General features: G+C 35.3%; 1 non-coding gene and 1 pseudogene across 1 annotated transcript; one reads left to right on the top strand and one right to left on the bottom strand.

Moving 5' to 3' along the window:
- Positions 1-18,991: 18,991 nt before the first annotated feature.
- On the bottom strand, positions 18,992-24,455 carry LOC118528939 (ubiquitin-ribosomal protein eS31 fusion protein pseudogene; annotated as a pseudogene).
- A 15,864-nt stretch (positions 24,456-40,319) lies between these two features.
- Positions 40,320-40,421, top strand: LOC118528941 (U6 spliceosomal RNA). The gene has a single exon (XR_004913872.1). It is a non-coding gene; the product is annotated as a U6 spliceosomal RNA (small nuclear RNA).
- Positions 40,422-72,089: the final 31,668 nt, after the last annotated feature.

Below are 72,089 nucleotides of genomic sequence, written 5' to 3' on the forward strand. Positions count from 1 at the left end.
CCAAATTAAGTTTCATTGCTTAAGTGTACCTGGATCTGTTTGGCACTTTAGAACATGGTTAGGTTTCTTTTTCACAGATTTCAGTGTCTTAGAAGGGCTTATATTATTTAAACTATTTGTATGACTGAAGATACACTAATTTTAAATGTTCTTAAAATTTTAGAGAGATTAATACAGCTCAATTTTACCATCACTGTTTGTAATTTTTTAAAGATGTCTTGATAGGTGCAAGTCATAAAAGAAAAATTATGATACAGAAATGATCTGTAATAATATTCACTCCATTGTAAGAGTTCATCTTGCTAAACAGCTTCTCATTAAGTAAATCAAGCATTTGGGGGCATCACCATAATTATATGTTCCTTAATGTTAAATTTATTCAATATCTATTTTTCAATTAGCTGGATGGAATTTTGTCTTCCAATATTTAACATGCATATGGTGCGTACTGCTGTGTGAAACCTAAATCCTTCGGTTTTGCTTTACATGATTAACATTTCACCCAGCTTAATCTGTATATTTGATTTGAAACTTCTGGGATGGTCTGTGATGCATGCTTTGAATGAAAAAACAACAGCCTCAACTCTGAGAAGATGATTCTGTTATGGTCTTACTAGCAGAACTGATCCATCTGCTCTCAATTTCTTGCACTTTACAATTCACTTGTATATGTGTGTGTGTGTGTGTTTCATTCACATTCTGGCTTCTGCAGAAAGCTTTGGTTACCTTTCAAAGGCAGTAAGAGATGCCGTCAGTTTATTCATCTGTTCCTGCATGTAGAGGACCAAGAAAGAGACCGGAGAAAGTAATTACAAATTTCTATTTCTGAAAACTTCCTACAACTGTATTGAATGAAACAAAATCAAAATAAGGACAAAAACAGCCTCAAGTGTGGTGTTTACCGTGGGTGGGTGGGGAGGTGGATTTAATGACCATACTGTGTAAGAGTATGTTTCATTAGGTGAAAATTTCAACACAACTCAAAAAGCTGCTTGTCTTTGCATTTATTCTCTATCTCTTCTGTTTCAAGTACCGCACAGGAACCGTGTGCCGGTTGCCAAAATATTCTACGCAATTTTTAAGCAAGAATAACCCGAAGTAACCAGAGTTTTAATTTAATTGTTAAGATTCTTCACTGCAAAGCTCACAAGGGAATACAGTCCTATTCTTAGGTATGTATTTTATTTCCTCAATTCCCTGTCCCTCTCTCCCAAAGCCAGTTGCTAGTCCGGTTGAGAATATGGCATATACTAGCAGCCTATTTCCTTTCAAAAAGTACATAATAACTTCCCACGAACTTGAAACCCGGCACACAGTCTTATAACTCCTGGCGCTGATGATGAGTTGTTGCTTTTTCAGCAACCATTACAAAGATTCTCAGTTTCTTCTGAACCAAGGCCATCCTCAGAAGTGGGTATAACATCACCATGGATGGTCTTGTGAACATAAGATAATACACTTTGTCCATGGGTTAGAAGACTTATTATTCAATTCAACAGATATGTGGGCCCCATGCACAGTGTCTATAGCACTATGTCAGTGTCTGGTGCTAAAAAACAGCGTTCACGGGGCTCCTGGGTGGCTCAGTCATTAAGCGACTGCCTTCGGCTCGGGTCATGGTCCCAGGGTCCTGGGATCGAGCCCCGCATCGGGCTCCCTGCTCAGCAGGAGGCCTGCTTCTCCCTCTCCCACTCCCCTTGCTTGTGTTCCCTCTCTTGGTGTGTTTCTCTCTGTCAAATAAATACATAAAATCTTTAAAAAAAAATAAAAAAAATTAAAAAATTAAAAAAATTAAAAAACAGCGTTCAGTAAAAATATGTTCAGGAGCAATAGCTGTTATGGAAATGAAAATTAAAGCCACAACAAGAGACCACTATGTACCTATAAAAATGGCTAAAATGAAAAAAAAAAATGTGCTATCACAAAATTTTCTTTTGGGCTTAAAGACTCTGAACCCCAGAAAGCTAAAGGCAAAGCCCAAGGAGCCAAGTACTCTTTGGAACCCTTCTCAGACTATAGCATTCATTCAAACTAGCAAGGGGTGCTCATGAGGCAGCAGCAGGGAGACTGAGTTAATCCAAAAGGGACTCTTTAATTTGAGAAAATGAGGAGTTACTTTTAATGGAACATCAGCTTTCCTTCAGACATAAATATAAATGGGGTTAAAAGCAATACCAAGGTGAGCTATAGATAATATCTAAACATTTGGCATATCCCAGTTGTAGTTTATCACTTTAAACCCCACTGCTCAATTTTTAAATTATGTGCAAGGAAAAAAGACAGTTATTCCAAAAGAATGAAAATACTCATGTACCACAGACTTAGCAGAAGAATAGTTAACATATCTGCAGTAGAAATTTGGCATAGACTTGTTATACAGTGACAATTATCATTTTGTGACCGTGGGTTGCAGTGTGTTTACTTTAATACAAGCTTACGGATATGGACTATCTCTTAATCACACCCCATTATTGAGTCTGTCTTCTTTGTAAACTTTTGTGTTTAATTCACAGTGCAATACCAAATTGCAGGTCAATGTAATGGGTCTCAGCTTTTTTATTCATTCTTACCAATAATTATGTTGTAAATATGACCACATAATAAATAGAATGGTGTTCTTTAGCACCATCTAGCTTACTTTTTGAGCAAGTCACACAATGAAATTTATCTTCTATAACACTGGTAACGACAATTTTAGATAGTATAGCTATGAAGGTCTATGAAGAGAGGTCAAAATGACTACAAGCATTAATGTCATTTAAAAAAATTACTTTATGCACACTGTTGCTTTCTCATAGCATTAAGGGATTTGTCTTTTTGTACTGTCACTATGTCTTAAGAAATCATTTTCTTTGTGCTAATTGCCAGAAGTGCTTCATTTAAGTGGGAACATTTCACTTAATTGCTCTTCAGTTGCTGAGAATCTTTAGAACTAATGTATTTGTTATCAATGGAGATTGAGAGCACTTTATAAAAATAATTTATTAATTTTTACTTTATGTCATGAAATACAAGTTATTGACATTGCCTTGAGAGAAAGAACTAAGTCATATACAGAGTAGGGAAAAAAATGTAATATGTTGACCTATATTTAGCTGATAAACACAGTTAATCATGGGAAATTAACATCTATTGTTTACCAAATACCTTCTAGGAGAAAATATTTTGATCAGTTTCTGATTCTGATACACTAGGCTATTTTGATATCTCCTAGCAGTTTGCATTTCTAGCCACTATTTAAATTTATCTAATCTGCTTGAGGTTGCCACTCTTCAATTTCTTTTACAGTAGCTGCAAGTTACCACCTAATTTATGCCTGTTTCCAGACCAGCAAATCTATTTAGGAGAAAGCACAGAACTCTGAGAAATGCAAGACACACACTAGTGTAATGTATTGTATAAAAACACTTGATGCATGTTAGTTAGGAGAAACATTAAAGCAACGGGAATTTCGAAACTAAGGTTTTAAAAAGTCAGTAATACGGATACTCAAGCAAATATCAAAATGTTTTAATGTACGATATTTATAACCATATAATTTGGTTACCTAATGTTAGGTGAATGAAATAAAATAGGTCTAAAATAATCCATCAGTATTAGAAGTTGCATAATATTTGTTAAAATGGGTACATTTTACAATTTTCTCATTGAAAAAAAAATATTCCTGATATGCCTGGCTTGAATTGAAACTTAGAATTAAATATAATGGTGTCAGTTTGGTATCAAAATTATATAAAATTTTAAGGTATTAGAATAATTAATCTCCAGTCTTACTCATTCACTTACCCAATAAATATTTATTGAATAAACATTATTTTACAATCACTGTCTTAAATGAGAAGAATTTGGTGGTACTCAATGCAATTAAAGTCTCTGATCTTAAAGAGCTTCTATGCTAATAGGGGGCTACAAACTGGTGTGTGTGCGCGTGTATGCGTGCGTGTAAGTGTGGTATGTGAAATAGTGTTAAGTGATGTTCAGGAAATTTAACTGGTGTGATAGTGACTTTTTATTTTCTTAGATTGAATAGCCAAAGGAGTGACATTTAAGAAGAAATTTGAAGGAAGGTCAAGGAATCAACCATACAAAGAGAAGGAAGAATATTCCAGGAAATTAGAACACCTATTTAAAAGACTTTTAATGGCTAAAAGTTTATCATATTTGAAAAACTACAACTTCAGTGTGACCTTAACATAGTAGGTAAGATGAAAAGTGATGAGGTATACGACTGGGGCCAGACCTCATAAGGTTTTCTAAACTAGGGGAAGGAATTTCAATCTTCCTTCTTCCCTCGTTCCCTTCCTCCCTCCCTCGTAATCCCAGTGGGAGTTCACAGTGGCTTTTATTAGGATCTTGGTAAAACATATGTAATGACAGGGGCAGAGTCCATATATGTTTGCATGCAGGTAGTTTAAGTGGGATTATTTTATGAAATAAATTTCAGAATGTGTAGTTGGGAAAAGGAAAGTATCGAGGGGAATACAATTATTTTAGGCTTGACAATTGCATGCTAGTGTTTTCTTAACAACTGGATGCTGATGTTGCCTTTTACAAAATTGAGAGACTGCTAAGCATGTGATTTAAGTAGTGGCAGAATCAAGATTTCTGTTTTGGCTTTTTCAGTTTTGAGATGTTTGTCTTGTTGAGGTATCAAGTAATTATTGATATGTATCTAGTGTTTGGCCTAGAAGTCAGGGTAGGAAATATACCTTTAGGAATCATCTTCACATGCATGCACTTTTTTCTCCCAAGAAACAAACCTATAAGCCTACTTAAAATAGGTTCAATCACTGGTTTTATACGAGATGAGAAAGAAAAATCCTATTTTTTGTTTTGTTTTGTTTTCCATTTAAAAATAGCATATTGATTATAGGAAATTTTAAAGCAAAGTAAGGAAAAAAGCAACAGTCTCGACAGGAATGAACATAACAATTAGTAATTTGTTTGTATTTATTTATAGATTTTCTATAACAAATTATAAAGGCAAGAATGTTTACTTGGTAACATTGATGCAACTAAAATATCACCAAACAACTTTAATTTAATCAAGAAGTTTTGTTTTTTTTTTTCAGTAACTCTAACACTAGTTCTATTCAAGAGGCACACTTACCTCACTCCTCATTTCCAAAATTCTGTCCCCCATGCTATTTTCTTTATAGGACTTCAGACTCAACAGCCCCGTACATGAGAGAAGCAGAAGTGAAATGTAGCTACTATGGATAATGTTTAGCTAGATGCAGTGTTCAGGAAAAGCATCACACAGAGCAAAATATCCCAATCTGTTCCCCCCAGCCAAACATATAGCATTTTCTCTCCTTTCTCTTTTGTTTTGTAGGGGATGCAGCTACTCTTCAGGGCTTAATTTAATTTACAATATTTTGCTGATGGCCAGGCTTCCATATTTTCCCACATTATCCTCTTAGCATCTGCTCTTTTCATTCCTCCATCATTGTCTATAAGATTAAAAAGTCTTTATTCTGGAGCAAAGCCTTGTTTTTTACGCCATGCTCTTGCCAACCTGGAAACAGCTCCAGTCTTATCTCATATTTATACAGAATGCCAAATCCTGTTCCCTTACTTGTCTCAGCTGGGGAGCCAAGAGTGCTTAAAGCAGCTGGGGGCAAGTGTGTATATAGCAAAGAGGTGGGGCAGACTTTCCTTCTGCAAAGTTCAATGCTGTACTAAGAGTTTTTGCAGTTAGGGGTTCTTCCCTCTGGAGGAAACCAACACAACTGGCTCTGTTAAAACTCATTTACTATACACAACCATCTTCCAGATGGTAGCCTCTGACACCACAAAGTGCCCGAGGCAGAGCTGTGGTTGTAAAGATGTACCTATGAAAGTGATAGGGTAAGGAATACTTTTTTAACAAGCAACTGAAAATGGCATTTAGGAGATGGAGACTTTGTCACTCTGCTCTTCAGACTCAGTGGTAGTGCTAATACTTTGCAGTTAGCATAAAAACTGAGATGCTATTTTGCTCATTTGTACATGTGTTCGAGATCTGTTTTAGGTCTTCATTGTTTTTCTATAAATGTGCAACATGCTTTTGAAGACAGAAATGCTACAAAACTTTGCATATTTTGTTCATAATGCAATCTTTTGTTTTGAGGAGATTTCTCTTTCTAAGCCTATGAATTTAGGTCACTTTGAAGTTGAATTCTCATAGAAATCCATTATCACATTGTCTATTGTCTTTCTTCTCATATTTTAGCCTTAACGATTGAAGGTCACATTTACTGTGCATCTACAATGTTTTTGCTCATGCCTCTAAACTCCATCTATATATTTTCTATTGATTTCAAAGTTAAATCCAGACCTGGATGAGTGATATGGGACAAAAAATCGAGGGGGTGTTGAAATGAATAACTTAATGTGTCATTCCATATTTGCAGAGAAATATATTAAGAACAATCACACTTAAGATATTTTTTCTTGATTTGGTAATATCTTGCTAATTGTTTTGTTCTTTTAAAATAAACTCTTTGTTCTTTTAAAATAAAAGAAATGACTTTGTTTTTTTAAAATAAAGCTGAGTCCTTGGGATGCCTGGGTGGCTCAGTCGGTTAAGGGTTTGCCTTTGGCTCAGGTCATGATCTCAGGGTCCTGGGATTGAGCCCCATGTGGGGCTCCTTGCTCAGTGGGAAGCCTGCTTCTCCCTCTCCCTCTGCTGCTCCCCCTGCTTGTGCTCTCTCTCCCCCTCTCTCTCTGACAAATAAATAAATAAAATATTTAAAAAAATAAAAATAAATAAAGCTGAGTCCCAGAGTAAGTTGCAGATTGATACTTCATGTATAAAACATGATATAATCATTTTGATTTTTTTAAGTATCTCCCTCATTCAGAAGAGAATAGACTAAAACCAGCAGAATGTAAATTTGTAAGGAATTCAAAATAACTACATTGGGGAAACTAAATCAGTTTTAAAATTGATCTTCTGGTGTATAATAGAAATTTTATCATAGCTTGATTTTTTTTCTGGAATATCAGAGTTTTGAGATGAGGACGTCAAGATTTTGGGCAGGTTGTACAGTCAGTTCATAATGTAAGTGATTTGACAATTAGTTTTATGCATAATTATGTCATTTATTCACCCATTAAATGTATTGATGGTCTACTATGTGCTAGATACTGTTGAAATTGCAAGGGTACATTGTTTCTTTTATTATGTTATGTTAATCACCATACATTACATCATTAGTTTTTGATGTAGTGTTCCATGATTCATTGTGTGTGTGTAACACCCAGTGCTCCATTCAGTATGTGCCCCCTTTAATACAGCCAACAAGCATACACATGAGACATTTTAAAAGTATGGCCCATTTGGCATAAAGTAAAAGTTGTGTGAAATAGGTAAAAATTTTAAAAATCAAAAGCCACCTAATCTCACTTTCACATAATGTAGATAATAGGGAAACAAGAGAACTGATTCTATAATTTGCTAAGAAACTGACATTCCGGAAAGAGGAGAGAACTTATCAACGTAGAATAATATAAACAGAAAAAATGACTATAGCCAAGTTCTTCCAATTCTCGGTGACAGATCCATTTGATTTTGAATTGCATGGAAACTCTACATCCATCAATTTGCTTTCATTCAGAGATATTTCTGAGGGGGATTTTGCTAGACTGTTGTTCTGGAAATTAGTTTTCTGAGTTGCATATGCCGGGATGGCACTCCTGGAATTTGTTTTTAAGTAAATGCCTTTGAGATTATAAAGAAATACACAATATACACCATCAAAAAGTTATTTTCAAATCAAATAATAAAATGTTTTTTCATGTATATTTTATATCCCAACTTAATAATAAAATAATTTATATTTTTGCCAGATGTCTTTATTTTATCAGTCCAGATTTTTCTATTTCTCATGTGAGATCAGCGCATTTCATATACTACACATTGGGAAATAATAGAGAAAAGTGAAAAATAAGAATTTACAAGCTTGTGATTGTTCCAACTAATAGGACCCTAGTAGATTGTTTCTCTCATGTACTTCTCAGAGAGAACAGGTAGATTTTTGGACTATGTATTTATTCCTAGTTTAACAAATATATTCAATCATAGATACTGAAGGATGCACTGAAACTTGGCACAGATAAAAAAACTTGTCAGAGTATGTATATATATAAATATAAATAGTAAGTCACTTATGAGAAATTATAGATACCATGTTAAAAGTGAATATATGGGGGCGCCTGGGTGGCTCAGTCGTTAAGCGTCTGCCTTTGGCTCAGGTCATGATCCCAGGGTCCTGGGATCGAACCCCACATCGGGCTCCCTGCTCCGCGGGAAGCCTGCTTCTCCCTCTCCCGCTCCCCCTGCTTGTGTTCCCTCTCTCCCTGTGTCTCTCTCTGGCAAATAAATAAATAAAATAAAATTTAAAAAAGTGAATATATGTATATAAGTTCAAAATATTTACAAAATTTACAAATTACTATAATGAATACACACTAATAATTGTTTTAATTAAAAATTGAATTTGTAAGGAATAACATTGAAATAAATTGAAAATTAAAAGAGAGAATTTATGATGGGGCTTTACCTTTCAACAAAAAGAGCTGTGCTTCGACTAAAGTCAAAAACAAATCTATACTCTAAAATATTCTTTCAGCATGTATCTGCATCTTTTTGTCTCTTCATTTCTCTTTATAAATATATTCGATTAAATCAATACAATAATTAAGTAATTAGTAAATTGAGATTAAGACCACCCAAATATAGATAATATCTATAACTTTAAAAATCTGATATTGAATGGGATTTATTTTATTTTTAGTTTCTTGTTTTGTTGCAAGGTTTTATTTAAATTCTAATTAGTTAACGTATAGTGTAATGTTGGTTTCAGAAGGGATGGGCTTTATTTTAAAATAATGTTTGTTGATCCTACAAATTATTACATCTACTTCTATTCTGTTTTCTTTCTTTGAGGATTCCCTTTAATAGTCTTTGATAAAATAACACATGCAATAAGTTCTGGTATATTAATATAATGTCAGATTGAATGCAAAAATGAAAGCTCAAATACATTGAATAATTCTTTGTGGATCTTTAGCAAGGCAGTAACAGTGGTTTCCACATTTGGAATACTAACAAATCAGGGTGTCTGGGTGGCTCAGTCAGTTAAGCATCAACTCTTGATCTCAGCTCAGGTCATGATCCCAGGGTCATGAGTTCGAGCCCTGTGTCATCTCACTGGGCTCATGCTCAGCAGGGAGTCTGGTTGAGATTCTCTCTCTCCCTCTGCCTCTGCCCCTCCTGGCCCTGCACTCTTGCACGTGCTCTCTCTCTTTCAAATAATAAATCAATAAATCTTTAAAAAAAGAAATACTGACAGGGGCACCTGGGTGTCTCAGTCGTTAAGCGTCTGCCTTTGGCTCAGGTCATGATCCCAGGGTCCTGGGATCGAGCCCCACATCGGGCTCTCTGCTCAGCGGGAAGCCTGCTTCTCCCTCTCCCACTCCCCCTGCTTGTGTTCCCTCTCTCACTGTGTCTCTCTCTGTTAAATAAATAAAATCTTTAAAAATAAATAAATAAATAAAATTAAAAAAAAAAAAAACACTGACAAATCACAAAAAGTTCCTCCATACACCTTATCATAAACTATTAGCTTAGATTCCACTGCATAATAAATACAAAAATAATTTGCCTATGCAAATAAATATGTGTTTTCTAATACTGATTAGTATATTATAAGATAAAACTCACAGATACATTTGTCATACTTTGAATTTTTAAAGAAGAATGCAGTAAATTGTGTGAGTTTTAAAAAATCCATTTGACATATATTGAGGTCCTACAGATTGTCAGCCTTCTAATTAAATGCTGCCAAAACAAAATAATACCTAAAGAGCCGAACTTTGCCAATTTAGAGATCACAATAATTTATTTTATCATTTTGCAGAGAGATAAACCAAAATCCAGCAAGATTAGTGCCTTGGAGAAAGAGAGCACACAAGGTTTACAGACAGATGTAGGGAAGCCATAGGGACAGTAGCAGTGAGGGGAACTTTTGAATGGAGGAAGAGCCCTTATCATTATGAGGTCAAAAAGGGCAAGGAGAGGGTATGGTTGATGAAATCTAGAAAGAGAAAGCTGGAAAGGTCTTCAGGCTGTGGCTATGGCCTTTGGCGGTGGGGCTCTGCTTGTATAAGGTGAACCCAAAGACAGGAAACTGGAGAACGTAATAATGCAACCTCCCACTCCTCCCACCCTCTGATTGCCTTCTTGACTTCTGGTCTTACTTGTTGGCTTAAATCAATTGGAAGCAAGAAGGCATTGGAGACAAATTAAATACACTCAACAGCCAAAATCCTGGGGCACTGAGCAAGGTATAGCAGGATGGAGAGTGAATCCAGATTGGCAAGTGAATGATATCTCACATCCTCCATTCTTCCCATTCTTTTTACCTGAAGCATACCCCTCCTTTTTTACTTCGAGTGAAATACTGTGTTCCCAGTACAGTCTTTCATGCTCTATTGTATATTCATAAGTGATATTAATTTGAACATACTCCTTCCAGAAACCTAAAATATTAGCTTTCCAGGGTTCTTCTTATGGGGTAGTGGGAGGGGGTTGATAAAATGAAATAATTTATTATTTCATAAAGCATATTGCCATAGTCCTCTCTTTTATATTTAGTCATAAGGCTTAATATTGTGATCATATTCACCATCTCCCTCCTCTATGTTCCCTTTAACTTCAGCTGGACAGGGTCTTCTACCTACCAAATCTCCACACACACATCATCTGAGTCCTTTGGGACCTTATCTTTATTGAATTGATTATTTGGACTATTGGGCAAGAAGAATTAAAAAGCACCACAGTGAGTTATATTGGTTAGAATTTTTTTTCATTGTCCCTATTATGAAGGAATTTTTTTCCAAGTAGAATTGATATACAACCTTCTCCTGTGCTGTTGGCTCAGTGGACAAGGACCCCCAAATGCCCAATGAGAGCCTTAGCTTCTATTTTGTCAGAAATGTGACTTACTTCTCTCAGAGAAGAATTCATCCTTCTGGCACTAAAACCTACCCCCATCTAGACTGTAGGGAGAAAAAAAAAAATATTTCCTTTAGTCAGATTATAGTTTTAATAGTGTAATGAGCCAATCCTTTTTTTCCCCTTGGTCTCTATACATTTTGTCTGTGGGATAGATGTCACCAGAAAGAGACCTTTGGTTTAAAAAAGCATACTGTCGGTGGGAATACAAACTGATGCAGCCACTCTGGAAAACAGTATGGAGGTTTCTCAAAAAGTTAAAAATAGTACCACCCTACCATCCAGCAATTGCACTACTAGGTATTTACCTAAAGGATACAAAAATACTGCTTCGAAGGGACACATGCACCCTGATGTTTATAGCAACATTATCTACAATAGCCAAATTATGGAAAGAGCCCAAATGTCCATGGACTGATGATGAATGCATAAAGAAAAGGTGGTATATATATATATTTATTTATTTATATACACACACACACACACACACACACACACACACACACAATAGAATATTACTCAGCCACAAAAAAATGAATGAGTACTATGCTAAACAAAATAAGTCAGTCAGAGAAACAAATATGGTATGATTTCACTCATATGTGGAATTTAAGAAATAAAACAGATGAACACAGAGGGGGATAAAGAGAGGAAAATCAAGGAACAGACTCTCAACTATAGAGAACAAACGGATGGTTACCAGGATGGTGTGGGGGGGCGGTGAAGGGGAGGTGGGGATGGGTAAAATATGTGATGAATATTAAGGAGAGCTCTTGTGATGAGCACCAGGTGTTGTATGGAAGTGTTGAATCACTAAACTCTACACCTGAAACTAATATTACACTGTATATTAACTAACTGGAATTTAAATAAAAACTTAAAAAAATAAAATATATAAAAATACACTCTATCATGTGGGACAGCATCTCAGTTATATAGTTTCTTAAATTAATATTGTTTGGCCATTTCACCAATGCCAGCTCCCTCTGATGATGGAGAATAGTCAGGCCAGTTAAATTGTGTGGGAATGAACTTATTTTCTTTTGCAGGATAGTCATGTTTGGATAAAGTCATCTCTGTAAAACACAGAAGTGATTAAAACACTTTGTTTTGAAAGCATTCAATAACTTCTCATTTCCCCTAAAATAAAACTCAAAACTTTATTATGAAATATAAATTTCAAGCTTTAATTTTCCTTTTGTTTTTATTGTGTACTAACAATTTCTGGATTCTCAAATTAAAACTAGATTAAGCCACTTGCTCTTTATTTTTTTTACTCTTTCAGACTTTTGTTTACAGTTCTGCATTTCTAAAAATATCCTAATTCACTATTTCTACTTATCCAACATTCATATCCAACATTTATTATTAAAATTCAGCTCAAAAACCTAGCTCTTCTAAATTTGCTAGGACCTGAGGGCACTATATATATATTTTTAAAAACTTATTATACACACACACACACACACACACACATATTTCCCCCCCTCTCTGTGCCTTGTTTCTCTCTGTTGAAATATCTGAGAGCAGGGGCATCTGGGTGGCTCAGTTGTTTAAGCGTCTGCCTTTGGCTCAGGTCATGATCCCAGGGTCCTGGGAACAAGTCCCACATCAGGCTCCCTGCTCAGCAGGGAGTCTGCTTCTCCCTCTCCCTCTCCCTCTGCCCCTGCCTGTGCTCTCATTCTCTCTCTCTCTTTCTGTCTGTCAAAAAAATAAATAAAATCTCAAAAAAAAAAAATATCTGAGAGCAGTTAATATACATTGACTGTAACTCTATGTGACTCTGTGACTCGTTTCTGATTTTAAGCTCCTTGAAGCCAGAGATTACATTAGATAATTTTGTGAACCATGGTACCAAGCTTAATAGGTTTTCGTCAGTTCTTTATTGAATTTGAATTAATGCAGAGTTTTATGTTAAGAAGAGTATGATAAAATCATAATGATAACAAATCAATCATACTTTATTGTTGAGTTACAATTTATTTTTCATCTTTTTTTTTTGAGGAATCAATGTCATAAACAGAGTGTTTAACTTGTTCTATTTGTATTCCTGATGTTTTGTGAAGCATATATTTTTTTGCATATTTTTATTTTACTATGTTATGTTAATCACCATACATTACATCATTAGTTTTTGATGTAGTGTTCCATGATTCATTGTTTGTGTATAACACCCAGTGCTCCATGCATGACGTGCCCTCTTTAATACCTATCACCAGGCTAACCCATCCCTCCACCCCCCTCCCCTCTAGAACCCTCAGTTTGTTCCTCAGAGTCCATAGTCTCTCATGGTTCGTCTCCTCCTCCGATTCTCCCCCCATATTTGATACTTCTCTGCTATCAATTTTTACTGAAGTGGCTGTTATAAGCAGAGAGGCAAAACATCTTCAAAGTCTCCTGCTAACTTAGTGAACAATGAAGATACTTTTAAATAGGTTAGGGAGTACTTAGGACTTATTTGTTATCCATGATGATTAAATTAGTAAGCATTTATTAAAATACTGAATAAACCAATACTTTAACAGGATAAAAGCATTTTACTGTAAGCGTGTAAGATGGTTACTACTTTTGGTGACTAAAGTAGGTGTAATCATTTAGTTCTACAATAGACTGCTAATTACAAAAGCATGATGAGTGTTAAAAATATTTTTAAAATTGAGATGACTTTACAAAAATGTTCATTTGTGTATATTTTCTCTAATTCTCTTATATTGCAAAATGTTCACCCAATAGTTATGTGAAGATGAACGCTGAAAATTTCAGTCCCAAAGACATTTTGAAAAATTCCTGATTATTTCCACTAGATAATAATAATCTGTCAAGAAAAAATGCAAACTGGATGGATATTATAGTTTTTACTAACATTACATGAGACCATAATGTTCACAAATTAAAGGTAAAACAAAAGCTTGTGATTTAAAATTATATTATTCTTTTTGTGTAATTTTTATTGTATTTTGAACTTTAATAATGTTCTTTACGATCAATTTTGGCATCAAATATTGAGTTGATGTTGAGTATATTAAATTTTTGCATTGGGGGCACTTGGGTGGCTGTCGGTTAAGCATCTGCCTTCGGCTCAGGTCATGATCCCAGGGTCCTGGGATCGAGCCCTGCATCGGGCTCCCTGCTCAATGGGGAGTCTGCTTCTCTCTCCCTCTGCTCTTCGCCAGCTTGTGTGCACTCTCACTCTCTCTTTCTCTCTCTCTCTCAAATAAATAAATAAAATCTTTAAAAAAATAAATCTTTGCATTGAATCAATTTTTGAAAACTTAAGCTTAATATTAGTAAGTGTAAATGTGCTGAAATTAGGAAACTTGGCAATTTATATATATGTATATATCATGAATTTGTTCATTAGTTTGTCAATTTTTCACTCATACAACAAATACTTAATATATTGACTATCTAACTCTGGAAAAATAATGATAAACAAAACAAATACAAACACCCTGTCATGATGCTTAAAGTTAATCAGAATCTTAACAAATGACTACAGATAGATCATAGCTACTTACATGGATGGATGAAAAGACAGATAGATGGATAGGCAGACATAGATGTGTAGTTAGATAGATTTAGATAGATTAATCAATGTGAGTAAACATTGAAGATAAATTTAAGTGAGTGTAACAGGAATACCTCCTTGGAATTTGAGAGTCAAATTAAGTCTATTTGAAAATGAAACACTTAATAGGAGGTAGCCAAATGATGAACAGGGAAAAGCAGTTTATGGAAAGAGAAGAATGTTTGCTTTGGTGTGATGCATATTTCATTGTGTTCAAGAAATTAAAAAAAAGGGGGCGCCTGGGTGGCTCAGCCTGTTAAGCGGCTGCCTTTGGCTCAGGTCATGATCCCAGGGTCCTGGGGTCAAGCCCCGCATCGGGCTCCCTGCTCAGCAGAGAGCCTGCTTCTCCCTTTCCCTCTGCCTGCTGCTCTGCCTACTTGTGCTATCTCTCTGTCAAATAAATAAATTAAAAAAAAAAAATAAAAGAAATTAAAATAAAAGAAAGTCCACAGTAAGTAGAACTGGCACATGAAGGGGAAAGCAACGGCAAAAAGAGACAAGATTGGTAAATTAGGCATAAATAGAAAATGGCACAGAAGTAGGGAGCAAACATGTAGGCTTTGTGGATAGCCTAATTATTACGGGAAATAATTGAATTATTTGAATCACAGAGAATTTGGAGTATTATGCTTATTGAAAAATCTCTCAGCTTTATGGAGAATGAATTGGACGTGGGCCTTGGATCTAAGAGTAGAAAGAGAGAAACATGTTGGGTTGTACTAGAATGATAGCAGGCATCATGGAGAACAGTGAAGGTATGGATACGTATTTTAGATGTTAGATGTCTATAGATTGGTGATTTTTTTTTTAATATTTTATTTATTTTTATTTGAGAGAGAGAGAATGAGAGAGAGCGAGTACATGAGAGGGGGGAGGGTCAGAGGGAGAAGCAGACTCCCTGCAGAGCAGGGAGCCCGATGCGGGACTCGATCCAGGGACTCCAGGATCATGACCTGAGCCGAAGGCAGTCGCTTAACCAACTGAGCCACCCAGGCGCCCAGATTGGTGATATTTTAAAGACCAAAGTAGGAAGGAAATGAACATATAACATTATATCAAATATAATCCCTAGCTTTTAGGAAGAATCAACTTGTTATTGAAATGGAGACCACAGGTAGACTAAATAACTTTACTAAATCAGTGGAGGGCCAGGTGCAGAGTGGGGATGGGAGAGTGGTAGGGTGAGAAGTAAATCAGGCATTCATTTCTGAACACATTAATTTTATTTTATTTTATTTTTTTTTATTTTTTTTTTAAAGATTTTATTTATTTATTTGACAGAGAGAGACACAGCGAGAGAGGGAACACAAGCAGGGGGAGTGGGAGAGGGAGAAGCAGGCCTCCTGCCGAGCAGGGAGCCTGATGCGGGGCTCGATCCCAGGATTCCGGGATCATGACCTGAGCCGAAGGCAGACGCTTAACGACTGAGCCACCCAGGCGCCCCAGAACACATTAATTTTAAAGTGGCTAAGAAATATGTGTACCTCATGAATTATCAAGAATATATTTGAATATGTGGGTCTGGATTTTCATAGATAAAAAATATAAATTAAGAGATGATACCAGATGGTTTTAAAAATGCATAAATAAATTAATTCACCTAGAAATAGAGTGGACATGACAAAACAAGAGAGTCTAAGTATAGAGGAATTCCAGTATTGACACATCAGATTGAATAGCAATAGCTATGAAAGAAAACTGAGAAAAAATAAAAAGCATGTAATCTGATGGAGATTAAGGAAAGAGAATATTTCAAAAGAAATATTCATTTAGTTGTGTTGAATGTTGCTAAGATGTCAAACTAATTGGCTAAATATGCAAAGAAATAATTTCAATATTAAGATTACGGATTACTTTGTTTATATTCCAGACAAAGACTTATACAATTTGCCTCCATGTATCATGCCTAGAATTAAAACTAAGGGGGATTTGAAATATTAATGAGTAACATTGCATCAATAGATTTTTAGATAAAACCCTTAGAGAAGAATAAAATCGCATATGTGTTTTCTTACGAAATGAAATTGATCTATAGCATTAATTAAATTTAGGAATTGTTTATATTTAATCAGTCTTTACAGAGTGTTATAAAATTGTATGAACTTAGGAAAAGAAAGTAATACATGGGGTTGTTATCAATTCTATTAAATATGGTATAAAAACTGTTAGCTTTTGATGATAATATTTACAGATACCTAGTACAAGTGTTAATACTTGTACTAAATGTTTTATATCAAGTAAATTGAAATTCTTAAGTGTGTAAGAATTAGACTTATATTTATTAAGAATAAAATCTTGCATGACATTCAGAACAAAGAGAAATATTCTTTTGTCCATCACCATTTCATGTTTTACTTCAAATGCATTGATGTTTAATAGCAATTACTTGAATCAAAGCAAAATTAATCCTTGTTTCATCTGTAGTTAAAAAACACCTATGCAGTTTTCAGAATTCAAAGATAAACATACATGGGATTCTGTTTCCTACCCACTCCATTATTGCAGGATTCCCCAGAAAAGCTCCAGTCTTACAAAAGCATCTGCTTGTATTTAGTGATAATCCTCTGTACTATTAGTTTTGTCTTTTGGGATAGGAAATTGATTACCTGACCTTAACATAGTGAAGACTTTGCATGTGTCTTGCCTTCTGCCTCAGACAGTAAATTAGTTATATAAACAGTGAAAAATAATTAAGAGTACAATGATGCTTTAGTTTGATTAGAAAAAAATTTGAGAAAATGAAAAATAGGCTTTTGTTTTTATTTTCCATAATATTTCTTAATTTTATTTACTTTTATTTATTATTTTTATTTTCCATAATAAATTACAAATTAAAATTCTACTGCCTTAAATAATGCATTTTATGGTGAGTTTTTGTAAGCACATCCATAAACATTTTAGCAGAGAGAGATGATGGGTAAAGGAGTGACACTTAATAGAATTACCTATCAGGATGCCTGTGTTTCTATCCAAAGGGAGAAGTGCTTTTCAGCTTGGGTACCTACAGAGTATGACAATACCCGTTCATAAACTGAACAAAACCGATCAGTTACAAAAAACAAAGAATTGAACATCTTATCTTACACATACTTGGCTAGTTAGTACTGAAGAATTAAAAATTAGTCGAAATACAACTCTGAATAACAAATATTTTATGTGCATGTAATTTTCATTTAATTATTTACAAAATAAAATTTATATTGTCCTCAAATATAGTAAACATTCAGCCATAACTGACAAATTCTATTTCTTGTCATTACAATAAATTCCCAGCATCTCATAAAGTCTTATGTCACAGTATAAGATAAACTCTATTGAGAAAAACTCTATTGAGAAAAAAATCTGTATTTCCTTCTGCTAAGTACCTAGTGTTCTATAAGCCTTGACAACAACTTCAAGTTTTTTCTTGGATTCCGACAGAAATGCAAGTGGAAAAATAAAAACTTCATGAAGGCAGTACTATGATTGTGAATTCTTGGAGTGTGTGGAAAATAGACAGTATATTTAATATATTAAGTATATTAAATATATAATATATTAAGTATATAATTAAATATATAATAAATTAAATAAATCTATACATACTATATGTTAAATACACACACAAACATATGTGCATGTATATATGTATATATATATACACACACACAGACTGGTATATACTAGTTTGTTTCAAATGCGATTTGAAAATGTGATTTTTTTTCCCTCCAAGTTTACCTTTTCTTTCAAAATGTAACCTTCGAAACATCCTAGAATTCTTTTTAAGTCTTCACTTTTTACCTGATGTGGGCCAGAGGCTCCACTTTCTCCTCCATCACTTTCAACAATACAAATCATGTCCCCAGTGCCCCTTAACCCTCTGGGTTCAGTAAAGCTTTATTTTAGTTTCTGTAGATTGCACTTAACTTCTAATTTGTTTAGATATGCACTTTAAAGGATGTTTGTCTTGTCCAGTATTTGCCTTATGCCAGTATTACTAAGTTTTTATTGTAATAGGGTTTCCAAATATGTAGCTTATTATATTTTTGAAATCAAATTATCATAGCATTGTGATATCTTGTTAATAGATGTGGAAATTTTCCACATCATTTTTTTAATTTAAAAATTATCCTTGTTTCTCTTGTGCTTGTATTTCCTTCACTCATTTTAAGATAACGTTTTTCTCTAAGTGTTGTGAAAAAGTAGCATCGAAGTTTTTATTGGATTGTTTTTAAAAGTTTGGATATATTGATCAGTTCATAATTTTGAATATTGCCATCCATTAGCATGGACAATCTCTCCCTTTAGTCAGATTATTTTTAAAGTGATATTTGTAATTTCTTCATCAATGTCTCCTAAAATTTGATGTTTTCTAAGAAGCTTGTGTTATTGTTGATGGAAAATTTATTCTGTTGCTTATTTTTTTTAGTTAATGTTTTTCATTAATCTCTATACAATTCCTTGTCTTCCGGTTTATTGAAGCAATAGGTCAGACGTTTACTATAATAATGTCTGTAAAGTGGCTAGCCATAAAAACTCCAGCACCACATTCATCTGTGGGGCACTCCCCACAAAGACAACTGATTGTGCTATTCTCATCCACTTTAAAATATTTCAGAACAGCCACCCTAACCTTCTTTTTCTTATGCTTATACTTGGGAGTGGTGTAAGACTTACTCTTCCTTTTCTTGGCATCACGAAGTCTCAACACAAGATGAAGAGTGGACTCTTTGAATATTGCAGTCAAAGTACATGCATCTTCCCATTGCTTACAAAAATCAGTCTCTGCTGATCAAGAGGAATTCCTTCCTTATCCTGGATCTTGGCCTTTACGTTTTCTATTGTACCTGGGGATTCAACCTCGAGAGCGATGGTCTTCCCCATAAGGGTTTTCATGAAAATCTGTAACTTGGTGGTGGTTCCGCCACAGATGGTAGATCAGAAAGGGATTCTATTGTATTTTTTTAATTAGTTATTACAATTTTATAAACTCAATGATCATTTGCATATGCTTATCCTCTATCCACAAATTTTAATTTTGATTTTAAAATACTTTTTGATATACTATTTAGGCAGTTATATTTTCTGCAAATGATATTTTCATTTCTTTCTTGCCAATAATCATGATCCTCATTTCCTTTTTCTTGTCTTATAGAATTAGCTAACTTCCAGTATAATGTGAAATGACTGAAATATAGCAATTTTTGTTCCCACTAAGCTGAATTGAAATGTTTCTAAAGTCTGATCACTATGGATGACCTTAGCTCTACATTTTTAAGATCCCCTTTACTAAGCTAACTAAGTTCCCTTCTATTCTTAGTTTTTAATGATGTATGCATTTTGGGGTGCTGGATGGCTCAGTCAGTTAAGCGTTCACCTTTGCTTTGGCTCAGGTCATGATCTTGTGGTCATGAGATCTAGCCCCTAGTGGGGCTCTGTGCTTAGTGTGGAATCTGCTTCAGATCCTCTCTCCCTTTCCCTCTCCCTCTCCCTCTAGCTCCTGTGTGCTCTCTCTCAATCTCTCTCTCCCTCTCAAATAAATAAACAAAATGTCTAAAAAATAATAATAATAAAATGTATGTATTTAAAAATCATCTATACACTTAATCTTTAGTTATTTTTTACTTTGGTTTTTACTTTTATATGTTTTATATTTATTCAGTTAATGTGGTATTTATTAATAAATGTTCTCATGTTTATCTAGAAAAAATACCGCTGAATGTGATACGGGTGGATTCTTAGAAAGATAATAAATAACACCCTTTCCTTCATCTAAACAATTAGAAAAAACAATTTTGGTTGATTGATTAAGAAGGAAGATCAAAGGAGTTCAGATTATTATTTATATTCCCAAAAAAGACTGTAATAAGGTAGTGCGGCTTATTTTTCTTATCCATGTAGACTTGCTAATTCTTCTGTTCAAAATTAGATAGATTTCCTCTTGGCGTCATTCACACTGCTGGAAAATCCCAAGTCTTTCCATTAAGATTCTGCTATGGTGGGGCGCCTGGGTGTCTCAGTCGTTAAGTGTCTGCCTTCGGCTCAGGTCATGGTCCCAGGGTCCTGGGATCGAGCCCCGCATCGGGCTCCCTGATCAGCGGGAAGCCTGCTTCTCCCTCTCCCACGCCCCCTGCTTGTGTTCCCTCTCTCGCTGTGTCTCTCTGTCAAATAAATAAATAAAATCTTTAAAAAAAAAAAAAAAGATTCTGCTATGGTAGGTAATCTTTGGGTTTTCCCTGTTTTCTTTTTTTCTTTAATTAGATTTCTAATTTGCCTTTCTATGTCTATTATTGTCACATTTATTTATGTATTTACATATTTAAACATATAAATATATCTTTATGAGAATGGAAATCTCTAGTTTATTTGTAGTATATATTTGCTTTATCTGGTAGGTTTTATTATATATTAATTCATTGAAATTCAGTTCTGTTTCAAAAGTATTCTGATTTCTATTGTAGACTATATATTTTTTCTATTTTTCTGTTCAAAAAAGACTATTTCTTTTGGGCGCCTGGGTGGCTCAGATGGTTAAGCGTCTGCCTTCGGCTCAGGTCATGATCCCAGGGTCCTGGGATCGAGTCCCGCATCGGGCTCTCTGCTCCTTGGGAGCCTGCTTCTCCCTCTGCATCTCTCTCTCTCTGTCTCTCATGAATAAATAAATAAAATCTTTAAAAAAAAAAAAAAAAAGACTATTTCTTTTTTTACTCTATTTGTGTGTAAATCAGATTAGTATGTCCTGGTAGTTTTAAAAATTTTTATTTATTATTAAGATGAGTATTTATTATTATATTTGTGGTTATAGAGTTTGTTCACTCATTCAATAAATATTTGTACATCACCCACTCTGTGCAAGATACTTTTCTAAGAACTAAGACTACATCAGTGAATCAAACAGATACAAACCCCTAATTTAATGGATTGCATATTCTAGGGAGAAATTTGGGAGGGGAAAGCAAGATAAAGAAGCAAAATACATTGTATGATAAAATCTAAGAGAAAAAAAACAGCATATAGGGAAAAGGAATAAGAATATCAAGAACTATAATGGCTCCAAATGTTTATCCTGTTTTCAGACCAACACATTAGCTCACCACAATATTATGGATATTGATTAAAGAGATGAGACTCTGGGTCAGAGGTAAATGACATTATTACTGACGGGATAGCTAAAATCATGAACATTAGCATATTTGCCTCAGTTCTGCTTGAACCTGAGTCCCACAGGGGCAACACTGATAGGCCAAGAAAGATGCCTGTACCCACAGTTTGTTAAATTACAGAAGAGGAACCTGGAGCATAAAGAACCTGAATCTTTTATAATAGAGAGTAAAAATACCTGTCATTTGTTCTGAAGGAGACACTATATTTTCCAAGATTGTTTATCATACAAACATAGCAGAACGATAGTCAAAAAAAAAAAAAAGAAAAAAAAAAAAGCCAAAACAAAACAAAACAGCTTGTGTCTTTGTTCACAAGACCTGCAGAAATGTAAGAGCCTCAAGTGTCTCCCCGTAATATTCACCTATTGCTTTTACAACATCCTGGCTTCAGTTTAATTTCCTCATTTGTAAATTGCTGTTGGGCATTCTGAATAATGTGACTAACAGTGGCTGAGATCAAATCTGTTCTATATGTCTCACAGAGAACTCAATTAAGGCTGTCCTCTACAGGACTCCAAACAGCAGAATTTATCAGAGAACAGTCCACCAAGGGACCATGTTTAAGCTCATTTCAGAGAAATCATCCTAGTCATGTGAGGGCTACATGATCTACTAGTAATGTTTCTTTAAATATTTGCAAGTATTTCATGACCACTTGTAAGGTGTATGTCACGATTTCAGGAGGGAAATAAATTAATTCCTAGGGTTGAATCCAGAGCAGAAGCATAGTTCCAGAGGCCCATAGAAAGAAAGTGTTGGTTACAACTACTGGGGCCTTGAAAGTTGTACTTACATCTGCTAAGAGGCACAAGTTGACAATATCTCCAACATAACCTCACAAATGAGTGGTAGGTCCTAGGGTTTCCAGTTCAATTGAATAATTGAGTTCAGTTCTTGTTTTTGGAGGGATAGTTATTTCAACCTGCCTAACTTGCCCAAACCAACAACCAAATGACGTTCCTTTAGCCCATGGAAAGACAGAGAAATAGCCAAGAGGATGGGAGTGAGAAAAACATCCTGAGGTATTGACAGGATTTTGTGGGGCACCTACAGGATCCAGGGCCATCCCTTTTGTTTCTGACAGGCACTTCAAAAGCTAAGGAAAAGAGTGATCAGATTGTGGCAGGGTTTTTTTTTGACTGCCAGAAAAATTGAGCATTATAAATATGCCCACATAATCCCAAAGAACTTTATTTAGTGCACAGTCCTCTGAATTGTGTCAGCAATTATCATCTACCTCTGCTGGTAGAGGTTTGATAAAAATGCAGTCAGGACTGAGACAGCTGAGGCTTCTGACTTGCCAACTAACAGGGCATCATCTATAGAGTGAGATCTTAGGACATCAGAGAGAGAGACACACATGCTAAATTCTGACTAACCTACTGGAGAAAAAATTCCAAAAAGAATTTGTCTCACTAACATTTCTCTACATGAAACTCTCCATTATCATGATAATACTCCCTAGTACTCACGGTAGAGTGAAGTTCAAACATGTAACTCATTAATTTCTGTTATGCCCTCAGATGTAGAAGCAACAACAGTATATTGATTTGGCCTAAAGGATCTCCCATACAAGGTCATGTTAGTGCCCCTTTCCCACTGTGAGATTTGCCAAACACTATCCACTGAATTTGGGCACCCCTACTGCCCCAGAGTAAAAGGCAGGATTGTAACTTTGGTGCCTGCATCTAAGAGAGACACGAAAGTTTTATTTCTTCTTCTCCCCAAGTTACTCACAATACACAGACCAATGTATATGGTTTTCAGTTCTCATTGTGAACAATGTGTCTTTGGCCTACCTCTAATCATCTTAAAGCATGTTAGATGTTAGATCAGGATAGAGAGAGAGGAAGAGGTCAGGGTTGTAGAGAAAGTGGTTCCTTACTCTTCTCTAGTTATCAAGTCTTTTGAGGTACAGTGGCATTCCAAGATTCTAATAACAAAGACTAACAAGGAAAATTTGTTTATAGGTCCAGCGTCAGTATGATAAAGCATGGGAAAATGATGGATTTGAAACAAATAGAAACTAAATCAGTAACTGGCATGGCCCACTCTTTTGTCTACTCACCTCCCATATATACTATTCTTGAAACCTAGTAAGATGTAGCTATTTCTCTTTCAAATATAGATAGTTTTACTTTCTTCCCAAAATACGGAGGCAGAAATTCTTAGTAGTAATTGTATAAATCTCCAGTTATATTAATTCCTGTCAAAGTATTACTGAACATGGTGTTCAGTAGTACTTTAACAGAAATTTAGGAGAAATTGATAAGATTTAATTGTGGAAGTTAACAAAAATTATATATGAAATAAAAATGGGAGGTGCCTGGGTGGCTCAGTTGGTTAAGCATCTGCCTTTAGCTCAGGTCGTGATCCTGGAGTCTCGGGATTGAGCCCCACTTTGGGCTCCCTATTCAGCAAAGAGCCTGCTTCTCCTTCTACCCCTCACCCCGTTCATGCATGCTCTCTCTCTCTTGCTCTCAAATAAATAAATAAAATCTTAAAAAAATAAAATAAAAATGGAAAGAAGCACAAAGAATAAAATTTTATATATGCACACACATACATATAAACATAACAAGCAAGGAGAAAATATGCAAAGCTACTAAGGTCATCATTGTGAGGCCATTAGTCGATAGCTATGACTTCATTCTTCTACCATCCATTCCATATTTCCTTTGACACTGGTAAAATCTTCAAATGGTGTGAGTTCCTTACTTTGTAGAGTTACATAAATCTTCATTTTTGAATGGCATGGCTTTCAAAATTTCTGCCTTATTTTGGATTCTATAGCTTCCTGTTTATTTTTCCTATGGGAATGGAAGTACTAAGAGGTGTCCTAAGAGAATCCCCTGGTCTCCAGACATTCTCTTTCTTGTATTCATCATACAGCAGTAATCCAATTTCTTTTGGGTAACCAAAATTAATCATTCTGTCCAGTAGAACCACCCCTTTTTTGACATGTTTTTTTAGTAGTGTATCCCAGAATGACTAGGTGCTGATCTCATCTTCCAATTCAGTGGAACCATGGTTGTGTCCGTTAGTGGAAGCAAGTGAGAAGTAAGATCTCCAAACCGTCAGAGGTAAAAGTCATTGGCATAGGAAGCGAAACTTTCCTGAGGGGTTTATTAAGAATAATGGAAGACCCACATGTACTTCCATTCCTTGATTCCCAGACCCATGTATTCGGGTTATGGGGGGAGACTGCACCATATTATGGTCCTTCATTGAAAGCATATCCTTATTTGTGAGTCAAAGCTCCATCTATTCAGAGTGTTGTGTCCTGATATGTGCCATAACTGAGTCTGAAGACATTCATTCAGAAGGTTCTGAGTAAGGGGATTTGTATTAAGATCAGTTAATTGAATGGGTGTGAACTCATTGCTTTATTTCCTTTTCAATAAAAGTAATTTCTTCATCAGAAACTCTATTCTGTATAGTATATAATGATAGATGGGCATTCTGGATGTGCATGGATGGTGGTGCCAGCAGAAGCATTACAGGCAAAGGAGGCAAAACTGTATCCAGAATATGTGTCTATTCTAGTGAAGATAAATCTCTGTCTCTTAATAATGGAAGATATCCAATGCAATCAGCCTGTCACTAGACTGCTGGCTGGTTCTCTGGGTAATGGTTCTATATTATGGGCTCAATGTTGGACTCTGCTCTTGATAGATCTGTAGCTGAACAGTAGTGGTAAGAGGTAAGTCTTAGACTCCTTTCTGCCAACATGACCACTTTATTTATGAGCCAGTTGAACAAGTACTTAAGATATCTGGGGAAAGAGTATGACTCACATCCATAGAGCATATTATTTGTCTATATGATTACTAAAATCCTCTGATTAAGTGGATGCATTTTGGTGGGCATTCAAATATCTTTAAAGTCTGTACCTTTTCTGAGAGATTTGTCTACATATCTGTTTTTTTTTTTTTTAATCTACAACTTTTCTCACATTCAAATGTGGTATAGGTTGCCTTCAATCCAAAAAAACTTACTATGCATTGTGCTGCAAGGTACAGCAACTTTTCTTCACCTTAGAGGGGTTGTCTTGGCATGCTGCCGACCACTGAACCCCCAAAAACTTCATTTAGGTAGCAAGCCCCTAAGGTTTTGTTGTGTTTATCTCCTACCCCCTATTTCAAGGGTTGAAAAACGTTTTCTGCAAAGGACAATATAATAAATATTTTAAAATCTGTGGTAGATATGATGTCTGTCACAACTACTCTGCTGCTCTAGTATAAAAATAACCAAAGACAGTATGTAAACAAATGATCATAGTTTTGTCCCAATAAAACTTTATCTCTAAGATTGAGTTTGTCAATCTCTCCTCCAGTTGGAATATGTCATACTAAGATATGATATATTCCATATCTTCTTACTCATTACTTCTTACTCATTAGATCTAATCAAAATGATGCAATTGGTAATGAGCAGTGGAATGTGAAAAAAATAAAAGGAAAAAAATCAAAATATTTACAGACAATGGTATGACAAAGAACAGAATTGACATTGCCCTGAGACAATTGTGAAGCCACACTGTTGGCCCTACTAGGTAAGGGAAAATTGCTTCTCATATTATATATTGATATAGGGAAGCCAGTATTAGCCAAACCAATAGCTGCATACCAAGGGCCAGGGGTGATGATTTGCCCAATAAAGAGATTACATCAAAATAGCAGTTGCAACTCAAGTTAAAACCAGAATAAGCTGGAAATACTACAGTTATTATTCAAGTACCCTCTCCTCTGACTGTGTGCAGACTAAACAGGTGACATACATTGAATTTAATAATTGTTACTATGAATGATTTTTTAGATACATTTATCATGGCATTATCACCTGCAGTTTCACCAAGGACGTGACAGTGTTTCTGTTTAATTATCTTGGTAAGGAGGGGACATTAGGAGAAGTCTCATTATGATAGAAGATGACTGTGACAGAGTTGAGGAGAATGAACATACCCTTGCACGGCATGTGCCCCAGAAAAAAATGTATTACAGGTTTTCAAGTATAGAAAGGCAAGTTGCTGAGAAGAAACACCACGGCATGACACTTCTACTAACAAGGAAAGCTGTATAACTCAGGGTCCAAAATCCTGAGTTTCATCTGGGTCCAAAGTTTCCATTCCAAGTTTCAGGATCCCTTATTTTTCCTAACCTACACCCTATTTATCACATGAGAAACTTGTTGAGGCTGTAAATCCAGCTGCCATTGCACACAATTAATTTTTTTTTAAGATTTTATTTATTTATTTGAGAGAGAGAATAAGAGCGAGCAAGAGCCAGCAAGAGAGAGAGAGAGAGGGAGAGAGCATGAGCAGGGGGAGCGGCAGGCAGAGGGCAGAGGGAGAAGCAGGCTCTCCACTGAGCAGGGAGCCTGATGCAGGGCTCGATCCCAGGACCCTGGGATCATGACCTGAGCCGAAGGCAGACACTTAACTGACTGAGCCACCCAGGTGCCCCCACAATTAAATTTTGTATTTCTTTTTAACAATGTTGGTTCTGATGATACAAGAAGTAACAGATCATTTTATGGCTGTCATGGAAGTTCTTTAGTTTTCGGACTGAATTTAAACTGAGAGTTAAAGACTTGAGCTGGTCATTTTCTTTCTATAAGCAGTGCATTCAAAGGAATGCATGTAACACCACAGTTAGACAGTGGTCTGTAATTACCCCAGAAACAGTCAAGTGGAGCAGCCTCTTGGGCTCTCAAGGTACCTGGTTCTGTTAGAATTTTATCACGATCAACCCCATGTGATGACTTGATAAATGAGAAGCCACTCCATGCTGTGCATTACTAGCTTCCCAGTGACCATTTACAAGGAGCTCAGCACTACACTGAAACCCAATCCAACCGATCGTAGAGAGGCTGTCGGCAAGAATCACTCCTAGTGTCAACTCTGTATCAGTCAGATCCAATCGGGAGTCAGGAAAAACTCTTATTTTGAGAAAGGAAATTTTAATAGAAACAGTGTTCAATTAGGCAAAGGTGGTTGACTACTTAAAGAGGTAAGGAAATACTCAGGAGATCTAAAATTAGTGAAGGTAAACATAAAGCTACTATCTATAGACTAAGGGCGAGTGATGACAAAGGAAGATGCCCACCCAAAGACAGATTCAGATCTCTTTGAAAAGGGTTAGACAGGGGCGCCTGGGTGGCTCAGATGGTTAAGCTTCTGCCTTCGTCTCAGCTCATGATCCCAGGGTCCTGGGATCAAGCCCGCATCGGGCTCCCTGCTCAGCGGGGAGCCTGCTTCTCCCTCTGCCTCTCTCTCTCTCTCTCTCTCTGTCTCTTATGAATAAATAAATAAAATCTTAAAAAAAAAAAAAGAAAAGGGTTAGACAAACTCAGAAGCCAACAGCCTTACTGGTGTCAAAGCAAGTTGCCTGAGAGGGCAAGCTGGAGCCATGCTGTTGGAGTCACCCACGGTTGTCACAAGGTGTGGGTCGGGCAGCCCAAGCCTCTAGATGTGGTCACTAGGTGGGGAGAGTTAAGGGAGCGTCCTGCCACAGCTGCTATGGAAGTGGCTCCTTGCTAGGGAAACAGGGAACGCAGGTAGTAAGAAGCAGTTGTTAGGTACGGAAAGAGTTGTCTCAGTGGTGGTAGAAACTTGCTCATAGAAATGGCACGCTGCCTGGAAGAGTGTGGTCTGAGGTGGTAGCAGGGATGCTCTTTACATCGGGTCCTAGGGGTAGGTAGACAGATGTCCCATGAGCTTGACTAAAACCTGCCATTAAAACATCCTCGTGTTGGGAGAGTTTGTGAAGTCCACTAATATTGTTGGGAAAATATAACTGAAAACTAAATCTCCTGCGACTCGAGAAAACCTCTTTACAAAAGGAGGAGAGAAATAAAACCGGTTTTATTATTGAAAGAGTATTAAACCATCATGTGATGTGCATCACAGGCATTTCCTAAGCAGATTGCAAAAAAAAAAAAAAAAAAAAAAAACTGCAAAATCTTACCATTGTACATAGTCAAGTGATACATTTTATACATTTTTTAAGATAAATAATAACTAATCCTTGATTAAGAGGACTCTACTGCACCATTTGTTACATATAGCTCATCCTAAATCACCTGGTAATTGGAGTAGCCACTTGTTTTGCTAAATGCTTTTAAAAGAAAAAAAAAAAATGTCTTGTATCTTTATGACAGGAGAAAGGCTAGGTTTGGAGCTTGGAGCCAGGAAAGTGGGAGATAGGGCTGACGTCTTGCATTTCAAGAGATGGCTTCCAAGCCTTGACAAGCTCCCAGGTTCCTGGGATGCTCTTTCACCCGTTGAATAGATTTACTTACAGTTCAAAGAGGCAAAGAAAGAATGTACAAGGTTTCTAAAGTAAACACTTTAAAAAAGGGGAGGAAGTTGGAAGTCTCTTCCCTTATTTTTAACAAAGAGAATTAAACCTCCATTTTTAATATGTATTTGTTCTTACAATATGAGCCTCAATGGGCCTCTTAATAAAAGGAAAACTGGAAGCAGGACCACAACTGGGAAAGGAAGTGGCATCCTATCTCTGTCTCCTTACAATGTCACTATAGTGCTTTCGCTTGACAAAGTTGAACATTTTTGCTAGCTGTAAAGAAGAGATTTTTAGGAAGACGCTATTGCTCTAGACAAAGAAGGGTTGATTAGGAGTTGAGAGACAATAAATTGATAACCATGCCCACATCCTATACACAATTTACTTACTCTACTTTTTATTTCTAAAATAATTAATCCGAGATCTTACATCATAAAAGCATATAGACATATAAATTATTACTCTTGTGGGACCCCATTGTTGCGTGGTACCATCATTTACTCAATCTATGGATGGATAATAAGTTGTATCCACAATGCACTGTTTAAAACTGCAAACACTACTGCAACAAGATATACTTGCATATGTGTATTTTTGGATTTTTGCCAGTGTATTTTAGAATAGATTTCTTGAAATGAGATCTCAGTGTAAAAGGGGAAACGCATATGTAATTTGCCAAATTCCCTTCCATAAGGTTGTACCATTTTGCTTTCCCAACAAAAATGTGAGTTCTTGCTTCTCTGTAGCCTTGGCAACAAAGTATTTTTGCAAACTTTTGAATGTTTGCCAATCGTATAGATAAGATATGGTGTATAAGCCAAGCTGTAATTTGCATTTGTATTTAGTTATGTCATTTAATTCTCTCTTTTAGAGAGTTTATTGTTTTTACTCTTAAAGTAAAAGAAGTGAACTTAGAATTTGAATTTGGAATGCCGCCCTAAGCAGGCTTCTTTTAATCACCTAGACATAGGGATCTTTATTTTAATATTGATTCAAGCACAACAAGGCATTTATTAATGAGTAAGATATACTTCAGAAACATGCATTGTTTCTGGAAACATGGTTATTATATAAAGAATTACTATAGAAACAATTTATTAATAGCTTTAAGGGGATTGGCAAAGTAAGCTGAGAACTCCTTATAAAAAGTAGGAAGATAAATATTAGAAAAACCACATAAGACATGTAGAAAAACAAAAACAGATATCTGTGAATCTTGGAGAGAAAAAAAATGTTAAGTTCAAATGAGAAGTCAGAGGAGGTACAGTAATACTGCTGATTAGATCTGTCTTAAAGTAAGATGCATTACTGGTCCTAGAAAAAGTAGGAGAGGACAAGATACAAATCTTTCTTCAAAAAAGCATCTCTACAGTAAGTTTCAACAGTTACATTTATATTCAGAAATACAAGTTAAGAATTATTTTCATAAGGAAAAAAAAAAACAAAACACAACAAAACAGATCTCCATTCTTAAGCATTTCAATCTTAATGCCACCCAATCATAACCAAACTTTTTGGACTAGTTTTTTTTTGTTTGTTTGTTTGTTTTTTGCATGATTAATTTAATGGTCTGTTTCTTCTTCTCCATTTCCCCACAAAAGACTACTAGTTTTAAAACTTACTTTTACTACGGTATTTATACTCCATTTAATTTTTAGAAATAACTGGATTTGACTACAAATATCCACTATATCATTATGATGGCAAACTCATGGAAATCAAATCTAATTTATGTGAGCTTATATTTGTTCACTTAACTACCAAATTGACCTGGGCAATAACCAATCCCACTTCTGTTTGGTGAAAATATATAGAATATATATGAGTGAGGTAGTGTACATTAGGGTGGTTGAGGGGTAAGAGAAGTGTTTATAAATTCTACAACAAAAAACAAAAGAAAATTTAGTTAGATTTAATAGAAGCTGACATACTTCAGGTGTTTTTTAACCCCATCACTTTTTATGTGGGTATGACTTTCAGACAATATCTCTGAAAGTATTGTCTCTTTTCCAAATTCATTCACCTCAGTCTCAGCAGAATAATTTAATTAATACACAAAGTATGAAAATAGTGTCCCTCGTATTTATAAATAAATGAATTTTAAATACTTATGTGCCTTGGGTCATCATCCTCTCAACCAAAATTTTAATTTGCATTTGACTTAAACACAGTTGATTTCAATGAGTTTCAGAAACATCAACTTCATACATACAGAAAAGAAAATGTAACCTGATTTCTTCATGTGAAAAAGATTGGAGTTTTTATTAAAAACAAACAATATTGGGATGCCTGGGTGGCTCAGTCTGTTAAGTGTCTGCCTTCGGCTCAGGTCATGATCCCAGAGTCCTGGGATCTAATCCCACATCGGGCTCCCTGTTCAGCGGGGAGCCTGCTTCTCCCTCTGCCTACTGCTCCCCCTGCTTGTGCTCTCTCTGTCTCTCTCTCTCTGTCTCTGACAAATAAATAAATAAATAAATAAATAAATAAATAAAATCAATCTTTAAAAAGATAAAAATAAAACAATATAAATTTGTCAGTGTAATTTGATGGCTTCTTTAAAAAGCAGATGTAATCTTAGGCTTAAGTTATACAAGAATAAAATATAGATCTAGGGAGGAGATAGCCTCATTATATAGTTTGATGGTTACAATTTATCTAGAGATGATATAGAAAAGCCCACATACAGTCTCATTGTAATTCTACATGCAAAGAGTTCACTACCAATGTTAATTTGAGATGGTGAGGACATAAAAATACTTTTGCTTGTGACCTTCAAGTACTCACTCTAAATCAGGTATCAGTAAATATAGACAGGTCTCAGAGATTATACCAGATGTAAGAAGTTCTAAAAATTTACAAACAGTGATGAAATGAATGAATTAGTAAGGATTTGCACTTAAAACATGACAAATGGGAGGTTTATTATTATCCCAAATGACATTAGAAAAATGATATCTGCTCAATATAACCTTTTGCAAATATTTAAAACAATATTAGAATTAAGACTGACAATCTTCATGGTAGACTGTGTTTAAATGAGAGTGGATGGGCCATCCCATTTGCTCATTCTTGCTGTTAGCCAAGAGATGGATGGTCATTTGCTTGAGGTAGAGGATATAAGAATCTACAAGGCACGGTTCCTGCGCCCCAGTTTACATCAATCCATTTTTGTTAAAACAATTTTGGTACCTTTTTCAGTAAGTTAACCAGATGATTTTCATTGGTTCTTTGTTTTTGTTTCTTCTTAAGAATACTCCTTCCCCAACACACACACACACACGCACGCATGCACACATGCACACACACATGCATGCATGCACACACACACACGTACACATACGCACAGAGCAATGAGTTTGTAATTGTTAACTTTTTTGACACTTAACATATATTTCACCTGGATAGCATAAATTTATTTATTTATTTATTTATTTTTTTTAAAGATTTTATTTATTTATTTGAGAGAGAGAGCACATGAGATGGGGGAGGGTCAGAGGGAGAAGCAGACTCCCCGCCGAGCAGGGAGCCCGATGCGGGACTCGATCCAGGGACTCCGGGATCATGACCTGAGCCGAAGGCAGCTGCCCAACCAACTGAGCCACCCAGGCGCCCTGGATAGCATAAATTTAGATTGAATTTCCATTGTAGAGTTTTTCTGATTGTAAGCACTTTTATTTCCTTGTTTTTACCTTGTTCCTTTTAAGAGTATGTCAGTATCATATGACCTCACTGATATGAGGAATTCTTAATCTCAGGAAACAAACTGAGGGTTGCTGGAGTGGTGGGGGGTGGGAGGGATGGGGTGGCTGGGTGATAGACATTGGGGAGGTTATGTGCTATGGTGAGTGCTGTGAATTGTGTAAGACTGTTGAATCACAGACCTGTACCTCTGAAACAAATAATACATTGTATGTTAAAAAAAAAAAAAAAAAAGAAGAAGAAGAAGAAGAAGATAGCAGCAGGGGAAGAATGAAGAGGGGGAATCGGAGGAGGAGATGAACCATGAGAGACTATGAACTCTGAAAAACAAACTGAGGGTTCTAGAGAAGAGGGGGGTGGGAGGATGGGTTAGCCTGGTGATGGGTATTAAGGAGGGCACGTTCTGCATGGAGCACTGGGTGTTATGCACAAACAATGAATCATGGAACACTATATCTAAAACTAATGATGTAATGTATGGTGATTAACATAACATAATAAAAAAAAAGAATATGTCAAATATCATATATATAGATTTTGTCCATGTTGAAACTCTACTGGCATGGCTAAGACATACTAAATTCCTCTATCGCTTTACAAATTCTGGCGTGTGTTTGTTTTTTTTATTTGTAGTTTATCTTGGGAGATACAGATAACATTTATGATCTTTACTTGCTCATATGAGAATTGCTGCTGTTAAAATACCCTGAAAACAGCATTTCAAATTAAGCCAAAAATGATTTGCCCCATGCTGTTGTCATCTTGTGTGAGACTTAAACAAGAAACAACTGTGAAATAAAAGCTACTAGTAATGCCCAGAAAACTGAAGTGAAACATAAAGAAACTCAACCATGACTGGATAGTTCATTTTCTTTCCCCATGCTTCTACTAAATGAAAAGAAGATGATAATGTGTGACATAAAGTTGCAAGAGATCACAAAACAACAGATTTTAATTCTAAATATAGTAAGAATTTATAAAATGGATCATTTCTCTAGTAGTTTGGTCTTCATATAATTGAACGACAATGCATTAATGGTGTATTAAATGGTGATCCATTGAATGTGATATTCTTTAAAATTAGAAGAAACACCTTCTGAACAATTGAGTTTTTTACAACATGAGTATCAATATCGGAAGAGTCATTTCATATTTTGCTTGTTTCTATTAAAGTTACTGTATATTTATTGCTGGACCAAGAACACTAGTTTTTAGAGTAATATTTTTCCAAGTCTTTGACTGCTATAGGGGCCATTTTCTTGACAAGTTTTGCTCTATTTTCCAGGTTTTAAAACTCTAGACCTTGGGGTCATGTTAATGCAGTACCTGATGGAGTAGAAAGCAACTGAACATACTTCAAATCAACTACACTTCAACTCAGTGTTCTCTTAAGTTACATGAAGCACGATGAAAATTGTTAATGTACGCGAAATCATTAGTTCCATTTCCAACATTATCCTATTTAAAAGAATCAGATACAGTTTGTAATTAACACGGTACTATCAATGAAGTTGTCATTTGGAAGGATGATTATTAGCCATTAAAAAGTGAAAAGATCTATTTACTCTCACATCTGATATCCTGTGTGGGCATTTTGAAAAGTGCAATAGTATTTGAAGCCATGTTTCAACTCAGAATTCGTGTGTTAATAACCATGTGCTACAATAGCAATTCAGAATAGTTCCATAAAAATCAATTTACAGTTAAATTTATATTTAATATTCACTCTGTGATTTTCTCTTATGGAGTTCTTAGGAAATCTTACTCAAGTTGCACTTTGTTTAATGGAGAGTGAGACACACATCTGTTTGTACTATTAGCTTATTATTAGGTGAACCATGAGTTTTTAAATTAGTGGCCCCAATATCTAACATTTTAGTATATAATGTTATATAAAAACAAATGAGAATTTTATGGATTTTCTGTTTTTAAACATTTCTTAACATGTGATTGATTTCAAAATTAATTTAGGCTTTTTTAACAATTAATAAAATGTGGCATAGGAACTATGTTTTCAAAGCTCGTCGGGTGTTATTACACTATTCTATCAATTGCATTTTTTATGCATATGTATTATTGAATTTGAGCCTTTTAAAAACTTTATTAAGTTAGTACTATATGCTTAGACAGGAGACACGCCAAAGAAAACTTGCCTGAGATCCAAATGTTGGTAATGACAAAGTCAGGATTCTAAAGCAGGCTTGTCTGGCTCTAAATGCGTTATTCTTTGCACTATGAGGGAGTATTTATTATTTAAAGCTGGCTCTGGAACCTTTTATAACATTTAGTCAGTTAAATCTAAATCAGTAGGGTAATATGTAAAACACGTAACAGGAGGGTATTTAGTCTAACTGAAGTACAAGGGGGGAAAGTTTTGACAAAGTCAATATATTTACAAACACAATAATCTCTCATAATATTTAGTCTTAAAACTTTCCTCTTATTATGTGTTTGGTTTTCTTTTTATTCTGATACTACAAATATAGATTACCAGAGCGTTGTTTCCAAATAGTGTTTACAAATTAGCTGAAATCATTAAATTAATAATTTTAATATACTTATGTGCTAATGTCTGTGCTAACCCATATATTTCTTCCTAAGACAAGTAAAAATGTTATAGCATTTTCAAGGTTAGAAGCTTTCAGAGAAAAGAAGTTTTTCATCTGTATTTTTTACGATGATATGAGTTGATCTACATCTGATATCTCTAACATATTCCCTGTAGGGACCAGATTCAATAAAAAAAAAGAGGGGGGGTTAGGACATGAGAAATAAATGGAAGACATTGATAACCAATCATGGAGTTCTTTCTTACTTAGTGTGGACAAGACCTCAAAATCCTTCTCAACAAGTACTCCAGGAAGCCACTACCAACTGATAAGAGTTGGCATGTCAGTTGAAACCTATTTACCATCCCTGCCCTCAATTCCATTCTTAACACAGTTGCCAAACTTGTCTTTCTAACATTTCATTCCCCTCCTAAAACCCATCGTTGACTTGACATTGCCTTTAAAATGAAGCACAGGGCGCCTGGGTGGCTCAGTTGGTTAAGCGACTGCCTTCGGCTCAGGTCATGATCCTGGAGTCCCTGGATCGAGTCCCGCATCGGGCTCCCTGCTCAGCGGGGAGTCTGCTTCTCCCTCTGACCCTCCCTCCTCTCATGTGCTCTCTCTATCTCATTCTCTCTCTCAAATAAATAAATAAAATCTTTAAAAAAAAAATAAATAAAATGAAGCACAAACTCTTGAATATAGCATAGAATGCTAACACAGCTTCTGCCTATTTCTTCAGCCTCGACGCCAGTCCTACTCTCCCAAATACACCTCAACACAGACACATGTAGATACCCTTTCTCTCACTCTCTCACACACACAATGCATTCCCAAATAGACACACACACATACACACATATACCACCACATACTTTAACATACACTGACAGACAGACACACATAAAGAGACACACATTTGCACTCAACTCAAATAAGAATAATTTATAAGATTATTCCAAATCTTTCAAAAGTTGCATATATTTTTGTCTCTATTTCACTCCCCATCATCCTTCACGCTTTTTGAATTGTGTAATCCCTACTTAGCCTTTCTGACAAATCTCTTCCTTGATTTTTGGGCTGAGTTCTGTGTCCAAGATGCCTCTTTTATGTTGCTTTTTAGAAAACCATTAGCACTCAGTATGTACTACTGTCATCATATTGACTAGATTGCATTTATTAATATTGGTTTAATTGTCTATATAGATTGAACATATGTGAGAGTAATATGGGATAATTGTTTTCTGATGCATAGAATGTGTATACCATATAATAAGCATTCAACAGTTATTTGTATTAATTGAACATATATTGTTTCACTATTTTATTTAATTTATATACTCATACATATTTATCACATTATATGCGTTATTATTATAAGTGTTTTGTACGTACTAATTCACTTAACCCTCACAACAGCCTTTGACTTAAAGACTACATTCCAGCTGTAGAGATGAGAAACTTGATGTCTTTATTCAATTTTCCCCAAAGGAGACTGGGATGAGGATTATTAAGCAAATGATATATCTAGAAAGTACTCCCAGGAGAAACCAGAAGGAAATAGAGGAAGCAGGTTGGGAAGGTAAAGAAACCAAGTAAGGTGTAATTTCTAGCTAAGCGTGACCTTATCCCAGAGGGAAGTTCTAGAATATAAATTAGGCCTTATATATTGTCCTGAAGGCAAATGAGCTGAATTTTCACCCTACTGCATCAGTTAGTCCTTGGCTAACAATACCCCAGGCAGTTATAAGCTTCCAGGCACATCCTCTCTCTCTACCTACAGTCAAAACAGCTTTAGATGCAAATGGGAGTCCATTGAGTAGAGTTCCTACTATAGCAGTTTGAAGCCAGTAACACATAGGTGAAGCTGGAATGAACAGAACAGTTAAAGGGATCTAGATCCAAGGAATCCTGGATGGGTTCCTACAGGCTTCATTATAAGGAAGTTAAATAACTTGCCCAAGTTCTCCCAGTTAGACAGTAGACCTGGAATTGGAATGCTGAGCTTTCTGTTCTCAATTCTGTGTCCTTAACTACTTTACTATGCGGTTATTCTTCCTTTATATTAATTTAGAACTTTAATCTTTCAGCCCGGTTTCTACCCAATTGACTAAACTATCAGCTAAAATATGCTGCACTCTAAAGTCTGACCAAATCATTCTTTGAGGTTTATATTTTGCAAGGTACAATGTGTATGTTGGTAAGAGTAGGGGCTTTGGGATCAGACAGTTCTGGGTTATAATCCTTGATCCACTCTGTATTATTCAGGGTCTCCAGAGAAACAGAATCAATAGCATGTGTATATATACAGAGATTTATTTTAAGGAACTGATCCACATGGTTATGAAGGCTAGCAACTCCAAAATATGCAGGATAGCCTGGAAAACTGGAAGAGCTGATGTTACAGTCCTGGCCTAAGGATCATCTGTGGGTAGAATTCCCACTTGCTCGGAGGAACTCAGTCTTTGTTCTAGTGAGACCCTCAACTGACTGGATGAGTCCCATCCAAATTACGGAGGGCAATCTGCCTTACAGACAGCCCACAGATTTAAATGCTAATATTCACCCCAAACCACCCTCACAGAAACATCCAGAAATGTGGAGAATAATATTTAACCAAATGTCTGGGCATCATGGCTCAGTCAAATTGACACAAAATATTAACCATCACACACAGTTTTATAACTACCTTTAAGAAACTTACTAATTTCTCAAACTGAGTTTCCTCTTATATTTTTTTTCTTGTTTTCTTTATCTTTTACTTGTTTTCTTTATCTTCTTATCATCATTAGTAATCACAACATTGTTAGTTCAAGCAAAGAATTAAATGGCATAGAATGAGAATAGAACAAAGCACCTAGCAATGTAGCCCATAATATATATTCCATAAATGGCAATATTTACAGAAAGCAGGTCTAATTACTTCATTTTTCTCCCTCAAAGTTTGTGGGTTTGGAGATTCAAAGCTTGAAAAGGTACATGTTAATGATTAGCTTGTTTGAGTGATTATAACGGATCAGAGCATACGATTGTTCCTTTTATAGTGCCCATTTCTTTGCCTTTGTAGAAAAAGAGAAAAAAATACATAATGTTAAGAATTTTAAAAATAATGGTATTGTGAATAAAAGACTTTAATTTTCAGAAAAATAAGAATATTCCCCTGCTGAAAATGACTCATTTATAATAGTCTAAGTTTCAGGAATATATTAGCTGTCTTAGAACCCTTAAGAAATGTTTAATGCAGTATTGCTTTCCAAGTATTAAATTGTTTTTACTTTATTTTTCTTTTTTGGTGACTGTTAGAAAAGAAACTGAATATCTTATACTATTCAATGTCTACTACAAACAGAATGGACAATACAGGAATGTTTGCTTATAGTATATTGAAAGCAATATTACATTAAAGTTTCTTAAGTTTTATATTCTCATGATGAAGTGAGACTTACAAACAATAAAAAATGCACACAACACACTACAAAATCAAGCCTGTCAAACAGGAATTAGAAAGGGGATTCAATAGACAATTAATAATGAGTGTGAGAGGCAAATCAAGGTGATGAGAGGTAAAGACTGACTTTCTGTAGAGACCCAATCATGACCCAAAGGAATGGAAGAAGTTGATCACCCAAGAACCAGGAGATAAGTTTTTAGACATAAGGGGAATCAAATGCAAAATATCTGAAATAGGAAACAAGATAGCATGATTTAGAGTCTCAGAGAACCGGTGATGCTAGAACATAGTGAGCTGGGGAGAGTAAAGTAACATTAGAGAAGCAGAAGCAGGCCAGACAAGAATTGGCCCTATTGTCCACTTTATTCTAAGTTAATGAGAGCTAGGTGGTCACAGATCAAGAGCTCTAGAAAGTATAATGTAAGTTTTGAGAAGAAAGATGGAGCATGGGAGTATGCAATTTAGAACACTGAAATAAAAATAGGAATCCATTTGACAAAAAAAAAAAAAAAAAAAAAAAAACAGGTGTTCAAGATTTTTGGTAGAGGCAAAAGCATAGAGGGATGTTAGGTGTAATGGAATATCTTTTTTAAAATTAAGGGAATTTAGTTCTAGAATCATGGTATCAAATACATAAATCACATGGTGTCATGGCCACACATTCTATCTCCACTGCTATAAGTTGGTGGAGATATGACTTAGTGATCTCCTCTTTGGTTTTTCCTAGAATCGTGAAACAAACACACACTCCCCTTCTCTGACTCACAGCACAATTCCCAATCTCCCTATAGGTATTATCATGACAAAGAAGCCCTCTTTCATAAATGAGAAGAAGCCTTTCCTTATTTTGGTAGCTCTTCCAGCCACATAGTTTCCATAGCAAATTTGTGCTAAAATCAAGATCTTTATTCACAATTCTTTGACTTTGTCAATCTCTCTAATCCATTTGCCTCACCATTGGGTCAATATTTATGAAGACATCTTGTCTTCACTTCTTTCCATAACTCACTTAAATTTTATAATCCATCATAAGTAGTGTTAAATCCTTTCTACTTAACTTATTCCCCTAACACACTTTAATCACAATTGTTTGCTTAATTGTTTAATTCCTTGACTCTATGCTTCTTGACCTCAAAGATATTGCTTATTTACTTGACAGTTCTTTCTTTAGCACAAAGAAGGCACTATCTATATTTATACTTATATCTTTTTACTAATGTTATAATTGAGTCCAATGATTTTTTGGTATAGCCAACTTGCCCAGTAAAAAATATCTAATCAATAAGAAGCAGTGTATTATAACAAGAAACAATGATTTAAGAACATGTTCTGGGGCAAAAAAAAGAAAAAAAGGTTATTATACACATATCTATCTCCTAATTTCCAGGCATACAAAAAATAGGCAAAGTGGAGAAACAAGTTATAAACTAGTAAGTAGACAAATAATACATACATTTGCTAATAGTCCCATTTAGCACTGTAGCTATAAAAACCTAAATAGCAAATAATTCAATTTCAAATTAGTGATGGTGTATTTTTATTATATTCTTTATCAAATTGCTATAGGGAAAAAGATTCTATTGGAACAAAGACTAACATGCTTGCTGCAGCAGCACATACACTAAAATTGGAACTATCCAGAGATTTGTAAGGCCCCTGGACAAGGATGACAAAGTGCTTCATATTAAAAAAAAATAACTTATGAAATGTCAATTTAACTTTTATATGAATTTAATCAGATTTGGGGTGACATATTTTATTTTGGTTTTTATTTTGTAGCCAAGGCTACAGTGATTTTAAAATATCATTGGTATAATTGATCCCTTTTTTATGTGTAACTTCACAATGAAATACATAGTATTCTATATTTCAAGACAGAACAATGAAATTCAGTCTCTCAGATGACCAATGAATTCAGGCTGGGAGTTTGATTCTCTTATTATTTTGGTCTCATAAAGTATATATATTGATATATTATGTGTGTATATATATAATATATATATGATTAAATAATGTATATTATTACTAAGCAACTTATTTGTGCTTGAATCTTATCCTTTTCTAAAATCCTCTCTGAGACAACTGAAGAACAGCTTTATCAACACAGAACAGACTCTTCAATGACATGTTTGAAATGCGTTGTAGTATTTACAAATAAAAATATCTCTTTAGTATGTGTGCCATGGGTAATGAATATGACCACTTTCTATGTTTTAGCAAAAGAAATGCATTACAGTTAAGAGAACCATAATTTCTGGGACCCATAACATGCCATTTTCTCTCATCTTTTGTTATTTAAAAGGATTTACAGAAGCCAGAGCTGAGGTTTAGTAAGATATTTCATAACCCAATGTATTCATTATTCATTGTTGTGTAACAAATTAGCCCCAAACTTAGCAGCTGAAAGCACAGACCATCTATTATCTTATAGTTTCTGTAGGGCAGAAATTTGGGAACAATATAGTTGGATGAATTTAACTAAGGGTATTTCACAAAGCTTCAATCATGATGTTATCTGAGACTACAGTCATGTCAGGCTCATGTGGAAGAGAAACTGCTTCTAAGCACACTCATGTCGCTGTTGCCTTAAGACAACAGGTCCTTACCATGTGGTTATTTCCACAAGAATACAGACACTGTGATAACCTTTCTTTTTCCAAAGCAAAGTAAGATATAGAGACAACTAAAGCTAGAGCAAGAGAGAAACAAGAAAGAATTCCCAAGAGAGAAGATTCTTTTTAAAACCTAATACCAGATGTAACATCCCATTACTTCTGCCATATTTTGTTCATTAGAAGCAATAAAAAAAAGAAAAATATATGCAGCCCACATTTAGTGAAGGAAATTACATCAGAGCATGAACCAGGAGGCAAAGTTCATTGGGGGCCATCCTAGAGCCGGCCAACCAGAGTCTTCCCTCAGGTAACCAATGAGTCATCTTTCTACTATGCAAAATGTATTCTATCCCCTCCAAATTACCTTGAGTTTCATCCTTATAGCATCATTTCAAAGTCCATAAACTCAACATCTAAATAAGGTCTAGATACAAATAAAGCAACCCAAATGTAGTTGCTTAAGTACAGCACCTCAAGTGGGACTTCTCCAAATCTGTGGATCTGAGGAAGTACAGAGAGAAGTAACCTGCCTCCGTTTCCCCAATGAACACCCAACATATAATACCGTATAGGCAGAGGATGGCCACTACAGGTATTCTTGTTCAGAAAAAAGAAAAATTGGGAGGACAAAGGAAGAAACTAGTTGATAGTAATTATAACATCCAATTGGACAAATACTGGCAGTTCTTTGAGTAGGTCTCAGGCCAGGGAATAATTTTCTATGAATTTCAATTCTACCCTCAGTGTTCTTGGTACCATCCTCTTAGTCATGTTCCCTTTTTCTTTTCCTTTTTTCATGAAACATAACATGCATCTGCAATGATAGAGTAGGCAGTTAGCTAGATATGAGCGGGGAACAGGTGTTTTATGACTGTTAAAAAGTTTCAAACAGCTGGGAGAGACCTCGGGGAACACACATGCACTCTCCCCTATGCCCAGTGCCCTACAGTAATGTATAGCTTCATTGTATTATATTTACTTTGAGCTTTTGACCCCCATTGTGGAGGATGGCTGCCGTGACAGTTCCAACAAGCACCATATGGGGCCAAAAACTCCCTAATACCAGCCAGTGGGAGGAGTCCCTTAGATGACTGGAGGCAACCTTAGTCAGAGACTGCCCTGGCTATGACCCACAACCTATCCAAACGTGAAAAGAAAAGATGACCCCAGCCCCCATGCAGTTGCCACCTCTGGGCTTGCCCTCTCTCCCACGTTTAGAGTGTACTCTTGCTTTAAGAGTTATAAATGTTTGCTTACTTAAGAATTTGGCTCTGAATTCTTTCTTGGCTGATCTCAAGAACTGAGGCCATGGAACAGGATTTACCACTGACATAATTGAATAGATCTCTCTGTGTCCTTCTTGCGAGTAGAATTCTGGGGATCCAAAGGTCTCTCCTAATTTTGTACAATCTCTGACTCTCAGTCCAAGCAGGTGATGTTTTTGCCCCTCAAATACCAAATCAGTATCTTAACCTTCTACCTTCACCCACTAGAAAAAAGGAGCAAATTAAGCTTAAAAATAGCAGAAAGAATGAAATAATAAACAGCCTCTTCATTTTAAATGTATGTAGTGTGATTCTGAATTATATCTCAATAAAGCTGTTGTGTAAAAAATGTCAATCAGATGTAATTTGTGTTTTAAAAAACAAAAGTAACTTCAACATGTTAATGATCACAGATTTTTTCACTTTAATCCTCTTTCTTATTTAAAAAATAAATCTGAAAACTTTTCAAAAGTCTTAGCCAATTGCAAGTATAAGGATGTGTCTGTGAGGAGAGATAGGTGATGGTGATAGGTCTCCATGCTGGTTAACATAAAATTGTGTCTAGCATTTGTCCCAATAATACAACATCCAGATATTTGGGCAAAAAATGGGCCTACTTCCTTCAGCCCAATACCCCTTTTCTCCCTCCTCCCTTGCATTGGTTGGTTGTTTTTATATAATCTCTTCCAAACCACAATTCTGGCCCAGTGCTAAGCTGCCCTCTTGCACTAAAGTACAGTGATTATGCTGTGGCTTTATTTCTCCTCTGCACCCTTCTAACAGAAGGCAACTCCATTAACATTCTAGATATGGACTCCAAAGTATGAAGGAGAGCTAGAAATAGCTGCTAAAAGACTCCAAGGGAGGAAGGAATTAATAAATCACATATGAAAAAAAAATCACATATGAACCAAGAGCCTGAAATTTTAGAAAGTTAGATGAGAGGGGAAATGGGAAATGAGAATCAGTAATTCTGTCCTCAAAAGTAGGTTCACTTGTGAATGGGTGTGTGTTTTGGATTGCAAGGGGGTAGTAGTAGGAACATGATGATAATTACCTCGTGTGATGCTTAATTTTATGTGTCAACTTGACTAGGTTAAGGGATGCCCAATAGCCAGTAAGTTCTGGGAGTGTCTATGAAAGTATTTCTGGAAGAGATCAGCATTTGTATTAGTAGACTGAGTGAGGAAGCTCTGCCTTTACAATGTGAGTATCCTCCAGTCCACTGAAGGCTGAAAAGAACAGAAGGGGAGGAAGGACAAATTCTCTCTTCTTTCTCTCTCCTCCTGAGCTGAAACGACCATCTTCTTCTGCCCCAGAGCTATGGTTCTTGGGCCTTCAGACTCTAGGACTTAGACCAGAGGCCCTCTGTTCTTAGGGTTTTCTTTGGTCTCAGACTGGCTTTAACCATCTGCTGTCCTGGTTCTCAGGTCTTCAGGCCCCAGATGAATTACTCCACTGGTTTTCTTTGTTTACAGCCGGTAGATACCTAGACCTATCCACCTCCATACCATGTGAGCCAATTCCCATAATATCACTCCCCTTATACATATTTTTATATATCCTCTTGATTCTGTGTCTCTGGAGAACCCTGACTAATACACTTGGCAATACCTGAGAATCTATTAACAATAATAAAGTTTGGAATACTAAAAATTCAATAAAACGAGATAAGAAAAACTGAAATTTTGGCCTAGTTATATAAAGGCAACATAGATCATAATCACTTATTTGAAATGCTTATCATTTTTTTCTAATTACTCTATAATATATTTAGGGCTGTGAATATCAATACGTGTCAGGTTTTTAGTATAGTTGAATAAAAAGCATACTTTGTTCATTTTACCAAGTTTGCTGCTCAGTTTGTTGTGATTTTCTATCCACAATTGAAAAACTTAGAGAAAACATTGTTTTCAGTCTTATATTTTTTAACAGAGGGCAAAATCTGAGTTGAACTGTGTATTTTTCCATTAATATTAGATCACTCCTCTCTTAATTCACAGTTTTCAATAAAATGTCCGGCCTTTTAAAATATGCATTGTTTTATTGTATGGTTTTGTTTCAGATAGGCTATTATTCAAAGCATACCCTATTAAGCATAATTCTTTGTAACTTCAGTTGCCTTTCATATGAAAGAGCTCATTCATCCCCCAAGAAATGACTTCGTACTTATTGCATGTTAAGCATTGTGTTAGATTCAACCAGCTGCTGGAAAAAGACAAAGACATTGCCCTGAGGTGAAAGACCTTACCAGGTAACGTGCCTCATCTTTAAACCCTCTCTCTCTTTGAAAGAACTCAAAGTGCTTTCTTCTAATTTTGTATCATGGTTGGATATTTGACTGACAGTTTAGAGAAGGTCCTAAAGACATTATTAATAATAAAATAGTTTCATCTTTATTCAGTTCTGATCAGGTACTAGTCACCAAGGCTAAATACTTTTCCTTTATCATGACAGAAGCATCATGTCCATAATGGCAGTATGAGTTGGGCACTACTTTTTAATCACCGTTTTAAAGATTTTTTTTCTAACATCCAGAACTGTAAGAGAATAAATTTTTGTCATTTTTAAAAAATAAATAAATAAATAAAATAAAGATGAAATGAGTAAATATTAATTATAATGATGCCATACGTTCAATGTAAAGACACTAAGTGACTTGGGGCTCAAAAACAACATCATTTTGATTAGAAAATTCATACTTCTAACTAGTTATACAGCTGCTTGTAATTGTTTCTACGTCCTTCTGTTCGTCTGTTAGACACCATCAGTTTATTGTTTTAATATTAATGGTTCATTTAAATGTATGTATAAGACTATGTTTTTAAACGTATGCCACTTTGATATATATTTTTAAATGAAAGATGTATAAATATGATAATACTACATTTAATCAATTTCTAGAATGAGGAACAAAGTGATCTAAAGTCGAATAAAAGTTCTAGGTGTGAAACATGAGCCTTGTAAGAAATTTCTCTGCATTCTCTCACTCTCTCATTTATTTTATTTTTATCTCTTGTTCTTCTAGATATTTAGTCCTGACTATCCTAGCATATATATACCTGCAAAATATATGATTAAAACTCAAGTGTTAATCATTATGTTAGGGCCTGCTTGCTAAGTACTAAGATAATTGTGGCTCGACTCAGTTTCTTAAATGTTGTATATTTAATGAGTTTTTGTTAGTAGTAGGAACAGTTGTAGCAGCCCATGTGTATGCACGGGGTGATGGTGGCGGTAAGGGGAGAATAGTTACACTCTCCTTTTGTCCCGTATTTCTGTTCTTCAGTCATTAGTTGTCATTGCGCAATCGTGCTTAATTCTCTTGAAGAGCTGTTCTTTTCAGGAATGTTCCCGTGGAATGTAAAATTTGACTTCTAAAAGAAAGGAACATTTTGCAGAGGAAACAAACATAGGTGTAACATCAGATACAATAGACATAAATATATATGTATAAATATGTAACATAATATATAATGTATATAACAGATATAAATATGTAATAGTTTTTATTCAGAGACATAATTAGTTGAAGCAACAACTCTTCCCAATGGTTGTAGAGGACAGATAACCCCTTTAAAAATAAGGAGTGGTAAGGTGCTTTGGAAAGTATGAAGCTAGTTTTGTTTTATCTGTGATTTTTGCCTTTTTTAATTCTACCAGATCATGCTATATTCTTGGGGAAAAAAATGATTTTACTCCTCTAGATTTCATTTCACCTTTTAATTATGTGGCAAATTTTGAATGAGGTATTTAATATAGTATCTGAATAGCAGCTCTGGTTCATAAAAGAACTAGTTGGAAACCAAAAATCATCCTACATATGCTGCATAAATAATTCATTATCAGGACTTAAAAAGGCAAAAAAAGTTGCTGGTAAGTTTTTTGTATTAATTATCAGAAGAACTGATGATTGGAAAAAGCTTTCTAAAAATGTAGGACACCACAACCTAAATCTTTTCATGGTGATAGTTCCTGGCAAAGCAAATGAATAATTGCAAAGAAAAGTATGCTGGAGGGGGCGCCTGGGTGGCTCAGATGGTTAAGCGTCTGCCTTCGGCTCAGGTCATGATCCCAGGGTCCTGGGATCGAGTCCCGCATCGGGCTCCCTGCTAGGCGGGGAGCCTGCTTCTCTCTTTGCCTCTGCCTCTCTGTCTCTCTGACTCTCATGAATAAATAAATAAAACATTTAAAAAAAAAAAAAAAGAAAGAAAAGTATGCTGGAGGACAATGGAAGAAAGTGGAAAGGCTATCATATGAAATAGAACAATTGGAAAGGATGTGTGATTTTAGCTTAAAGAAAGGCGAGGAATAGTAACAAAGCTAGAGAAAATGGTGAGACATTCATAGCATCGTGGTTAAACAAAGTTAGAAAGCATGGAAAGAAGTGAGAAATGCTAGAGGGGGTCTGGGAAAAATTATGGTGATAACTGAATAAAAAATGAAGGATTTTAAAATTCAATGTGAATAAGATTATGAGTGATACTAAAACACAAGGGAGAACTACATTGCAAATAACACTTATTAAAAATAAGGATTATTTAAATTTAATAAAATTGTTGACCAATATATTTTAGATTAAAGAATGTATACAGGGTTGCTAAGTATCACTTATGAATATCATTAAAACTCTTCAAACATGTGGATTTGAATTTACTCATGAAGTTGGCAATATTTAGTTCCTTACATATTGTTATCATTAGATGGTTGTTTTTCTAAGTGATCACAGTTAATCAAGATTGGAAAATTTACTTAAAAAGAATTTATATAATTTAAAATGGATTTTTTTTTTATTTTAAAAAAATGCCTTTGGGAGCACCTGGGTGCCTCAGTCCGTTAAGCATCCAACTCTTGATTTTGTCTCAGACCATGATCTGAGATCATGTTGTGAGATCAAGTCCTTCATTAGGCTCTACATTAGGCAAGGAGACTGCTTAAGATTCTCTCCTTCTTCCTTTGCCCCTCCACCTCTAAAAAAAAAAAAAAAAATGCCTTTTATATTTAAGTCATCCAATCAGAGTCATTTGATTTGTCAAAGAAAATTTGGTTGGCCCCTCAAGAATTATGAGCCAAATACTTTTTTTCTTTCTCAATCTTCATGGATATTTCTAACAGCATGTGAAAACACATTCTTCTTTAATCCTTACTTTGCTGGGTTTGAGAGACTTGACATTTTTCTCAACATTCAAAAAATACATGGGGAGAAAAGAGTGTCTTTTTTTTAAGAGAAAGTTGAAAATTTTATGAGGATTTGGTTGATCCTACTCTGATAAAGCATCATAAATACTCAATGGCAGCCCGCAGAAGTTATGGCCAAGTTAACAGAAACAAACAAACAAACGAAAACTTTCTTTCTTGAATCTGCCTTGAAATCCCAGTTGTCTAATTGATATATATTTGCGTGATCAGATCATCTCACTTGAAATGTCATAAGCAAAGGCACAGATGAAGTACTATTATGTTATTTGTGGGTAACTTGTTTAGAATGATTTTATTTTCCTTCTAATCACTGATGTAATTAATGTAGTATATATGGCTCCAAGCCATGATAAATAGAAATGTAAAGTTTTGTGGTGAAATTTCATGACAGTTTCCAGCTAAGAGGCAGTCACCTGATGGATGATCGATCACATAGATGCTTATGTATGTATTTGGAATATCATGAAAATGAGCACACAGAATGAAATATCCACCCAGAGTAGACATAAGTAAAAATAGTTAAAGCATTTTATGAAAGTGTTTTATCATTTACAAATCTATAAAATATAATGCTCTACAGTCATATTCTTTATGTTCATTCCCTTACTCCCAAATATATCAGAACTTTTTGCTTTACATATCACTTGAAAATTCATCTTCTTTCTTCTTTCTATTTAATTTTAAAAGATGCCAAAGAGAAAGAGAAAAAGATAGTGGCTTAAATTTTCAGGAGTAAATATTTATTCTTTGAAATTACATTTACCCCTGTGACAATCATTTGCTGTTTTGGTGTGTGATTGTGTTAGCAGAAAATCAGGCAAATGAGAGTCAAATTGACTGACTTTTTTGTATATACTTGATCAAATTTGATAAAAAGTGAAACACAAAACATGGAAATATAGGCTCAGGCCTGCCTATGTAGACAGTGATAAATTACTGAAGACTAAAGCCTTTTGAAGCATTATATGTACTAAATACTTACTATGACAATGCGTCCACGGTCACTATCACCTTTATTTCAGAATTAAGCATAAAATATTTTTGTGGTATATTTTCCCCCAAATTTCTTAAGAACATCTGCTAAAGTCTGGATTATTTGGTTTGGGTTTGGCTATTTAATGCACTGATTTCTATAAAACGTACTTCAAAGTCAAATGAAAACTTTGAAATTATCTCAGTAGAGAAGTGATATATAACTGTACTTGAGAATCAATGCATTTTGGGTATTGGTCTCTTATTAGAATCCAGATTCTCATTTATAGCTGTCAGTGTGGTTTCTGTACATGTAACTTGCTGGCAGTGAACTTATGTTACAGAGAGAAAGAAGGTTGAAAGTTAGCATTTGCAGCTTTGCTCAGGCTTTTTTTTTTTTTTTTTATCCCCTCTTAACAAGCCATCTGTGTATTCTCATAATTACATCACTAGCAGTGACATCCTTTAAATTTTGATTACTCATGGTTTTGAAATATGCTTAAAATTAAAGTAAAGAGTATAAAGCAAAATTAGACAGAAAACACAGAGAATAAAAACAACTAATTGGATGTAAACTTAAAATTTAGGCATGAAATAGCAACAGTGACGAAAGTAAATGGGGCGCACCAGGATGGCTCAGTTGGTTAAGCCTCCGACTCTTGGTTTTGGCTCAGATCATGATCTTATGGGTGGTGAGATCGAGCTCCACACTGGACTCCTCTCAGCTTGAAGATTCTCTCCCTCTGCCCCTCCCTGCACTCACTGGTGTTCTCTCTCTCTCTCTCAAATAAATAAATAAATCTTAAAAAGAAAATAAAAGCAAATGGAAGACTACAATTGGAAACATTTATCAGCTAATTTAAAATACATAATGATAAGTGATTTTATACACATCTGGAGTCAACTTTGTTTTCAAGCTGCTGTTGTAACTCTTCAATAAGAATCTAAGATGTGCATGGGATAGCTTGTAACAAAGTCACTGAAATAATACACATGTATTAAGCACTTACTATGTTGCCTTCACTATTCTAATTTTATAAAGATTATTAAATCTACTTGTTAGAGTAAAGGCAGAACTTGGCTGAGGTACAGCTCACAGCAGATTCTCTGGGTCCACAGACCTATCCATTATTCATTTCCCTGGTTGCCAAATGTATAAATATAAGGGAAATATTTGGGAGTTGGCAGAATTCCTACATTGATTACTTGGCAGATGGTATAAGGGTTTTTGAAACAGGGAAGGCAACATGGAAGTCTATGATACTTCTCTCACCCTGGTCAGAATATTTAACAAAAAAATAAAAATATATATCCTAGGATGAATGACAGTGATTATTGCCATCCTTGAATACCTATTGGATACAGGGTTCATGTTCCCCATCAGGACCTCATTTAGTCATTTTCTGTTTCCCCAGAAAACAAGATGGATACTAGAAGATTACAGTGGATTTCAGGAAAGTCAACCAAGTAGTAATTCTAATTGCAGTTGCAGTGATAAATGTATTACCTTTTCTAGAACAGAATAACATGGCTACAGGTGTAGGTAAGAGGCCATTAATCAAACAAATATGTTCTCTAATATTCCATAAGGAAGGACAAGAGCAGTTTTCATTAACAAAAGACAGACCATAGTATTCATTGATAGTATTGCCCAAGGGCTATGTTATCTGCCCCATCCTCTGCAAATTATCATACAAAGGGATGTAAACCATCTGGATATTCTGAGGGTACCATGTTAATTGGCAATAAGCAAAAGTGAAAAGTAGGCTTGGAAGCCTTGTTAGAAAAACATGTGCTCTATAAAATGAGAAATAAAAATGAAAAGATTCAGTATAATGTCATATCATGGAAGTATTTAGAGGTTAGTGGTTTAGGCCATGCCAGGCAGTCACTGCTGGTGAGGTTATACAATTAGGAATATTATACATTGTCGGTGGGAATGCAAATTGGTGCAATCACCCTGAAAAATTGTTAAAGTTTCTTATAAAGATAAATATGCTTATTGAATGGCACAGAATTCTCACTCCTGGGTATTCCCTCTAGAGAAATGGAAATACATATTTATACAAAGACTTATACACAAATATTTAGAGCAACTCTTTCATAACTATAATAAAATACACTGGAAATTACCCAAATGTCCTTCAGTTGGTGAATGGGTAAACAAACTGATATATCCACATGCAATATTATGGTTTATAAGAAATATATATTTGGTCATTCAGATGACCAAAATATATTTTTCATGTGTATTTGGTCTTTGTCCATAGTTCCTGTCTCACAGTACCTAAAACCCTTAGAATTTCCTATAATAAAGGCCATAAATGTGTCTTTTGTTTTATTAATGAAGGTGACTTTTGGACCCCACCCAAAGTCAGGGGCTGATTGCCAGGAGGGCCAAACATGTATTTAGAAGATTGAAATTTTCAGTTCTACCTTCCTACCTCCAAGGAAGGGAGTAGGTCTGGAAGTTCAATCAGCCAATGGCCAAGGACTTAGTCAATCATGCCTATGCAATGAAGCCCCTATAAAAATGCAAAAGGATGGGGTTCAGAGAGCTTCCATGTTGGTAAACATGTGGAGATTAGGAAGAATGGCACATGTGGAGAAGGCTGAGGAGCTCCAAGCCTTTTCCCCATACCTTGCCCTATGTATCTCTTCATCTGGCTGTTGAGTCATCATCTTTATCATATCTTTTAATAAACTGGTAAATATGTTTCCCTGAGTTCTATGAGCTGCTGTAGCAAATTAATCAAACATAAGGAAGAGGTTGGTGGAATCTCCAATCGGTAGCCAATCATAAGCACAGGTAAGAATTGGGAGCTTGAAACTGGTGTCTGAAGTGGGGGGTGGGGGTAGTCTTGTAGGACTCAAGTTTTAACCTACTGAATCTGATACTATCTCTGGGTAGATAATGTCAGAATTGAGTTGAATTCTCGGACACCCCGCTGATGTCCAAGAATTGCTCGGGGTGTTGTGGATCCCCTACTCCCTGCCTACTATGTTGAAATTGGTCTGAGAACTTTAAAACAATGCACAATAGAAAGTTTCTTGGCATTTAATAAAATGACGCAACAACTTGGATAATCTCAAAGGCATTATCCTGAGTGAAGGAAGGCAAATTTCAAAAGATTATATGCTGTATGATTCCATCTATAGGACATTGTCAAAAAGATAAACCTATGGTGATGGAGAACAGGTTAGTGGTTGCTAGAGATTATGGATCAGGGGAGACTGTTGTAAAGGAATATAGCATGAGGGAACTTTGATTGACTGATGAATATTTTATGTATCCTGACTTTGATGTTTATTGCACAAATACCAAAATTTGTAGAAATATATGTCAAAAAGTCAAATTAACTATTTAAAATATGTTTTTTGTAATAAAAATAAATTGCAACGTTTCCTCCAACCAGTAAGAATTTAGCACAAATCTGAACATCCTCTTTGGCTTCTAGAGATAGGGTACTCCACACATAGGAAAACTGTTCTGACCTATCTACAAAGTGATAAGCAAAACTGCCAACTGAGTTCTACCTATCCCAGGAAAGTTCACTGGAGGAAGGCTGTGTTGTGATCCGAGCAACCGTTCCACTCGAGCTATATAACCTGGCACACTTTGAGGTTAGGTGCCTTAAAGTGTGAAGCACTTAGAAGGTTAGGATATAACCTTCTAGTATAAATGGTAAGATAACTTGTAGAATTTATGGCAAGCCCCAGTAGAAAAATCACAGTGCAAATTCTTAGGCTTATGGAGCTAGGCAATGCTATTTGAGTAGTAGAGAGTTAAGCACCTTTTAAAAACACGAGTTGGCCTGATATTGGGTTCCAGTAGAGAGAGTGAGCTTGATAGGAGGACATCAAATAATCATGCATCCCAAACTGGCTAATGATGAACAGGGCTGTTTAGACCCTAGAGTCATAAAGTTGGAATATCCCAGCAGCAATCAATAGGCAAACAGAAGTGGTATTATCAGGATCAGGCGTGAGCAGAAAGTATCACATGCCAGCAGTATGGACAAGTAGTCCAGACACTTAGGCCATTCACCAATATTGCATCAGCACTTCTTCCAACGGTTTATGAATGGATCAATGTGTGTGTGTGTGTGTGTGTGTGTGTGTGTGTGTGTAGTTTTGGTTTTAGGAGAATGTTGACCTCATAGCATGAGCTAGGAAATATTTTCTCTCCTATTTTCTGGAAGGTTTTCTACAGAAGTGCTATTGTTTCTTCCTTAAGTGTTTGGTAAAATCTACTAGTAAAAGAATCTTGGCTCCAAATTTTCTTTTTCAGAAAGTTTTTTAACTACAGATGTAATTTCTTTTATAAATATAGAACAATTCAGATCATTCAGTTATTCTTGGGTTATTAGTTCTGTTAGTGTGTCACTTTCAAGGAACTGACCCATTTGTTCTAAGTGTAGAATTTATGGATATAAAGTTGTTTATAACATATTCCTATATTACTTTTAATGTCTGTGGAAGCAGGAGTGATGCGATGTCCTCTGTTTCATTTCTAATATTGGCAATTATGGGGATTTTTCTTTATTGGTTAGCATGGAAAGAGATTTTTAGTAATCTATATAGTCTAAAATTACAAAGTTTTTTGGGATTTTTTCAGGCAATAACGTTAACTTTCAACTATAAAGTGGGCATCAAAAAATGCCATTTCCTTAACAGTGGTAAACAATGAGTAAATAAAATTACATGGGTTTTTTCTATATGACCACCTAAACACAAATTAATGGAACACTTATCATTAGGGGTATCTTCTTTTTTGAGAGTATTCAAATTTTATCTGCGGTGTCATACATGTAGGGATGTCCCAACTTCCTCTGTTATATGACTAAAATGTCACTCTGACCATATAGGCAGAACAAGTGCCTATTTTCCCATGAATTCAATGGCAAATTTGTGGAAATAGCCCAGAAAAAAAGTGCTCTGACAAATCTCAACTCACTGGCTGATTGTAGTAAAGGGAGTTCTGTGGCTTTGGATATGAAGCATAATGCCAGTTGTCTGCTATGTTCAGATTAGATTTCCACAGTATTTTATTCTTCCTGTAAAATGTGGTTTCTACATCAATATCATGAATTTGTCCTTCATCTGAATTCTTGCATGCTTGGGCTCTGTGAGATTTGTGTCTCCTTTTTAACATCTGTCTACTCATATCCTTGTGGGCATGCCCTAATTCAAACCTCTTACTTTCAAATTGCATGCTAATGTAAACCGTATCAATCACCCTCTATTGTTCCCTTGGTGACTGTGCTTACATTTTCAGGTCATACGTGTACAACCACACTTTAATTATCAATTTAGTTGCCACTGGCCTGTCTCATAAGGCCTGTTTCTTCTGTGTTTAGTGCAAGGATTGACTGACAGCAAGATCAATGGGAAATAGTAAATCAATTCCGTAGTCTTTGTAAAATGCCCTTACTTAGGATTGAAAGCATATTTTCTAGTGACTCTCACAAAGAGAAAGTTTTATTATTAGAAATAAATCACTGTGACTTTTCCATTATTTTTGATTTTGAAATATATGAATAAAATTGCAATAGGTAGAATCTTTGCTCTGTCCCTCTATCTCAGTATCTTCTTTTTTTTTTTTTTTTTAAGATTTTGTATTTATTTATTTGAGAGAGAGAGAATGAGAGAGAGCAAGCACATGAGAGGGGGGGATGGTCAGAGGGAGAAGCAGACTCCCCGCCGAGCAGGGAGCCCGATGCGGGATTCGATCCAGGGACTCCAGGATCATGACCTGAGCCAAAGGCAGTCGCTTAACCAACTGAGCCACCCAGGCGCCCTGTCTCAGTATCTTCTCTCCTGTCCCCTCCCTGGCCTATCTCTCCTATCTCTCCCCACTTGTCCCTTCCTTCTCCCTCTCATGTCCTCCTTGCTCCCTCTAAAGGGTGAAATGAGATATCTATTCTTCTTTCAACAAAATGGAAAATACATGATTACGGTTATTAGCACAGCATTTCTTTTCATTCTGTTTCAAATCAAAACTATAAATTCAAGATTTTGAGGGAATATAGAACTTTATGGTTATTTAAAAATATAGGCATTGGAAATAAATATTTTGTATATAGACTCCATTTATACAGGTAAACCGCTAAAATAATGGTTTAGAATTATTTATCTGGTGATTACTTGTATTTAAATCTGATTTAATAAAATACACAACTTCTTAATACCTTAAAAACTCAAAGTTTTAAAAGTACTTTATGGTTATTATGAGATCATATTTTTAGTTACTCAGCTATTCACATTCAATACTTACGTGCAAAGAGAATGAATTTTTTCCCCTAGAGAAATTAATCAATATCCCAAATTTTTATGGAAGAAATTATATGACATATACCTTAAATCTTGCAAATAAAGAAAATAGGTGGGTTTTTGGGGTTTTTTTTGTTTGTTTGTTTATTGTCTATTTTTTTTTATCTCAACTGCATAAAGTGAACATGGCAATCTGACTGGCTGGCACTTGTGTTTTGATTATCTCCTTTTCACCCTGCTGATGAGGGAGGGATTCCTGCCCTAGAATAAGGGGATGGCCAAGCACATGACACCCACCACTGGTCAGAGGATATTGACAGCAGTTTATTTATTTTTCTTTTTAAGATTTTATTTATTTGAGAGAGAGAGAGAGAACACGAGAAGGGGCAGAGGAAGAGGGAGAAGTAGATCCCTGCTGAGCAGGGAGCCCGATGTGGGACTCGATCCCAGGAACCCCAGATCATGACCTGAGCCGAAGGCAGTCGCTTAACCAACTGAGCCACCCAGGCGCCCCGACAGCAGTTTATTTAGCCACATGTTCTCACAGCTCAGGGTGGAGGACACCGCCTACCAGGTACTCTGGAACAGAGTGAACAGGCAGGAGCTGTGGGAGCAGGCTTTACACGAACCAAAAGTAAGGTGCTTCCTGGTTCCCATGGGAAGATGTGGTTGACTTTGAATAATTCAGCAGGCTGGCTGGGACTGGAAACCTGCTATTCAGCAATAAGCAGGTGCCATGCCTGATCCCCATTATGAGAAGGATTATTTGGTGAGGGGTCCTTACTCACAAGAGTTCAGTGGGAGAGGGAAACATGGGCTCTGCTGTTCAAGGTTCTCCAGCTTTAAGATGTCAAGGCAAGAGATAATATTGAATCTTGATTTCCAACCTTCACTACAACTTGTAATATGGAGAGAGAGATAAGGGAAGATTTACATTTTTACTGAAAATATGTAATTTTTTTTTCCTTTCAAAATCATATCAATTGCCTTCTTGATTGAAAATTTAGGAAATAGTAAAGATACACTTCTTGCCATCTCGCTTTTTCCAATGTTGGATATTTGTTAAAAATACATTTGTGTATCTTTTTGAGCTTAACAACATACGCATTCCAGGGTTTTTATTTGTCCATAATTCTGTTTAGCCTCAGTTGTATATTTAAATAAATGCAAAGATCACAATTGATTTTTTTTTTTTTACCAGTGTTGGTATATTAAGCAATTCTTCATTTTGATTATTACTTTCTTGTCTAGATAGCATCACTGCGTTGTGTTTTGTTTTGTTTTGTTTTGTTTTCTTCCAAGAAAGTTTTCTGGGTGCTATAATTCCTCAACTCTTATGTACTTCAGTCTGTCTTAGTTTATGTTAATGCACATATTTTTCTATATACATTAATTTTTCCCACCTCCTTTCTTGCAGTATGTTCTGCCATCAAGAATTCATTTTCTTTTAATTTTTTTGGCAACAGGTGGTATTTTTCTCAGTAATGGGTGTCCTGAGGCTGCTCATCTCACTCCATGCAAACTGACTGGCCTCTAGGCCTGCTGTGTGGCTGTTTTTCCTTATTTTCTTTGTCTTTTCCTTCCTTCCTTCCTTCCTTCCTTCCTTCCTTCCTTCCTTCCTTCCTTCCTTCCTTCCTTCCTTCCTTTTTTAAATAAAGAAAGCGTTGTTTGGTTTTCATTCTTGATTTACCCATTCTTACACATCGACTTAAGAATTTTTTAACCTTGCTTTCATTCCTGCCCACCTAAAAAACCTTTTTACACCTTTTCTCCCCCTAATCGCCCTCTCATACAGAATTTTAGTACTACAGATACAGTGTTTTTTGATCATAAGGGTAATGTTTTCTCCTATGCCAAGAACTAGTTTTCACCACCTTGGAAATGATATTGTCCCACTGAAAATTATTGCTCTGTTAGCAATAATTCCAGAGCCTTCTGGAGAAAGGAAGAATGAATTAATTTGATTAATACATTGAAAAATAATTATATACTATGTTTCTATTTGTATTAGTTTAAAAATCCCTACTCCTTCCACCCCCAGGAAAAAGAAAAAAAAACAAACAAACAACCTATTACTTAACTATCTGAACAAATTAAGGAAATCTTTAAAAAAATAAAAAGGACAAAGATGGGGCGCCTGGGTGGCTCAGTCGTTAAGCCTTCCAAGCTCCTTGACCCCGTTAAGCGTCTGCCTTCGGCTCAGGTCATGATCCCAGGGCCTGGGATCGAGCCCTGCATCGGGCTCCCTGCTCGGCGAGAAGCCTGCTTCTCCCTCTCCCACTCCCCCTGCTTGTGTTCCCTCTCTCGCTGTGTCTCTCTCTGTCAAATAAATAAATAAAATCTTAAAAAATAAATAAATAAATAAATAAAAATAAAAATAAAAATAAAAAAATAAAAAGGACAAAGAAACACAAAATTCAATAAAGGCCAGGGGAAAGGGAAAGGAATGTGAGATATTTGTGGCCAAGCAGGTAGTTTAAAAACTATTGGTGGTGCTCTATTTCTTAGTCTGGCGGACTGGTTATACGCTGTTTATTTTACCATTAATCTTTATGTCATTTAGGCTGCTAAAGTGTCAAAAAGGGAGTTCCACATTCACTCTATAACTGACTTCAGTCTGGCCTCTGCCTCCTTCATTCTGCTGTGCTTGCTTAATTTCAGATTGTTATTCAATTGCTATGCACACCTACATCCTTACCATTTGCTAAACCATGAAGCCACTTCCATACGGGCACATTTTTGCTGCCGTGAGTTCCTAGGATCCCTCTCACCCTGTGGTTGTCCCCCCGCCCCCCCGCCAAGATACTGCACCCCTTCCAAATCTAACACTTACGGGGCTAATACTTGGCATAAGAGAGGGTCTCCTTGACCCCGTTCTGGGACTAGAACAATATCTATTCTGATTAACTGGTAATATTGCTAGTCTGGTTGCTAATTATGCTGAATATTATTTTGGCTTATATCCATGTCACCAGCTGTGTCCATGATGCCAAATTTATGGGTCATTTTGTTTCCCCCATCTAACTTTCCTTTATGATAGTATCACAAGTGGTTACCCCCTCTGTCTTGAAGGTATCTGCCTTCCAAGCTCCATTACACCACACCCTTCTGAGTTTCCTTTGGGACTTTTCAATAGTTTCTCCTTTTCTTGATCTCCAAACTTTGAGTTTCCTCATGACATACATTAATATTATTAACTATTTATCTGCCATTCATAATATATATAACAACTACATTCCCTTTCACTCATTCATACAATATTCACGGAACGAGTATTTATAACCTGCACCAGGTGCTGAACTAAAAATTGGCACTGTCGCTTTCAGTCTGAGGGTGTAGTGAGGGAGAAGGGCAAATAACAATTAAACTTATAAATAAAAATTGTGAAGGCTGCTATAAAGATCTGGATTCTGTGAAAGATATAAACTGAAAAGGACAATTTTAGATAGGAGTCAATGATGGATTTGATTTTAAAGTTATTATTTAATTCAATATGTTACTTAGTTTATTTACTTCTATATGCATATGCCCTGACATTTATAGTTATGACATAACCAATGCATTAAGTGATTATATCATGTAGGGTTTTTTAAATATTTATTTATTTAATAATATTTATTTATTTGAGAGACAGATCATGTGCATACTGGGCGGGGCGGGAAGCAGAGGGAAAGAGGACGAGGGAGAAAGAATTTTAAGTAGGCTCCACACCCAGGCTGGAGCCTAACTCAGGGCTCGAACTTGTGACCCTGAGATCAAGACCTGAGCCGAGGTCGAGTCTTTTGCTTAATCGACTCAACCACCCAGGGGCCCTGTATTTATGTAGTCTTTTAAAGTTGTTTAGTTTTTATTAGTTTCTTCCTGCTTTTCTCCTACACTTCCTTCACTTTGGTTATCATCTGCCCTTCATCTATGACTTAGTGTATCCTTTCACATCTTTGTCTGTGTTTTTACCATATCTACATTTATGTCTCATTGCTTTTATTTATTTATTTTTTTAGAGAAGGAGAGAGAGATGGGAGGAGGGCAAAGAGAGAGGGGGGAAATCTTAAGCAGGCTCCACGCCCAGTTCAGAGCCCTTCATGGGGCTCCATCACACGACCCTGAGATCATGACCCAAGGTGAAATCAAGAGTCACATGCTTAACTGACTGAGCCACCCAGGCTCCCCTATATCACTTCTTTTAAAAAATATTTATCATATTATTTTCAGTAGTCTAAATCTAGTTTAAAAAATAACTTGGAAAAACCTCTCTAGCTTAAATGGCATAGTTCTAACCCATGCATTTTAATGAATGCGCAATATTCCATGGGATGAAAAAATGTCAATCATTTCTCTATTGATGGGCACAAACTTTCAGTTTTTGTGAATAAGAAAAACTGGCGTATCAAACATATTTATAATGAAGCTTGTGTATTAGTGCTTTTATTTATTTTGAGATCTATCTGCAGAGTTTTTTTTTTTTTTTAAGATTTTATTTATTTATTTAAGAGACAGTGAGCAAGAGAGCTCACGAGCAGGGGCAGAGGGAGAGAGGGCGAAGCAGACTCCACTGCTGAGCAGGGAGCCCAGCCCAGGACCCTGGGATCATGACCTGAGCCAAGGTAGCCGCTTAACCAACTGAGCCACCCAGGCGGCCCTCCACAGAGGTTTTTGATCCACCAATGTGTGTATGTCTTTGTGTTTTAAATAGATATCACCAATGTCCTTTATAAAAGAGCTGGGACATGACATGTGTTCACCAGTAGAAGAACCGTCCTTGAATATCTTTAAGAAAAATCTTTACTGGCCTTTTCTAGTCTGTTTGGTCCCAGACTAATAAGACACCTCATGTTGCCATACTATAGTGTCATTAAAAGAAACTATATTTACAAGAATGAAATGTGGGACCTCTTCCTTTTGGTGTCTATGACATTTGTCCATTCTGTAAATCACATAACATATTTTTTCTCCAGATGAATTGATTCGTAGTCTCCTTTACCCCTAGTATTGGACGGGGCAGGCATTTACATTTGTATGATGAGTATATGTTAACAGGCCATAGATGCTGATAAACAACTTCTGTCACTTCAGCTGCCACCAAGGAAAAGAGGAAATGAGAGTGGGAGCAAGATAGAGAAGTCAAATGATTTTCCACAATTGTCTTGATTCCTGTCTTCCTAAGCACCTCAAATCAGAACAAAAAACTCTCAAATAATAAAACTCATTTTCCAAACTTTTGGTGGCTAAGCGAAAAGGTCAGCTTCTTTTCCAATGCAGATTCCATAGTAGCCGGAATTAAAGAAAATGCTTTTTTATGACCTAGACATATGGTATAGATTAGGAAATGGATAAAAATGGGTTCTGATTGGCTGGCTAATATTCTAATGAGATAGATTAATCAATGTAAACCACATAGCTCAGTTAAAACTGCCTTTCAAATTGCCAATTTCATTTTCTTCCAGCAGAGAAAATGCCAATCTTTTCCTATGTAGTAAAATCGTCTTGTTGTAACAACGAAGAAACTCCAGAGTTACTGTTATTGTGGAACATCTGGTAACTACAAGATGTGGCTCCTCAGAGAAAACCACATCGCTGGAAAATAAGAACTTGCTCAACCTAGTCGTATTTCATGTTTTGTTACACTCTAGAGTATGGCTGCCTCATAATACAGTAATCACTTTCCTTCGGCACCGTAAATGAACCACAGACGCTACAATGTGCTCTAATTGGAGCAGCTTACCATAAATAAATAATCAAAATAACAATATATGCATAAAATATATGCAAGTTTTAAAGGTTGGATTGAAAAACATTATAAAATGATTACCTAAATATCATGCCTATCACATTTATCCTTTAAGAAATAGGGAGGTAGTCTGGATTTTTCTCCTGAACCTCATTATTTTTCCAAACTGTATCATTTATTTCAAAATTTATCCCAACAATGAAATTACAACAGATCTGGAAGGGTAGCAACCTCTTTTATATGATTGTCAACTGCCTAATTTATCACATTTGACTAATTTATCAGGTATCAGATTTATGATTTGACGTCACAACAATTTAATGGTTTGCCATGTTTCTATTTTGAATAAATGTTAAACTTATTCCTGTATATGGTATTGTCTTCTATTCCTACAAACATTTCTTTTTTGTATTGATTTTATACTCCTAAAAAATAATCAAATTTTGTTTTGTTGAGCTCAACATTGAAACAGATAAATAAAATTGATCCTGTATTTTGTTTAGTAAATTCTTCTACAGCTTAAAATAAATATTTTTTGCATTCTTTGCTCACATAACCTTGTCAGTTTGTTTAGAAGCACAAAGGCATTAAGAGTAAGATAGTAAGCAGTTTGGATATCATGCATCAATGATGAGTTAAGTTTTTGTGTGTGAGAAAAACAATGTTTGAGAATATTTAGGATATAGATAATACCTGATTTGTTTAAATCTAATAGAATCTCTTAGAATAATGACATGTGAAATCTAAAAAGTTCAAATACCATTTGAGAACTTTTTAAAAATGCAATTATGTTTCTCAATGTAATGAGATTAACTTTCCCTTGGCTGGAATGCATGAAGAAAAATCCTAGATTTGAAGTAGCAATAAAAAGGCAATAGAAATGTTTGTTGTTGTGGTTGTTGTTTTTAATTTCCATTATCAGTAGATTTTTTTTTCACTTGAGTGTTTGGCCACCAACATACAAACAAGTGTGAAAATATTGTGTACGTGTAATTGGTAAAGATTTGGCACTAGTACTTAGGCTATATATATATGTATATATATATACGTATATAGATATGTGTATATATATATATTGCATTTGGCACTTCTAAGCCTATGTTGTGCTTATGCGTTTGTCTTGTTTTTCTTTTTTTTTTTTTTCTTTTAGGCCAATAGCTTTGAGAGCCTAAGCCTTAAAGAGTAGTAAAACCTATCTTGAATGAGTTCCCAAGGACCTAAAAATTGTAAGAACCATTGTGAATGCAACATAGTCTATCATTTTCTCTGTTGTTTATTGATTAGTAACATCAGCAGCATGGTTATATGTTTATACAAAATTATAGTTGAGAAATAAACTTGAATAGCTTTAGATTTTGGAAAAACACCATGCATTGATAGTTCTATAAAATATACATACAGATTAAAAAACAACTTTCCACAAAGTCTGTTAGGCACTGTTCCCAGCATTAGCATACGTCTACTACTTCCTAATTTATTCCGTACTAAAAGTTTACTATATTCCAAAGGACAAATAATCAATTGGTCATTTGGGTGTACTCCCAATTGCATTATTGTCTTAATATCTGTCTGTGTGAAGCATAGTAACTAAAACTTATTTTTGATATATTTTTCTGCATTTTGACTGTGTGGTAGGCAAATCACACAAACTAAGCAACCTTTGAAATATTATGGATAAAAAATGATTTAATCTTTGATTTTTCTAAAATAAAATCTGAAACAAATTAATATACTTACTCATTTTAATTTTCCAATAATTTGCCTTATTTTTCTTCACTCTTAGAATTACATGTGATCTTATTAAACCTAAATTAAATAAAATATTTGAAGATCTACAAAATCCAGCATATACTCTAATTCAGTTCCAATTAAAACAGTGTTCTCTTTATGCATGGAAGAAAACAGTGTGTTCATCTTAGTTACTTATCCATTAAGATGTGGTCTGTGTCATTAAGACTCCTTCAAAGCAAGGGTGTAATTCTTTCAACTGATGAAGCAGATGTCACATTAAAAGAATGTGAAATTTGTGTCATCATTTTATTGACTCAGAGCTTATGAAGATTCAGCGAGTTATTGTATTGCTCACAAATGTCTTCTTTCTGCAGTTATGACAGACATAAATTAGCAAGGCCAGGACAAAGTAGAGCAAGTCATGATCATTTTAAATTAAAACATCCTAAATATTTCTGTACTAAAAATTTCCAACTACAATCCAGTGGAAAGATTTTGTGCCTGAAAGGTGACATCCGATTGTGACGAGAATATGGATTATGTATGATTTAGTCTCTAGGGCCCAGTCTGCCTTTCCTACCATCTGATTAGTATAGACAGGTATTCAAGGAAGGGAAAAATGCAAAGTGAGCTTTATTTAAGTTTTAATGAAATCGTTTGCTCCTCCTAGCAGTTTTCTATCATATTAGCAATGTTTCTTCATAATGCATGAATATTAAACTTATCTAATACAGTACAAAATTATCTTATTAAGAACTCCCATCTTATAATAGTGGGAAAGAGAACTAATGCAATAGAGCACTAATTCGATTTCATCAAAGTCACTGATACAGAAAAGCAGCTCATTTTTCTACACAGATGTCAAAAATATTTACCATGCTTCATTTCTAAGTATTTCTCCTATAAAACTGAAAATATTATTCTAGCTCATTGTATGACAGACTGAGGATCTAGCTATAGTCTAGCGAGACAAGCCAGTCCAGACGTAGCTCTGATTAAGAGGGTTGCTGTTTATTTAATGATCCGAGGAATGTGTAAAAGGGAGACAAATCTGGAGAATGAAGAGTAACATGAAATTATTTGATGGAAGATTCACAATGGGTTTGGAATATTTGGAAATGGAAAAGTTTGCTACCTCAGGGAATGAGAGAAATGAAACATAAGAATTCCAAAGATAAATTTGTTTTATAATTGCACTGCCGATATGGCTGTAAAAGTAGAGGTCATGGATATATGCATGTCCTTATTGCTACAAGGATGTCCATTTCTCAACTAGTCCTCACATTACTCCTACTCTATTTCTGTTTAGTTGGATAGTCTGCATAAAGGATTCCATACATGCCCTTTATCTCCAGCTTACAAAGTTATTTCTGCTACATGAGAAGGTCTTATTCAACCCCAAATAAATGTCTTTCCTCATTCAAAATTCTGCTGAAAACTTTATTTCTTCCCTAAATATAGTTTTTACACAAGAATGGAGGCCCTATGTATTTTCTAGGAAGCCAGTGGGTTCTGTATATATTGGGCTACAGGCAAAACAAAGGGAAAGGATTAAAATGACTTGATTATGGAAATAATATGCCTTGATTATGAAAGTGTTATCTGTAAATACTCCAAGGATAACATGAATTTCAGAATTAAATCAGATCAGCTTTACCAATATGTAAGAAAATTATATGTTTTACCTGGTTTTACCTGTCTCAACTACTATAGTTGAAGATGTATCAAATGTGTCAATTTTCTTTATTCTATATTTTAAAAATTTACCACGTTCCATTTCCTCCACTTTACATCACATTTCAACTTCCTTTAATTTTTCTATTCATATCCAAAGCCCAGTTTAAATGTTATATTTTTTTCAAAAAAAAGATATTATTTATTTATTTAAGAGAGAGCATTAGTTGGGGAGAGAGACAGAGGGAGAGGGACACAAGCAGACTTCCTGCTGAGCAGGGACCGCCCCCCTCCACAGGACTCCATCCCTGGACCCTGAGATCATGACCTGAGCCAAAGGCAGACACGCTTAACCGACTGAACCACCCAGGCACCCCAATGTTATCTTCTTAATATATCATTTTGAAAATCCAAGGTTGAATAGTATTCTTAATATATAAATAGCTCCATTATGATCAATACTACTTTATATTATAGTTATTTATTTATGACTGTTTCTCTCCCATTAGAATGCATTTCTGTGAGGTAATAAATGTTTTTCCTATTCTCTAATCAAAAGTATCCAGCAGAGTATCTGACACATAATACATATTCATTAATTGTTTTAATTTTATTTTAATTAGCAACAAGCATTCGTTCAGCCTATTTCATCAGAAAACTAATTTCTGGGATGCCTGGATGGCTCAGTTGGTTAAGCACCTACCTTCGGCTCAGGTCATTTTCCCAGGGCCCTGGGACCGTGTCCCACATTGGGCTCCTTGCTCAGCAGGGAGCCTTCTTCTCCCTCTACCTGCCGCTACCCCTGCGTGCGTTCTCTCTCTCTCACTCTGTCTCTGACAAATAAATAAAATTTTTAAAAAATCTTAAAAAAAGAAAACTAATTTCGAATGTATCCTTTACTATTGTAAATATCTGTGTGGTACTAAAATAAAACTGATTTTTCCTCTTTTTAAATGTTTTTCTCTTTACCTTCTGGTTATCCCATATGATGCCCTTTTAACATTCCACAATTGCTTTCTCCAAGGCTGGGCTCAAAAGTAAATGGACATAAAACCACTATTCCTATTTAGTTTTACATCTCTGTACATCTTGCAAAAAACTTAGTAAGATGGCATGCACACAAGGGTGGTAATAAACACCTGCTTACTGAAGAAAGGATCACTTAGTGTTTGCTTATGGAGATTTGCATTTAATAAGACATTTAAAGCAAAAAATATGAAATAAGAACTGACATTTCAATTGTGCAGACTAATACTCTATGTAAGGAAGAATCCATGATTTAATCATTTGGGGCCTCAAATAAATCTGAATCTATGTTAAATCAGGATTAAAGGAGATTAAATTGTATTTAGCTTTTTACTCTGTATGTGTGTGTATGTATATATATATATAATACATATATGTTAATACATATATGTATATATATTTTACAATAGTAGTCTTCCATTTGACTGCTGGTCATGTGTGTCTTGTTTTATTTTATGAGTTTATTGCACACTTCCTAATGATGAAATACTCAAGTGTTTTGAGAAAAAGTGGATAAAGTAAATAGTTCACAAGAAGTTATTCCTAAAACACCTAGGATAATGGGAAAAAAATTGTGAAAGTTTCTTAGATGTTAACATAGAGAGGAAAGTAGACTTATTAGGAAATTTCTATTTTAAGTAAGAAAGACAACTCTCACCCATTCTTTCAAGGCATTTTCTCTGAATTGTACTCTTTATCCACATATTCTTTGACCAAGAAAATAGACTAAGATATTACTGAGGCTTTTTATGCCTTGGACTGAAAAATATTGGTTTTACCCCGCTGATTCTTTTTTAAGTTTAAATATGCTTATTTTTACTGGGACATGTGAAAATGAAGGTAGGAGAACTCTCATTCTGTCTCTCCATACTTCACCAGCTCAAGAACTTCCTGTTAAATTAAGTAATGCCCATACTAACCTACAGATATTTTCCTAAGTCTAGATAACAGAGAAATTTTTAAAATTGATTTTAGGACGAAAGTAGTTTTCATTTACAAATTTTAAGTTGACTCCACTTTGGAAAATTTAGACTTCCTCTTTTTTATTTAAATTCAACAAATATTCTTTGGTTTTTGTTGTTGTGGTTTTTTTTGCTGTTGTTGTTGTTTTTTTGTTTTTTTGTTAATCATGAATAAATCAGTTTTCAATAGTACAAAGTATACATGCATGCCTGCTTCTGCCCTCAAACACTTACTACAATCTGTTTGGCTGGAGATAAGACAAACATATAGCCCATATAAAATAAACACATAAGTTAAAAAAATATATATTACATAAACATAATTTAACACAATTGCTATTGTTTTGTAAATATCTTGATGCGGTAACTGTAAAATAATATTCTACCCTAACTTCCTTGAAAGGATAAGTCTCCTCCCTCCTCCTCCTCTCTTATCCATCTGCTCTGCTCCCACCCATCATATCCTTCAAATTACAAGTTGTATCATACTGGTGAACTTTTTTTTTTTTTCACTATTTCAGCCCACTTAACTGAGTTTTGATTGAATGATTATTGTTATAGGAAAAGAAAAACAACCACCAGTTGTGAACAAAAGACGTGAATCTGCTACAATTTATTCACTCCATTTACTGTTGATGGTATTTTATATTATTTCCATATTTGTCTATTACAGGCAAGTCATTTTGGACATTTATTACTTGTCTACTGGGGCACACATGTACAAATTTTCTCTATTATAAATATGCAACAGCAGAATTGCCGAGGCATTAATAAAAAGACTGCAATTTTAATACGTTATGTTAACTTTTTTTTTAAGATCTTATTTATTTATTTTCGAGAGAGAGAGAAGAGCATGAGCAGGGGGAGGAGCAGAGGTGGAAAAAAATCTCAAACAGACTCCACGCTGAGTGCAGAGCCCAACTGGGGGCTCGATATCACGACTGTGAGCCAAAACCAAGAGCTGGTCACATAACCGACTGAGCCACCCAGATGCCCAAGGTTATGTTAACTTATTTTCTAAAATAGTACTAAGTTTTACTCTCACACAGAATATAGATTTCCTATTGCTTTACTGAGTATTTTCAGACTTTTACTTTTTACCAATGGATGTTTTATGTACCTTACTGATTGTTGATAAAATATTGAGTATTTATTTCCATTCTGCTGTTACTTATTATCTTTCCGTAAAGTTGTATAGTATTTTACAGAAAGACTTTGCACTCCTTTTGGTTCTTGATTCAACTGCGGTTCAGACTGAAAACAGAAATACCCTATTTAAAAAATAAATAGATTTAACATAGGGAATTAGATACTTATCAAATTGTCTTATGGGCTGAAGAATTAAATTTTAAGAAAGGCCGTTACTGCAGCTGTGGTTCGGAATATCAGGAAGCTGTTACTGCTGCTGTTGCCAAAGGAAAACCACACTGGACAAGTGTTGAAATAAATGCCAAATATGGAGCTGCTCCTGCCCCAGGTGCCGCATCAGCAAACAGATTAGCGTTCCTGTCCCTTGACCAGAGACGCAGGCAGCCAATCTCCAAGTGCCAAGCCAACACTGTACTGTATAGTTACTTCCTTATCCTTTATTCTTTATTCTATAAAAGCTTTCTGCCCACTAGTTGATAAATTTAATCATCTAAGAAAGTCTGCTCTGTTTTTTCTGCCCCATAGACATGTCTGTTTTTAGTTTTCCCTCTGGTCTTTCTGCCAAGCTTCTCTACGGCAAATAAAGAAGGATGGCTTTGTTTCTGGTGAAATAATTGGCCCCAAATGGAAAGCTTTCTAATCTAGCCATAGGCCCTACCAGCCTAAGATTAAAAATAAACTTTTGGGTGCCTGGGCGGCTCAGTTGGTTAAGTGTCTGACTTAGACTCATGTCATGATCTCAGGGTCCTGGGATAGAGCCACACATCTGGGTCCCTGCTCAACAGGGAGTCTGCTTGTCCCTCTGTCCTTCCCCCTGCTTGTGCTCTCTCTCTCTCTCAAATAATAAATAAAATCTTTAAAAAATAATAATAAACTTTTTATTAGATGCCTATAATATTATCTTTTAGTCTCTCTGCCTCTCCCTCATTAGGACCTAGCTCATAGATATGAAAAAAAACCTTGAGAAATGCTGTTAAGGAAGATTCTGGCCCAATAAATATTAAAAATATATTTAAAGAAGTAATCTGTAAACAAAATGAACAAGTAGGTTTTGTATGCAATCCAGTAGTTTCGAACATAGAAAATATCATAGGGAATATAGTCAATGATATTGTGAAGATAGCATAACATAGAGAGAAGTTGAATCACTATGTTGTTCACCTGAAACTAAAGTAACATCATGTGTCAGCTATACTCAAAACAAATAAAAGCACATCATGGATGGACCAAGAGGGTATAATGCTAAGTGAAATAAGTTGGTCAGAGAAAGACAAATACCATATGATTTCACTCATATGTGGAATTTAATAAGACAAATGAACAAAGAAAAAAAGAGACAAACAAAAAATAGACTCTTATAGAGAACAAACTGGTGGTTGCCAGAGGGAAGGTGGGGGGATGGAAAAAATAGATAAAGGGGATTAAGAGCACACTCAGAAGAACCATGAGAGACAATGGACTCTGAAAAACAAACTGAGGGTTCTAGAGGGGAGGGAGGTGGGAGGATGGGTTAGCCTGGTGATGGGTATTGAGGAGGGCACGTTCTGCATGGAGCACTGGGTGTTATGCACAAACAATGAATCATGGAACACTATATCTAAAACTAATGATGTAATGTATGGGGATTAACATAACAATAAAAAAAATATTATACCCAAAAAAAAAAAAAAAAAGAGCACACTCATCTTGATGAGCACTGAGTAATGTGTAGAATTGTGGAATCATTATATTTTATACCTGAAATTAATATAACATTATATGTTAATTATACTTCAGTTAGAAAAAAACACTAGGCCACATTTGTCTACATATATAATTGATTCCTTTTAGTCTTATTATATCAATTATTTTGAACTTCATCTGATTCTCTGGGCTATGAGTTCATTCTCAACAGTCAAATTTTTAACGATAATTTTAGTTCCATTTGAATGTTACAGTAGATGAGACATTTATGGGGCAATAGGCATAGATATAAAAGTGATATACTTGACAATTGTGGTTTATTTTAATTCCCCAATAAAAGATTGAGAGCCTGTTATAAACATTCTATGAGGTGTAGGAGATTTTTGAAAAATGGATATAATTCTTTACCATCATTCTATCACTGCATATCAATATATTGGTTTTCTTTCATATACATGATTCCTTGTTTGTTTGACCTCTCAGAGACTGAATATTTCTAGACAATTAAACAGATTTTGGCCCTCAAAACTGATAATCCTATTTTCAATTATAGCAATGAGAATAAGGGGCCTTCAGTAGCTAGATGCATTTTCTAGATGGTATCAGTAACTTTCCTTTCTTTGGGGTCTAAGCCCAAGATTCAACCCTCCAACCCTAGGGTTACCTTTTCTTAGTTTCATATCTACCTGCTGCATTCCGTGACTGCATGGCTATTAACAAATGCATGGCATGGATACTGCTGTAGATTAGGAAGGGAAAGAGCTTTAGTTACACTTAAGGATTTTAAAATTATTTTCAATCAGTCTCATGAAGAGACAAACACTCTGGGTCAAGTTTCACCTGTTCTTTTATCTTTCACATTTTCCTTTGATTTCTTTTTTTGCTTTTATTTTTCATTTCTATTTTTCTAAATTGCTCTAAACTTTTAACTGAAGTATATGTATCTGAAATATAATATTACATTAATTTCAGGTGTACAACATAGTGATTCAACATTTATATACATGATTGCTCCCCATGATAAATGTTTGCCATCTGTTACCATACAAAGTTATTACAATATTATTAACTATATTCCCTATGCTGTACTTTACATATTGTGACTTACTTATTTTATAACTAAAAGTTTGTACATCTTAACTGCTTTCACCTATTTCACCCACACACCCCCAAGTTCCTCCCCTCTAACCACCACCAGTTCTCTGTAAGTTTGAGTCTGTTTTTCTTTATTTTGTTTGTTTTGTTTTGTTTTCAGTTTCTGCGTATAAGTAAAATCACACAGTATTTGTCTTTCTCCGACTTACTTTTTTCACTTAGTTATACATTTTAGGTCCATCCATATTGTCACAAATGGCAATATTTCGTTCTGTTTTAAAAAAACTTATTATTTATTTATTTGAGAGACAGAAAGTAAATGAGAGAGCACACGTAGGGGGAGGAGCAAAAGGAGGAGCAGAAGAGGGAGGAGCAGACTCCCCGCTGAGCAAGGAGCCCATGCGGGGCTCGATCCCAGGACCCTGGGATCATGACCTGAGCCGAAGGCAGTTGCTTAATGACTGAGCCACCCAGGTGCCCCTATTTCATTCTTTGTAATATTCCATTGCATATATGTGTGTGTATATTATATATACTCACATCTTCCTATCCATTCATCCTATTGGCAGACATCTAGGTTGCTTCCATATCTTTGCTATTGTAAATAATGCTGCAATGAACATAAGGGTACATACATATTTCCGATCAGTGTTTTCATTTTCTTCAGGTAAATACCCAGCAGTGGAATTGCCGGATCAGATGGCATTTCTATTATTAATTTTTTGAGAAGACTCCATACTGTTTTCCAGAGTGGCTACACCATTTTACATTCCCACCCACAGTGCATGAGAGCTCCCTTTTCTCCACACTCTCCCCAGCACTTATAATTTCTTGTCTTTTTGATTTTAGCCACTCTGACAGGTGTGAAGTGATACCACATTGTGGTTTTGATTTGCATTTCCTTGAGGATGAGTGATGGTGAGCATCTTTTCATGTGTCTTTTGGCCATCGTACCTTTTCAGTTGCCCTCATTTAAACTCTATTTTCTGAATCTTTTTAATAGTCTTATCTTTAATTAAATGCAGTCAATAGATTTTTTTTTTTTTTGCAATGTTTTGAGTATGGTTAAAACTTTCAGGTTCCAGATTTTATTCTAATGCTTAGTTCTGTTCAATTTTAAGTACTAAGTTTAGCTGAGAGAATATTAGGTTAAAAAATGTTATCATAGAAACACAAATTTATCAACATTACTATAAATTTCTCATAGTACATGATCTACTGGATAATGAATTAAATGTATGTATGTACACACACTCACATTTAAAGACTCCTTTATATAGGCTTATGTTGTATGATTTATGTATTATAAATATAGAGCACCAAATGACTTCTGAATATCCAGATACTTGGGACTATATTTTAGTTTTACTGACACACTAATTTTCTTTAGAACACATTCTAGGCCATATACTGACATTAAAATCCTGATTAAGTGTAATTTTTAGAATTGAGTATCCCCTTTCTACAGAAAAATTTCTTTTGTTCCATTCTACTAAGCCAATGCTCACCTTTAGGTGATGAATTTTCAGTGCAGTTCAAGTCTGTTAACTTTAACAGGGGCTTATTGGAACAGTCATAGTGAACTATGTAAGAATTGTGCCACTGAGACTCAATTATAAGGTAGAATACTGCTCAATCTTGGTGGTTACAGTGCAGCTGGGATTATTTTTTTCATCTTTCTTATCTAGTTCTATGTCTCAAGTTGGTATTTTCATCTAGTCACATAGATAAATTCAGTTATCTTTAACACTTGTGATTTAATCCATATTTCTATTTTATTTCATTCTTTCTTATTCCTAAAATATTACATGGAAGCTGACTAATTTTTTTTTTTTTTTACTCTAACATTTCTAGCAACACTATGGCCATTTAAAATATATTTTTTACACAAGTAGGACAATTTCAAATGTGAGTATGAACATCTGTCGACATCTTAGTTGCAATACTAAACAGTACCAAGATAAAAAGTACCGTTTTAGTGACTCTTTTTGTTGTTCTT

Source organism: Halichoerus grypus, chromosome 4 (assembly GCF_964656455.1).
Source record: "Halichoerus grypus chromosome 4, mHalGry1.hap1.1, whole genome shotgun sequence".
NCBI classification, from domain to species: Eukaryota; Metazoa; Chordata; class Mammalia; order Carnivora; family Phocidae; genus Halichoerus; species Halichoerus grypus.